Raw genomic sequence first — 50659 nt, forward strand, 5'->3', positions numbered from 1 at the left:
AAAATATGTCACCAAGTACCCACTCCTGCGGGAGCCGCCCGGGCTGGGGAGGGCGAGTCCGAGCGGGGCGGGGCAGAGGCGGCCGAGGGGCGGCCGGGCCTCTGGCGGGGGTCCCGGGGCGCGGCAGGGGGCGGGGGGCGGGGGCGGGCGGCGGCGAGGCGGCCTGCAGGGAGCAGCCGCGAGCCGGCCGGGCGCGCCGAGCCCGAGCCCCAGCCGGAGCGGGGCGGGGGAGGGAGGAGCCAGAGCGGCCGCCGCCTCTGCCGGAGGAGCCGCGGGGCCGCCACACTCGCCCCCCGCCCCCCCCCGCGCTCACTCGCACTCACACCCGGGCGCAGGAGGCGGGCGGCCCGGGCCCCACCGGCCCCCCATGGACGCCCCCAGCACGGGGCGCTGAGACCCCCGCGTCGCTGCCCAGCCCAGTCCTGCGCGCCACGCCGAGGTAAGGAGGAGGGAGCGAGGGGGCATTAATATGCAAATGCCTCGCGATTGATTATGCAAAGCCGCGGGGCTCCGTGGCCAGCTCCCAGGCGGGCTAGGGGCGCCCAGGGGGTGCCCGCTGCCAGCCTCAGCCTTTCCCGGTGCCCCAGTGACCCTGTCACGAGCCCGGGAGCTTGCAACTGACGCCCTGGGGAAGGGAGGTGTTGCTAGGAGGTCGGTGGGCCCCGGGGTTCGCAGGCGGAGATGGCGTCCGAGCCTCCCCCTGGAGGGCCCGCCCGGCCTCTGTCCGGCCAGTCTGCTGCGCATTCCCGGGCCGGGCCCCGTTGCCGGCCGCCGGAGCTCCCCCGCCCGCCGCGCCGCGGTTTGTTTACGGTGCGCCGGAGGCCTGCCCCCCCCCCAGCCCCCACCCCTAGCCTCTGAGGCCCGAGTGGCCTTTGCAAAGCTGCCTCCAGCTGCGGAGGGCAGTATGAGTGCGGTGGCGCGGGTGGGCTTGCACGGGTCCGGGGAGAGGGAAGTTCCCCCCCACTTCACCCGCCTCCCGGTTGAGCATGGCTGTCTGGTTGCAACACTCCTAATTGCAAAAACGCGGTTGTTGGGGGGGAATGTGTGTGTGGAAGGGGTGTACTTGGTGGTGCCTAGATGATTGGGAGAGTTGCTGGCTGGGGAGGAGAGGGAGAAATGGACCTGTGTGTGTGTACCCCACCTTGTTTCCCTCCCCTTGCAGCGTGTCTCTGGTGCCCCTTCTCCATCTGGGGCCCTCCCTTGTCCAGCGTGAAAGAAAGGCCTGGGGGGATGACAGGGGCAATTGAAAGAACCACCGTTCCAGGGGTGGGGGTGGGGGACACAGAAGGAAAGCCAGTGAGGTGGGAGCCTGCCCCTCAGTGCTGGCTTTGGCTCCAGGAGGGGGAGGGGATGAAGGGGGCTGTTGTCCAAAATGAGGGGGGAAGCAAAAGTGACACGCAGACACAGAGATATGTCCACACAGAGAGCCACATGCACACCCAGGGACACCCAGGCAGACTCAAGGACAGGAGCTACTGGACACACCCACATGGGGACAAGGGAAGAGGCAGGCTGCTGCACCGTGGAGCTCTGAGGGGTGGGATATACCCATGGGAGACCAAGAGCATGGGGACCGATCCATGCACATACCCACGCACAGGGTCACACGTAGATGCTGTCACACACTGGGGCAAGGAGGAGTTGCTGTCACCCACACATAAAAAGTCACTGTCACATGCATGCATGCACACAGAGCAATTGCACACAGCAGCACAATTACAAAAGACCCTGTCACTCACAGGCACACACGTGCTTGCATGAGCCCAGTCACACAGACATCATTGCTTGCCGTGACAGTCCCTGTCACTCAGTCAGATGCAAACACAGTTACACATCAACACATGTATACACAACTTAGCAACAAGTATTTTCCTGGACTCTTACTGTGGAGCTCTGAGGTTCTGTAGGCAACAAAACCCTTGCTCCCAAGAATATTAAATTTGGCTGTATGAAAAGGCGTTCCTGCGTAATGGTGTAAAGCATGCATTCCCAATGTCATGTTCTTGGTCTCTATCGCTTGAGATACCACCCTACTAGACAGTGAGCTCTTGGAGACCTGGGAGAATCACTTAAAGAGCTCTGGATTCCACCCAGAGCCTAGCACAAGGGCTGCTTTGTAAATACTTGTTAGTTGATTGACTGTGGAACCTGCAGACACAGGTGCACTCATTTGCACATGGTCCCCTGAACTTAGGTACAGAACGAGTTCACAAGGCCCAGGTCCCCACAGTTGCAGATCCACACCAACAGTCGTGTCCACACAACCCCAGATGCACACAACTGCAGCCTGTGCAGCCAAGCACACACTTAGATGCACACAATCACAGATTTTTCCCCTTCAGCTTCCTCCTCCCCTTTTTCCTCTAGGCTCAGCCACTGTGCGGGAATGGGCTGTTTTTTTTTTTTTTCTTTCTTTCTTTTAGAGGGACAGAGAAACAAGAGCAAAGACAGTGGGTTCAGGGGGGTTCCAGAGGGCCGAGTCATGGGCTCAAAGCAGTGTCCAGTGACTTCTAGAAGCTGGGATTCTCTTGACTGTTGGGGAAGGGGAGAGCTGCTCTCCTCCCTACCCTGAAAGCTCAGGGCTGTCTAACTGCCCCTGCTCTGAGTCATTTGCCTGGGTCTTTCCTGGGAACAGTCAGTCACCTCCAGCTGAGTTCCTGTGCCCCACCTTGAGTCTGGCCCTTTTTCCCACCTGGACCCTCCTGTCCAAACTTGGAAGCTTTCCTTAAGAGGCCATCGGCTGGCGAGTGTCTAGTACAGAGTGATGTGTACTTTTGACTTGGAATTTCTCTCTAACTCTGTCTCTCTGTTGCTCTGTCTTGCAGTGTCTGATTCTCCCTCTCTCTCTCCTTGTTTCTCTACCAGTCTGTAACTGTCTCTCACCCTGTCGCTACCCCTGATCTACCCCTGTCCTTGTCTCAGAGCTGGGGACTGGCAGCAATGTTCTTCATACTTTTCCAGTTGTTAATACCCAAGCTCCGCCCCTCTGCCCCCCCTGCGCAGCCTCTGGGGTCAGCTTGAGGTTGGGGTGGGGGGCGGGGGGCTCAGCTGGCTGCTCAGGACTTCCTGCGCTTCCTTAGTGCTGCAGCTGTGGCCAGCAAGTTTTAGGGGCTGGGAATGGGGGAAGGGGGGGAGGTCAGCCACTGCCCATGCTGACCCCTCGGGCCTGCATGTCTGGAGACACCAGTTCTGTGGGCACCCTCAGGGTGCAGGCTGCAGCCAGCTAGCAGCTCTTAAGCCAGTGAAGAGGCTCCCCCCTACACTGGCCCAAGCTGGGAAAGAACCGCCCCCATGGGCAGTGGTGGGAGCTGGCAGGACCCTGCTGAGTTGGGTCCACTGCAGGGCTCACAATGGCCTTTCTCCACACCCCTGGCAGCTGAGGCCCACCTCAGAGATGCCCAACAGCTGTGTCCTTTTTGCCCAGCCTCAGGGCCTGGTTCTGAGGGCACAGCTGCCCAGACTAAGTGTATACTAAGCGAGGCCCTCCCACCCGTGAGTGCAAGTTCCAGCCTAGAAGGGGTACCTCTTCCAGAGAGGGAATTTGAGGAGGGGGAACTCGGGCAGGAGACCTTGAGCCCGGGGGCACCAAGCACTTCTCGCCATGCTCCCCTCTAGCCTTGGCCTATTTGGAGGTGGAGGCACTTGGCAGAGAACCCACAGGGCAGCTACAGAGGGGAAAGACTGAGGCTTGGTCTCAGGGAACACATAGCTGGATGAAAGAACAAGGCATTGGGCAGGGCACAGTGGCTCACGCCTGTAATCCCAGCACACTGGGAGGCTGAGGCAGGTGGATCACCTGAGGTCGGGAGTTCAAGACCAGCCTGACCAAGATGGTGAAACCTCATCTCTACTAAAAATACAAAACTTAGCTGGGTGTGGTGGCGGGGTCCTGTAATCCCAGCTACTCAGGAGGCTGAGGCAGGAAAATCGCTTGAACCCAGGAGGTGGAGGTTGCAGTGAGCTGAGATTGTACCACCGCACTCCAGCCTAGGTGACAGAGTGAGACTCCGTCTCAAAAAAAAAAAAAAAAAAAAAAAGAAAGGAAAAAGAAAAAGAAAAAAAAGAACAAGGCATTATCTGTCAAGCAGGTGATATGCCATCACAGCCAAGAACAGGGATGAAGATGATGATCATGGCGGTCATGATTGACCTGGACTGCCTGGGTCTGAATCCCAGCTCTGTCACTCGCTAGATGTTTGACTTTGAGCAAGCGATTTAACTTCCCCGTTGCCTCATCTGTAAATTGGGGATGATCATATCTACCTCATTTAGCTTTTTTGAGGAAAAACGTTTTTAAAAGTGCCTAGTTCATAACTATATATGTGAGCTGTTGTGATGGGTGAAGGAAGCTGTGGGCCTGGGGTCTCCCAGATTTCTTAGAGAAGCTTGGTGGAGAATTGGATCTCCTAGACATCAATGAGACTGGGGCCTGGGGCAGTGGGTCTCCAATTTCCAGCCTTCTCACCGTCATGTAATCTTTTCCTCCCAGACAAATTTTTGCAACCTGGAATGAGTGTATGGGAAAGAGCCCAAGGCAGGCCCCCTCTGCCCCACCCTCCTTTGACCCTCGCCCTTCAGCTTACAAGGAGCCCTTGGCCCCTAAGCCTGGGACACACCCCACCAGCTAGGGGCACCTGCATAAATCTTTGGGCATCACTGCATCTCTGTTCAGAGTCTGAGCTCTGGGGGTGGGAGAGAGAGAACAAGGAAAGCCGTCCCCTCTCTTTCTTATGTGTGGGCTCAAAGAGGAGGCAGTGCCCTTCCTCCCTCCTGGGAGCGCAGCATTGGTCAACCAGGACCCACCCCTGGCTGATAGGCACCAGATTCCCCTGCCCTCCATGGAGTGGTACTTAGTGTGAAAGGTGGTGGCAGAGAGAAACTGAGGCACTGAGTAAGGACCAGTGTGGTGGGCACAGCACTTTGAGATCCAGCATCTCTCCTGGGTTGCCTCTTTCCCTTTGTGAGTCTGGTGATCAGGATCCCCTCTCCAAACCCCTTTTATTTAGCCCTGCCCCTCAAGGTGAAGCAAGGACAATGGGAGGATACCCTGTAGGGGTGACGGGAAGCCTTTGGAGTGGGAACCAGTCTCAACTCTAGTTCTCGGCTGGGTGCAGTGGCTCACGCCTGTAATCTCAATATTTTGGGAGGCCAAGGCGGGAGGATCACTTGAGGCCAGTAGTTCATTATCAGCCTGGTCAACATAGTGAGACCCCATCTCTAAAAACAACTTTAAAAAATTAGCCAGGCATGGTGGCGCATACCTGTGTTACCAGCTACTTGGGAGGCTGAGGCCGGAGGATCGCTTAAGCCTGGAAGGTCGAGGCTGCGGTGAGCTGTGATTGTGCCACTGCACTCTAGCCTGAACAACAGAGTGAGACCCCCCCCACACACACACATCCTCTCAAAACAAACAAAAAACAAAACATAACAAAAAACCCAACTGTAGTTCTCATGGCTGCAAAGGTGTCTAGGGGACTTTGGAGAACTGTTGTGTCTCTTGGGGAGGGAGGCAAGCGTGACCATGGTGGGAAGATCACTAGCTGGGAGTTGGGAGGCCTGGCTTTTGACATTCACTAGTTGTATGACTTTGGGCCTGGGTTTTCATTATCTGGAGACAATGGTTCCTGTCTCACTCAGGTTGAGGGCAAATAACACAAGGTGGGATGACCCCTGTGTTCAATCCATGTTGCATCCTGGCATGGTGAGCAATGCCTGTGGATTCTCCTTTTTTCTCAGGGCCTGGCACATGCCAGGGTGGGGCATACACATGCTGCCTGGAACCAGAGACAGTTCTCAGTCTCTCACTGAAGTATCTGGGGCTGGTGTGTGGTAGGGGCACATGTGGTTCCACCTTGGTGTCACTTGGCAGGCCAAAGCTGGGGTCATAGGGACCTCACTCCGGTATGCCATTGCGTGAGGTGGTCCAGAGGGAGGGTCAGAAGTTTGCTGGGTAGACAAGGGAAGCAAGATGGGTGGTACTGGTGCCCAGGAAATACTATCCTTGCTTCCCTGTTTTGGGGGTGGGCATTAAAGGTTGGTACCAAAGCCACAGCCATGCCTCTCAGCAGTGGCCAAGAGCAGAATGATTGGACCAAGCCCCTGGCCCACCTCCTCCTCCTCCTCTCTTCCTCTTCTAAGGAAGAGATCGGCTCTTGGCTCCCAGAGCCCCAGCTGCCTGTTTCTTTTTCTCTTTTACCAGGCATGGGGGTGGGGAAACAGGGGAACCGAGGCTTTGGTGTCTTTCGGCATTTTTGTACACATCAGTGAGTGGGTGTGTTGTGCACGCATCCATGTGAGAGTGTTTTTGTGCATGTGTGGGCTGGGGAGGGCTCTGAATATCTCCTGGAACGGTACCCAGAGCCCTGTGGTTCTGCGCATGCGGGGTGAGTGTGTGTGTCTGCACGTGTCCGTGTGTGTGCCGGAGACTCAGCTGCATTCACGCGCGCGCTCTCTCCCTCCCTCTCCCTCTCTCCCTCCCTCTCTCTCTCCCTCCCTCCCTTCCTCTTCCCTCTCCCTCTCTCTCCCCCTCCCCCCTCCCTCCTTCTCTCCCTCCCTCTCTCTCTCTCACACACACACACTCAATCTTTCTCTTCCGTCCCCCTTCCTCCCTCCTTCCTATTCCCTCCCTCCTCCCTTTCTCTCCCTGTCTCTCTGTCTCTGTCTCTGTCTCTCTCTCTCTGCCTCTGCCAGTTCTGCTTGGTTAGGGGCTAGCTCCAGCCTCTGGGGTGCCTGGGAGAACATCCCTGCCTTTCTTTCCCCCTCCACCATTCCCTCCCCTCCTGGGCCATGCTCCTCAAGGCTTGCAGGCAACTTCTTCTACTGCCTTAGATGAGGGAGTGAGGAGGGAGGACCCCAAACCTTGTGCCCATGGTGCCATCTGCAGCAAGTGCCTTGGCCCCGTGACATTCATGCCTCCAGCATTCAGCTGCCCCAGCTCCCAGCTCCAATTACCCGCTGGCTGCTGGGGGAGGGTGGGGAGAATGTGCCGTGCCCAGCTTGGGGGTGCTCCTGCTTCTGCTTTCTTGGCTACTTGGATCTCCTGCCTCCATTCCTGAGGGGAATTGGGCAGGGGGGCATGAAGTTCTGTGGGCTGATAAGGAGGGGCTGAGTTCTCCAGCATGGGTGTGGGCATGACCACCCACCAGTGGTCATGGGGGATGGATGTGACCTGGGAGGAGACCTCCAGACCTGGGCACCCACCTTGATGCCTGGCTGGAGCTGGCCCGGGCAGGAGGAGGGAGAGGAGAGCAGCAGGTGGGTGAGGCTATGGGGGGAGCCGGGTGGGAAGCACAGTCTTTGATGTTAATACTGGGCATTTGGCCCAAGTCAAGGCTGCTGTTTATGTCTTTCTGTCTCTGACCTGCAGGGGGGGTTTCCTGTTATATTCTTTTGGGGCGGGGTGGGGAGGATCCTTTGTTTAAGTAACCAATCTCCCCCTTATGAGGATCCCCACCCCATCTCCCATTCTCTAGCCTCTAAGGTCCCACAGTGGCTAGGTGATGAGTCACTGCCCCCCAGCTCCAGAACCTGTCTCCTGGGGGCCCAGTGAGAGCTCACCAAGGGGTGCCACCTCCCCTCCTCCCGTCTCCCCTATGCCTGCCAGGCTGGGGCCCTGACTCTGTGTGTACTCCTCTGCCACATCACACCTGCCAAATAGTACCTTCCTTCCCGCCTTCACTCCTCCTCTCCTTCCTGGCACTAGGATAACAGAGAGTTGGGTGGGGCAGCCCTGCTCAATCCATACCTGAGAATAGAACAGGGGGTATGGGAAAGGAGAGGGAGTCCTGGTCCTAGAGAGGCCTCTGCCCCTCAGCGTGGGGGCACGTGTCACTGCTGCAGCACTGCCACCACCACAGAGTCCCAGGGGCCCTTGGTGTGGGTGGCTGCCTGTGGTGCCTGTGTTGGCATGGGGGGCAGTGCTGCCCACAGACGCCTGTGCCCATGCATGCCCATTTATGTGTCTGGGCCACGGCGGCCGCCCCGGCCCCTCAGCATCGCCCTTCCTGGCTCCCATGGTGGGAGGCTGGGTGATGAGGAGTGGGTGGTGGGGGAGGGATCTCCCCCCACCCTAGCAGCAGGCAGAGGGGAAGGGGAGAGGGAGGTGTGAACCTACCCACAGAACTATTAATAGCCCACATGCCAGGCCACCAAGAACCAGCTGTCACCGTGGAAACCATTCCTACGCCCCCCTCCCCCCAGCCTGCATGGGGTGGGACTTAGACAGGGTACGAAGCCCCCCCACCCATCTTTCTTTGTTACCTTTCTCTCTTTGTCTCCCCTCCTTCATGTGTCTCTCCTCCCTTTATCTGTCCTCCTTTCTACCTCACCCCTTCTCCCCATCCCCCATCTCTGGCTCCCCTTTCTTCCTCTCCCTCTACTGCCTTGTCACCCCTAGCTCTACCCCAGCCCTGTCCCATTTCTTTGTTCTTCCCCCTCCTCCCTTCTTCCCTCTTTCCCCCACCAGCCTTTTTACCCCTCCTCCCATCTTTCTACCCTTTTCTCAGCCGCCCCTCATGTACGCGTCCCTGTGGCTGGCAAGGAGGGCTGGGCTTTCTTCAGAGCACTAAGGACAAAGTTCAGGGGCCCCAGAAAGGTGGGGCCAAAGCCCAGAGCAGATACGCAGGAGGGTTAATGCGGGTAGTATTGGGGGTTAGATCCTGGGGACAGAAACTCCCCTCTGGCAGCCCCAGGAGTCCTTTGGGGGTGTCCTCAGATCCACAGGACTGCAGAGTGGGACGGCTCGGCAGTGGGAACCTGGCGGGGAGCCCGTGGATGCCGCATTGGCCCCGTGTCCCTGTCCCCCCATGGCAGAAGTACTTAAGCTTAATGAAATGCTTCCCCCTCCGCGGGCACTTTGCCTACACTGCCACCCAGCAGCTCTTATCTCACAAGGAGGGAGTGGGTGGCCAGGCCAGCCGACAGGTGGGTCTTGCTGTCCTGCTGTCCAGCCTGGGCACAGAACCCCATAGCTCCGCCCTCTCGGCCTCCTTGGAGCGGGGCCTCCCTCACCTCTGCAGAGGAGGTGCCGGGAAGGAGTTTGGGGAGTTAAGCTGGACTCTGGAGGAGGGGAGAGAGGCTGCCCTTCAGGGTGGGTACCCCTGCCCCATGCCCCTTACCCGCTGACCTTTTTCTGCCCGTGGCTAACACAGGCTCACCTGGTGTGTGTCTCCCCACATGCTGGGCACTCTGCCTCGCCTCTGTATCACCCCAAAGGCCCAAGTGTGTCCCTGGAGAGATGCCAAGGAGTCCCCAGGGGTTCCAGCCTCTTTCTGGGTACCCAGTGTGAGGGTGCCCTCGGCAGCAAGGGCAGCACCTTGCTCCTCTGCCCACTACCAGGGGCTGACTGTAGCCTGGGCTGCACTGCCCAGCACCAGGGCACCATTCAGTTCAACAGAGGGGTGGGGCAGAGAGCGAGCCTGCCCCTCCCCCCAGTGGGCACGTGCAGGCCCTTGGCAGTACCCAGACACATTTGGAGTTAAGGCTGGGCAGGAGAGAGGGATGGGGAAATAAACATGGTGGCTTAGGTTGGCACTGCCCCAGGTCTGCAATGTAGCAACTGGTAAGTGGCAGGGGCCTGGGGGAGGGGGCCCTCAGGAGCCCTGGCCTGGGGCAGGAGTTGCCCATGCCATGTGGCTGCCACTGGTGTTCCCTGCCTGGCCCGGCCCACAGCAGCCAATGCTCATTCCTGCACACACTGGTCCTCCTCGGCTGCCCCCAGGGCCTGCTCCCCGGGGCTGCCCCTCTCTCAGCATGCCCACTCCTGTGCCTGCCTCCTCCCCTTCCCGGGGGTGCTTGGGCCTCCGGCTGGCGAGTGGATTTTTCCAGCTTCTGTAAACAAGTGGTGGCAGTGTGCCAGGCGGGCAGGAGACAGGCGGGGGCAGCACCACAGCCAGGGTGTGCCAAGCACCGAGGCACAGCCTAGGGGGCAGACGGAGACACCCAGACCCGGAGAGAGAGACATTCAGACACAGACAGACAGACATATGCAGGCAGCCTCGCTGGACGTGGAGTCAGAAGATCATCCTCTATTGTCCAGCCCAACCCCCGTAGCGGCCCTTGCCCCCTGCCCCTCACTGTCTGGCTGAGAGCATTAGGCCCCAGTGCCCAGCCCCTGGGCTTCCCCACCCACTCCTTCTCCTCCCCAACCTCCACCCCTTAGGGCTGGCTACGCCATTATAAATTTATAACAGGAATTTCTCCACAAGCCAAGAAAAACTTGACCTACTTTCTTGATGACTCCCTGGGCTAAGGCTCCCTGCTCACGCCCCCCCACCCCAGTCTCCTGTCCAGCCCCCGGTGCCCAGTCCTGGTCTGGGGTGGGTGTCAGAGGCAGAACGGGCCACTTTGCTGTGCAATGCCCATGCTCTCCACACTACCAGCTTGCCTGGGTGCAGAGGCCCCGTCCTGCTGCTGGCCCTGCCCAATCCCCTGACTTATCTCCCTCTCTCTCCCCATCCTGGCTCCTTATCAGCTCCTGGGGGTGGGGCCAGGGGGCCTAGGGGTGAGGTCTCCTATGCAGCAGCCACGTGACAGAGGTTGAGGTCGTATGTCGGGGAGCTGTACCCTTTGTCCCCCTCCTACCCGCCACACCTGCCTGTGTGCACACAGACAGTAAGCCATAGGTCTGCAGCCCAGGGTCAGAGGTGCAATGCCGTAGGAATGGTGGGCCCGGCTTGGCACTGCCCTGGACTCCAGGTAGCAGAACAAGGCTAGCATTAGGGCCAGGCTGTGAGGCTTATCCCACAGCCACCTGCTTACTAGCTGTGTGAACTTGAGTGAATGACCAAGCTTTCTGAGACTCAGTTTCCTCATCTGTGAAGTTCTCCTGCACACTTTGGAGGGTACAGATTCTCTCTCCAGTTAACGTGTGTTAGTTTCCTTTCCTTTCCCCCTTGCCATCCTGGTCGATAGCAGCTCAGCTAAACCAACTGAGAAGTCTGGTCCTCTGCCTGGGAAGTGGGATTCGAGACCTTGAGTGGGAAGCTCTGGAGTCCCTGAGGGGCCAGAGTTGGGGATCATAACTTGGCCAGCAGCATGGGAGGTCAGTTCCCCACAGCTTTCAACATCTCTCTCTATTAAGGCACAAAGATGGGCATTCACGCTCACTGCGTGCCGCTCTATGTCCCACCCTTCCTTCACAGATACCCCCCTGCCTATGCTGAAAACTGCTTGTCGCTGGTCCCCTCTTGCCCCTGTAATACAGATGAGTTTCAGGAAAGCTTTTCTAGAGGGGTGGTAACAATAGCTAGTGTTTAATAGATGCTCATTAAGGGCCAGGCATTTGTCTGAATATGAAGACATATTACTTAGTACATGAATGATCTCATTCTCTCCCTCCATTCCTTCCCATGTCTGGGGCTTAGGAGGTGGATCTCCAATCTCGCCTGCTGTACCTGTGATCTAAGGGATTATCCTGGTCCCCTCTCTATGCCTGCCCTTCCTGCCCCCTGCTGTCTTGCTATGGGACCCCAAAGCCCCAAGTGTTGCCACCAAAGGGATCCTACCCACCTTCCTACCGTGACACCTTCTTACCCCTGCCTCTCTCTTCTCTTCACAGGGATCTCTGGACAGGACAAGACTCTGGAGCTACTCCCCCAGCACACAGCCCGGGACCCACAAACCCAGCTTGCCCCCAGCCCTCCCACCTGCCACTCCCTGGCCCCTCCCACCGCCCGCCCCCCTTGGGGCTCAGGGCATGGTGTGAAAGGCCAAGTACTGAGGCGGGTATCATGGGTGCTGTGCCCTAGGGCCTGGGTGGCAGGGGGTGGGTGGCCTGTGGGCGTGCCGGGGGGGCCAGTGTGCCCACCCCAGTCTCTTGGCGTGCTGGAGGGCATCCTGGATGGAATTGAAGTGAATGGAACAGAAGCCAAGCAAGGTGGAGTGTGGGTCAGACCCAGAGGAGAACAGGTAATGGGTTCAGCAACTAGGTCATGCCAACTCCTAAGCAGCACGCATGGGCACCTGGCTGAGCTCTCCTTTAGGCACCGCCTTTAAGCACCTCTGTGGGATGGACGTGAGGCCGGCAAGCCTTCTGCCTGCCTTTGTCTGGCAGATGAGGTCATGTTCACATGTGACAGGCACTTGGATTGAGAGATGCTCATTTTGAAGCGGGGAGTGATACAGAGCAGAGTAATTACAGGGAGCACATAAGGGGCCCTTCCCTAGACATTGCTGGGCAGTCTCAGATGCCCCCGACGTCCCCTCCACCATTGCTGCCCTCACCTTGAGCATGTGGGATCCAAACAGCCTTGCCATTTTCTTCCTCTCCCTACCAGCCCATTTACTATCTGACCACAAGTGTGTTGTCCACAAGCTGCGGTTCACGTAATACGACATTTCAGGGCACGTGCACCAGTAACTGTTGGTCATAGCCCACGCTTATATTCGGAATCTATTGGGAGCCCCACACGCTCTTCCTTGTTCATGGTCAAGGGCGGGCACTGCGATGGGGCTACTCCCAGAAAGTGCACGCCAACCATGATGGTTTTGCTTCCACGTGGGTGAGGTGTCAGCCCTGCACATACACCAAGGGATGGTTACCTATGATCTGCATTGCCCTTGAGGAGCCCAGAGGGTCTCTGCCTTTTCCATCAGCTCCAAGTGGCACAGAGCTTTGTCCCAGTTGGCACAGTGCCCTGGGAGCTGGGTACAGCCTGTGCCTATGGCCAGGGAGAGGGTGGGGGTGGGGGTGCTCCGGGGAGCAGTGTGGCTGACTGTTGCCTAGGAGATCAGATCCCGAGCCAGGAAGCCAGAGGCCTGGCCAGGCAAAGCCCTAAGGCCCACAACTGGGTCCCTGGAGGGTAGAGGAAGTAGATGGAACTCACAGCTGGGCAGGGCATGGGGTAGCTCCCCTCCCCCAAAGCCTCACCCCAGGAAGGACTCTGAGGACGATCTGGCCTGTCGCTGTGTGGCTGTCACTTGCAGCCCCTGAGTCTCCCAGCTTAGGCTTCTGTGGGTCTGGAAGAGTCTGCCCCTAACGTTTGGAGAAAGGCAGGAATGCCAGTTCCCAGTCCCCTGACTGCAGCCCCTCCCCCATCACCTTCCCCTCCCCCATGTCTATGCGCCACCTTGTGGCTGTCTCTAGGACTACACCCAGAGGCTGTGCGTCTGGTGGTAACTGCTGAAGCCGCTAGCTCAACTGGGGGCCTAGGTGGCCTGAGTTCCCCTGCATCCAACCCTCTGGAAGGCGTGAGGGAGACCTGACCTTCAGCCTCGTAGGAAGTAGACAGGAGTAATCCCCAGGGGGCGTGGAGCATAGGGTTGTCTGTGACTGTGACCCTGGCCAAGGTCACTGTGTCAGTGTGTTGGGAGCTGCATCCCGCTCCAGGAGGAAGGGGCCTGCAACATGCCACACGCAGGGTGGGTGCGGGAGGTTATACAATCCTTGCATGCATGTAGAGGACTTATGTAACCTGTGTGCACTGAGGTTATGTAACATGTATGTGGAGAGCCTGGCAACATATATGTGCAGTGGCTGAGGGTTGCTAATAATACGTTGCACAGAGGGGCTCAGTCCCGGCTCTGACTCCAGCTCATGGTGTCACCAGGCACAAGTAGGGTCTCAGTTTGCTGCTCTGTTAAATGGAGGCTGTGCGGAGGGTGTAGTGTTTCCTGTTGCTGTGGGTTATTTAGCACGTGTGTATGACCTGGAGCTCAAGCAACACGTGCACACTGGGGGGATGAGGGTGGTTTTATGAGGTGCCTGTGCAGAGTGTTGTGTAACACATGGGCACATCCTAGAGGTTGTATAGCACATTTAAGAATGCCCTGAAAATTTCACAGATATGTCAGCCGTGGTGCATACTCACCATCCATGGGTTTATAGTGAAGGCTGCATGGTTATTCATCTGTGCCAGTGTTATGTTGCATATGTATGTGTGTGTTCTAAAGGTTACATAGCTTTAAGCATATCTTAAGAATTCTTCCAGCGTATTTGTCATGTACTGAAAGATGAGGATGTCCTGCGGATTATGGGTGCTTCAGGTCTTCTGGCGGGTGAATGTGTGTGTGTTGGGGCTCTAGAATATGCTTGTGCCACAGCCAAGCCCCTTATCTCTCTCTCCTGCAACTTCCAGATAACTGGACCCTTTTAAGCATTGTCAGCTGACCCTGGGGGGTGGGAGGTAGAATGAGGACACAAAATGGAAAGAATCAGGCCTTGGGGGATTGTATAAGCCTCTCGGATGAGAAAGGGGCTGCCCGAAGACTGCTCTGTGATTCTGCCCACTTTGCCTCCATCCAGTGCCAGGTCACCAGATGGAAAGCGAAAAAGAAAGAACGGCCAATGTTCCCTGAAAACCAGCATGTCAGGTGAGGCTGGCTGTGCCTGCCCCTTCTCCACGTCCCCAACCCCACCAAACCCAGCCAGGGCTCCTCTGGACCTGGACGTGGAACAGTAGTTCCTGTGTTCCCTGCGGGGAGCCTCCTAGAGGGCTTGGGATGGACTTGTCTGGGGGTGAGAAAGGTGATGTGGGATGTGCCCAGCTTTTATGGGTGGATTAGGTCATGAAGGCCTCTTCCCTCTTCCCCTAATACCCTCGTCTGAGGCCCCACCAGAATCAGGGCCTGTGCTGAAGGACTGAGGGGCTGTATTATCCCCAGTGAGCAGCTGACATTTATTTTTCCCTCTCCACCATCCTCTGCCTTGTAGATAGATCAAGAAGAGAGCCCTGAATGGACAGTCAGAAGAACTGAGATTCTTCATACTCTTAGGGCAGAGATGGACAGGTTCACCTCGTGTCTCTCTAGGATTCTACCAGGGAGGCTGGGCTAGGAGAGGGGCCAGAAACAAAAAGTTGAGGGATGGGGAAAAGTGTGAGAGCCTCTCTGCTGGGACTCCAAGCCATGCCTACCTTCCTCCATCCTTTCCTTCCTCCCAGGGTATATCCCTAGTTACCTGGACAAAGACGAGCAGTGTGTCGTGTGTGGGGACAAGGCAACTGGTTATCACTACCGCTGTATCACTTGTGAGGGCTGCAAGGTATGGAAGCTACCTCCTGCCCCTCCCCTGCCACCTGAGCCCCCATATTACTCCCTATGTCACCTAAAGCCCACCTGTTAGGTCATCACTTTTTTTTTTTTTCTTTGAGACGGAGTCTCACTCTTGTCCCCCAGGCTGGAGTGCAGTGACGCGATCTTGGCTCACTGCGACCTCCGCCTTCAGGTTCAAGTGATTCCCCTACCTCAGCCTCCCGAGTAGCTGGGATTACAGGCATGCACCTCCACACCCAGCTAATTTTTTTGTATTTTTAGTAGAGACGGGGTTTCACTGTGTGGCCAGGCTGGTCTCGAACTCCTGATCTCAGGTGATCTGCCCGTCTCGGCCTCCTAAAGTGCTGGGATTACAGGCGTACCTGCCTGGTTACTTTCTCTTCGCTTCTCTTATTCATTCATTTGCTCATTCATAACTCCTCCTCTGCCACTCACAGGAAAATTGCCTAACTTCTTCGAGCCTTAGTTTCAGTTTCTTCATCTATAAAATGAGGATAATCATTCTCTCTACCTTATAGCATTGTTGGGAGAATTAAATATGTTGGAGATAATTCACTTGAAGTGTTTAAAACAGTGCCATTGGGTGCTGTGGCTCATGCCTAAAATCCCAGCCCTTTGGGAGGGAGGCCAAGGCGGGAGCATCCCTTGATCCCAGGAGTTTGAGACCAGCCTGGCTAACACAGTGAGACCCTGTCTCTACAAAATTAAAGAAATTAGCTGGGTGTGCTGCCACATGCCTGTGGTCCCAGCTACTCAGGAGGCTGAGGTGGGAGACTGCTTGAACCCAGAAGGTCAGGGCTGCATTGAACGGTGGTGGCGCCACTGCACTCCAGCCTGGATGACAGAGCAAGATTCTGTCTCAAAATAAAATAATAAAATATAAAAAATAAAATAGTGCCATGCGCATAAGAAGCATTTGATAAATGCCAGCCATCACCCATTCATTCAGTGTATTATTAGGTGTGAGAGTGTAGTACGTACTCTGCCCTCAAGCTGCTCACAGCCTGTCAGAGAGAAAGACACAACTTGAAACAAACATCAGTGTTATTCAAAATGTGGTTCATGGACCACCTGTCCTACTAGTTAAAATGCAGATTCCCAGCCTTCATCTTTTTTTTTTTTTTTTTTTTTTTGAGGCGGCATCTCGCTCTGTTGCCCAGGTTGGAGTGCAATGGTGTGATCTCGGCTCACTGCAACCTCCGCCTCCCGGGTTCAAGCAATTCTCCTGCCTCAGCCTCCTGAGTAGCTGGGACTACAGGCACCCACCACCACGCCCAGCTAACTTTTATGTTTTTAATAGAGACGGGGTTTCACCAAGTTGGCCAGGATGGTCTCGATCTCTTGACCTCGTGATCTGCCCACCTTGGCCTCCCAAAGTGCTGGGGTTACAGGCGTGAGCCACTGCGCCCAGCCTGCCCAGGCTTCATCTTAACCCTGCTCACTCAGAGCCCTTTTGTGGAGCCCAGGAATCTTCCTTTTAACAGAATCCCAGAGTGTTTCCAATGCACCTGAAAGAGCGAGAGCCAGTACTAGGGGTGTAGTGGGAGCTGGGAGCACAGAGGAGAAGAGGACAGCAGGTTCTTCCAGGCAGAGGGGATGACAAGGTCATAGACTTTGGGAGACCTAATTGTTTTGTTTTGTTTTTTTTGAGACGGAGTCTCGCTCTCTTGCCCAGGCTGGAGTGCAGTGGTGCAGTCTTGGCTCACTGCAACCTCCACCTCTCGGGTTCAAGCAATTCTCCCTGCTTCAGCATGGGTAGCTGGGATTACAGGCACCTGCCACCAAACCTGGCTAATTTTTGTATTTTTAGTAGAGATAGGGTTTCGCCATGTTAGCCAGGATGATCTCGAACTCCTGACCTCAGGTGATCTGCCTGCCTCTGCCTCCCAAAGTGCTTGAGAGGCCTAATTAGATTTCACTTTGATCATTTCAGCCTGGATAGCCTTTCCAGGATCACCTCCTAAAAATGCAAGGCCTTCCAAGAAACAGAATTATTTAAATCCCAGCACTTTGGGAGTCCAAAGGTAACCTGAGGTTACCGCACCCGGTGGCACTGTTTTAAACACTTCAAGTGAACTATCTCATTTAATTCTCCCAACAGTGCTATAAGGTAGATAAAATGATTATCCCCATTTTATAGATGAAGAAACTGAGACTCAGAGAAGTTAGGCAATTTTCTTGTGAGTGACAGAGGAGGGATTATGAATGAGCAAATGAATGAATGAGTAAGGTCAGGAATTTGAGACCAGCCTGGCCAACATGGTAAAAGCCTGTCTCTACTAAAAATACAAAAATTGGCTGGGCGTAGTGATGTACACCTATAATCCCAGCTACTTGGGAGGCTGAGGCAGGAGAATCTCTTGAACCTGGGAGATGGAGGTTACAGTGAGAGCGGAGATTAAGTCACTGTACTCCAGCCTGGGTAACAGAGCGATACTCTGTCTCAAAATAAAAAGAAAAGAAACAGAATTATTTATATGTTAAAGGCCAGGTTTAGTAGCTCAGGCCTGTAATCCCAACACTTTAGGAGGCCAAGGTGGGAGGATTGCTTGAGCCCAGGAGTTTAAGAACAGACTGGGCAACATAGTGAGACCCTGTCCATACAAAAAAAATTTTTAAAGTAGCCAGGCATGGTGGTGCACTCACACCTGTGGTCCCAGCTACTCAGGCAGCTGAGGTAGGACGATCACTTGATGCTGGGAGGTCGAAGCTGCTGTGAGCTGTGATTAAGCCATTGCACTCCAGCCTGGGCAACAGAACAAGACCCTGTCTTAAAAAAAAAAAAAAGGAAAAAAGTTTAAGGCTTGAAGTTTCTCTCTCTTTCTTGATGTCAACCAAACCAAGACCATGAGGGATTTAGAGTTCCCTAGCAGAAGCAATACAATCCTTCTGGAAGCAATACAAACAGTGTAGCATAGAGAAAGGATCTTTCACTCTCACGGACATCTGAGTCCCAGGGAAGCACCCTGAAAAGACAGAGATGCCTTGGCCCCACCCTTGGAGAGTTTGATTTTGTAGTTCTGGAGTGAGGCCTAGGAATCTGTATCTTTGGTAGGTGCCTTTGGTGATTTTTTTTTTTTTTTTTTCAAGACGGAGTCTCACTCTGTCACCCAGGCTGGAGTGCAGTGGTACGATCTTGGCTCACTGCAACCTCTGCCTCCCAGGTTCAAGCACTTGTCCTGCCTCAGCCTCCTGAGTAGCTGGGATTACAGGTGCCCACCACCACACCCAGCTAATTTTTTGTATTTTTAGTAGAGACGAGGTTTCACGATGTTGGCCACGCTGGTCTCGAACTCCTGACTTCGTGATCCACCCACCTCAGCCTCCCAAAGTGCTGGGATTACAGGCGTGAGCCACCGCACTCGGCTGCCTTTGGGATTGTAATGCCCCCTGGAATCTGAGAGCTCAGACGTTGGTGTCCCATACCTGAGGCCCAGTTCTGACTCTGCTGCCCACCGGCCACATGACTTTGGGCAAATTGCTTCATCTCACCAAGCTTCAGCTTCCTTGTCTGCAAAGTGGAGGCAGTAACAGTTCCTACCTCATAGGGTTGTCCGGAGAGTTCACTGTGATGTTCCATGAAAGACAAGGCTTATCTTTTGGGTTTTTGTTTTTGTTTTGTTTTGTTTTTAGTGGGGTCTCTGTCACCCAGGTTGGAGTGCAGTGGTGTGATCATAGCTCACTGCAGCCTTGACCTCCTGGGCTCAAGCAATCCTAAGCAATCCTCCAACCTCAGCCTCCAGAGTAGCTGGGATTATAGGTGCACGCCACAACCCCTGGCCAATTTGTGTGTTTTTAGTAGAGATGGGGTTTTGCTATGCTGGACAGGCTGGTCTTGATCTTGAACTCCTGGCCTCAAGTGATCTGCCTGCCTCGGCCTCCCAAAGTGCTGGGATTACAGGTGTGAGTCGTTGCACCTGGCCAGCAAGGCTTATGTTTACTAAATGACTGACACATTGTAAACATGAAAAAATACTAATTCTTCATATTATTGCAATCATCTTGAGTTTTGAGGTGTTTCCTTTAAAATAAAGGTGAGGCTGGGTGTGGTGGCTCACGCCTGTAATCCCAGCACTTTGGGAGGCTGAGGTGGGCAGATCACCTGAGGTCAGGAGTTCGAGACCAGCCTGGCCAACATGGTGAAACCCCATCTCTATAAAAATACAAAAATTAGCCGGGCGTGGTGGGGGGCACCTGTAGTCCCAGCTACTCAGGAGGCTGAGGCTGGAGAATCGCTTTTACCTGGGAGGTGGAGGTTGCAGTAAGCCGAGATCACACCACTGCACTCCAGCCTGGGTGACAGAGTGAGACTTCATCTTAAAAAGAAAAAAAAAATTAAATTAAAAAAATAAAATAAAGGTGAATCCCAATGTAGAGAATCGAAATGTTTCTCTTCCCCTACTAGAGTTCATACTCAGTCCCTTTCCTTGACTTTTTTGGCTCCCCTGTTTTATGAATTCCACATGCATGGACAACAGGCAACATATATGAGAATGGTTTTGGGGTCAGTGTTGTTTTTGAAGTCATTTAGCAAAATGGAAAATGAGGTTTTACTTGGATTTCCTTTTTTTTTTTTTTTTGAGACAGAGTTTCTCTCTTGTTGCCCAGACTAGAGTGCAATGGCACAATCTTGGCTCACCGCAACCTCTGCTTCCCAGGTTCAAGCAATTCTCCTGCCTCCCGAGTAGCTGGGATTACAAGCATGTGCCACCATGCCCGGCTAATTTTTTCTTTTTTTTTCTTTTTTGAGATGAAGTCTCACTCTTGTCACCCAGGCTGGAGTGCAATGCAAGCTCCGCCTCCTGGGTTCAAGCGATTCTCCTGCCTCAGCCTCCCGAGTAGCTGGGATTACAGGAGCAGGCCCAGCTAATTTTTGTATTTTTAGTAGAGATAGGGTTTCACCATGTTGGCCAGGCTGGTCTTGAACTCCTAACTTCAGGCAATCTGCCCGCCTGGGCCTCCCAAAGTGCTGGGATTACAGGCATGAGCCACCGCGCCCGGCCAAGGGGTGCACCCCACCATGGTTCCACTGGGGCTCGAACCCAGGACCCTCTGCATGTAAAGCAGACGTGATAACCGCTACACAATAGTACCGCATGCTTTTTTTTTTTTTTTTTTTGAGACGGAGTCTCGTTCTGTTGCCCAGGCTGGAATGCAGTGGCGCAATCTTGGCTCACTGCAACCTCTGTGTCCTGGGTTCAAGCAGTTCTCTGCCTCAGCCTCCTGAGTAGCTGGGATTACAGGCACCCACCACCACGCCTGGCTAATTATTTTTTTTATTTTTTTTATTTTTTTGATACGGAGTCTTGCTCTGTCACCCAGGCTGGAGTGCAGTGGCGCGATCTTGGCTCCTGGCAAGCTCCACCTCCCGGATTCACACCATTCTCCTGCCTCAGCCTCCCGAGTAGCTGGGACTACAGCGCCCGCCACCATGCCTGGCTAATTTTTTTGTATTTTTAGTGGAGATGGGGTTTCACCGTATTAGCCAGGATGGTCTTGATCTCCTGGCCTGGTGATCCGCCCGCCTCAGCCTCCCAAAGTGCTGGGATTACAGGCATAAGCCACTGCGCCCGGCCTACGCCTGACTAATTTTTATACTTTTAGTAGAGACAGGGTTTCACCATGTTGGCCAGGGTGATCTTGAACTCCTGACCTCATGATCCACCCGCCTCGGCCTCCCAAAGTGCTGGGATTATAGGCGTGAGCCACTGCACCCAGCCTCATGCTCGGCTAATTTTGAATTTTTAGTAGAGACAGGGTTTCTTCATGTTGGTCAGGCTGGTCTCGAACTCCCGGCCTTGGTTGATCTGCCCACCTCGGCCTCCCAAAGTGTTGGGATTACATGCGTGAGCCACTGCGCCCGGCGACTTGGATTTCCAAAGCTGCTGTTCCTTAAGGCCTCACATTATCCCAGGTTCAAAGCTGCCTGCTCTAGACATCATTCCTACCTCGGCCACAAACACTACCCAGGCACCCCCAACCCCTCAGCAGCCTGGGGGCTGAGGGCATATATTTCTTAGGTCCTTGAGCCCAGTAATCTTGGGCTCGTGGTGTTAGGAGGATGCCAAGTCCCCTCACTGATCTTGCCTTCCTTGCTCTCCACCCCTGACCCCTAGTAAACTGCATGGTTGGTTCAGGAAGGGGAAGCCATGTCATGATCACAGCGCTCCATCTCCCCCAACCCCAGGGCTTCTTTCGCCGCACAATCCAGAAGAACCTCCATCCCACCTATTCCTGCAAATATGACAGCTGCTGTGTCATTGACAAGATCACCCGCAATCAGTGCCAGCTGTGCCGCTTCAAGAAGTGCATCGCCGTGGGCATGGCCATGGACTGTAAGGGGCCCAGGGGGAGGGAATAGAGCCAGGTGGCTTGGGGTGGGGATGAGTTCTGGGAGGGCAGCTTCCTTCCAGGGTACCCTCAGAGCCCACAGGGCAGAGTGGCAATCCAGTCTGGGTCAGGCTGAGGGCAGAATGTTCAGTGTCTTGGTCCCTGCTGTCCTCCTTCCTGCGCAAAAGGAAACAGGATCCCTGTGTGGGCCCCAGTGCCTACCTGCCTTACAACACTCGAGGGCCTTAGAGAGGGAGTTGTTTGGTAGAAAGAGCTCCTGGGCACCCACTCTAGCACACTGTTCTTGACTCCCAGCGAAGGCACCCCACTTCTAGATGAGACAGGGCATCTTCCATTGGCTGGGGATTGGGTGGCAGGATCTTCGAGTAACCACTGTCACCATAATCTGTTAGACCAGAACATGATATTCATCTGGATCAGCCCAAACTGTTGTTGACATGGTCCCGGGGATTAATCATGATCCGGGTTGTGCTGCCCAACTGCTAGGTGATTTGGGAAGTCATTTAGCCTCCATGGCCCTCGGTTTCTCCAACCTGTACTCTAGGAAGAGTAGTTTCCAGGAGCATTATGGAAAGGGGATGGAGAGTGCCATGCATCGGACCTTGTGCCTCTCTGTTCACAGTGGTTCTAGATGACTCGAAGCGGGTGGCCAAGCGTAAGCTGATTGAGCAGAACCGGGAGCGGCGGCGGAAGGAGGAGATGATCCGATCACTGCAGCAGCGACCAGAGCCCACTCCTGAAGAGTGGGATCTGATCCACATTGCCACAGAGGCCCATCGCAGCACCAATGCCCAGGGCAGCCATTGGAAACAGAGGCGGAAATTCCTGGTAAGGAGAAAGGAGGCATGGGGAGAGCAGTAGCCAGGTGGCAGGGAGAGGAGACTGAGCTCGGAGTCTTGCCTCCTCCAGGAAGTCTTCTTAGTGTAATCCAACCCAAAATACATACCCTTCACACTTTTGCTGTCCAGATTTTATATACTTGTGTTTGTGTCCTTGCTGTCTGGACTGTGTCTACTCCATCCAACTGGGAGCTCCATGAGGACAGGGCCTTGCCTTCCTCATCGAATTTCCAGGGAGCGAGGGTGACCTTTCTTCTTTTTCCTGCCCATAGTGACTGGGAGGAGAGGGTAAGGATACAGTTATGTCATAGTATTTTTGAGCACCTGCTGGGTGCCAGGCATTGTGTTAGGCCCTGGTCAAGCTAGTTGCTAAGTAAATGATGAGTTTGGGACCAGGTGCAGTGGCTCATGCCTGTAATCCCAGCAATTTGTGAGACCAAGGTGGTAGGATCGCTTGAGCCAAGGAGGTTGAGACCAGTCTGGGTGACATACAGAGATCCCACCTCTATGAATAATTTTTTTTTTTTTTTATACGGAGTCTCACTCTCACCCAGGCTAGAGTGTAGTGGCAAGATCTCGGCTCACTGCAACCTCCGCCTCCTGGGTTCAAGCGATTCTCCCGCCTCAGTCTCCTGAGTAGCTGGGATTACAGGCACCGGCCACCATGCCTGGCTAATTTTTGTGTTTTTAGTAGAGACAGGGTTTCACCATGTTGGCCAGGCTGGTCTTGAACTCCTGACCTCAAGTGATCCACCCGCCTCGGCCTCCCGAAGTGCTGTGATTACAAGGTGTGAGCCACCATGCCCACCCTTTACGAATAATTTTTTTTAGATGGAGTTTCGCTCTTGTTGTCCAGGCTGGAGTGCAGTGGTGCAATCTTGGCTCACCGCAACCTCTACCTCCTGGCTTCAAGCGATTCTCCTGCCTCAGCTTCCCAAATAGCTGGGATTACAGGCGTGCGCCACCACGCCCGGCTAATTTTGTATTTTTAGTAAAGACGGTGTTTCTCCATGTTGGTCAGGCTTGTCTGAACTCTCAACCTCAGGTGATCTGCCTGCCTTGGCCTCCCAAAGTGCTGGGATTACAGGTGTGAGCTACTGCTCCCGGCCTCTCTACGAATAATTTTAAAATTAGCTGGGCATGGGGGTGTGTGCCTGTGGTCCCAGCTACTCGGGAGACTGAGGCAGGAGGATCCCCTAAGCCTGGGAGGTCGAGGCTGCAGTAAGCCATGATTACACCACTGCACTCCAGCCCAGGCAACAGAGCAAGACCCTCTCTCAAAAAAAAAATGGTCAGTTTGGGAGGAGATGGACAGTTGGCTATACGTGGTGAAGGAAGGCAGAAAACCAGCACCTGGTTCATGGTGGAGCATGCCGGGGGGTGGACAGTGCACACTGTTAAGGGCACAGGCTCTGATTCCAAGCAGATGTGTAACAGTCACAAGTCAGACTGCCCAAGTTCAAACCCTGGTCCTACCACTTGCTGGTCATATGACTTTAACCTTATTATTTAGCTGTCCCATGCCTCAGTTTCCACATCTGTGAAATGGTGATTATTATAATTATTCCTTTTAGGATTATGGTCAGGATTAAATGAGATAAGACATGTAAAACATGTAGCCTGATGCCTGATCATATATTAAGTATTCAGACATTATAGCTGCTACTACTGTTATTACCGTTATTATTATTAGCTGACTTGGAGCTCTGGTTCTGGTCTATTCTCTGCTCAAGATGAAGGAAAAGCTTTGGGGCTGGGACTCAGGCACCGGTGGCCCCTCTTCCCCAAGCTGCCTTGGAGCTCCCCCTGGTGGGCAGGGAGCCTCAGTGAGAGGCTGAAAGGGGTCTGCGGCCCCAGCTGACCCCCATCTTTCTCTCTAGCCCGATGACATTGGCCAGTCACCCATTGTCTCCATGCCGGACGGAGACAAGGTAGACCTGGAAGCCTTCAGCGAGTTTACTAAGATCATCACCCCGGCCATCACCCGTGTGGTGGACTTTGCCAAAAAACTGCCCATGTTCTCCGAGGTAAGTGGCAGAAGCGGGGAGAGATGTAGTGCTGTGTTGGAGGGAAACCTGCTCCCCCGGTCACCCAGTACAGGCTCATCTGAGGTTCTCTGGACAAGGAGCAATTCCTGTAGGTCAGCATACACTCAGCACACAGGCACACATGCAGACACATACACAGACACACCTAGCACACAGATGCATACACAGACACACACACATACACACATATGCATACACATACACCCAGCAGACAGGCACACATGCAGACACATACACAGACACACACACACACACACACACCTAGCACACAGATACATACACAGACACACACACATACACATACACCCAGCACACAGACACACACACAGACATACACCTAGCACACAAACACACAGATACATTGAGACACACACAAACATATACACCTAGCACACAGACACACACACACATACAGACACACACCCAGCACACAGGCACACACACAGACACACACACCTAGCACACAGACACACAGATCCATAGACACACACACACACACAGACATATACACCTAGCACACAGACACAGATACATAGACACACACCTAGCACACAGACACACACACACACACACACAGATACACCCAGCACACAGGTGCACACACACACACACCTAGCAGACACACACATAGATACATACAGACACACACACAAACAGACACACACATAGCATACAGGCACACACACAGATGCATACACGTAGCACACAGACACACATGCCTAGCACACAGACACATACACAGATACACACACCCAGCACACACACACACACCTAGTACACAGGCACACACATTCACACCCTGCACACAGACACACACACGGAGACACACACATAGCATACAGACACACAGATACATATGCAAACACACATACACCTAGCACAGAAACACACAAATACATACACAGACACACACCCTCCAAGCACACACACAGCACACAGACACACATACACAGATACACACAGACACATACACACCCAGCACACAGACACACGCCAAGGTCTGGCTGCTCTAAGAAATCAGCCGGCTCCAAGTGCTCCCCTCCACAGCCCCTCATCCTTCAAGTCTATACGGCCACCCAACTCCAGGCAGCCTGAAAGTTCTCATTTTCCAGAGCACTAGTGCTGGAGACAGGCTGCCCTACTAGCCATGTGACCTGGGGCAAGTTACCTCCATCCCCTGTGCCTCAGTGTTCCCATCTGGAGTGGGCTGGGGATAATGATGGGCGCTAACTCACAGGCATAATTTTTTTTTCTTTTTTGAGATGGAGTCTCATTCTGTCACCGAGGCTGGAGTGCAGTGACGCGATCTGGGCTCACTGCAACCTCCGCCTCCTGAGTTCAAGCAATTCTCCTGCCTTAGCCTCCTGAGTAGCTGGGACTACAGGCATGTGCCACCATGCCCAGCTAATTTTGTCTTTTTAGTAGAGATGGGGTTTCACCATGTATGTTGGCCAGGCTGGTCTCGAACTCCTGACCTCAAGTGATCCACCCGCCTTGGCCTCCCAAGTGCTGGCATTATAGTCGTGAGCCACTGCGCTGGGCCTCACAGGCATAATTGTGAGGCTTAAATGGAATAGGGCATGCACATGGCCCAACACAAGGTCAGCCGTTCAGAGTCCGTGGGGGCCTCGCGGGTCTCACGGCTCCCGGAGGACACTCTAGGGGAGACTCAAAGACGCGGGGAGGGGTATGCTGAGTGCTCCTGTGGCCCTGCTGCTCCACAGCTGCCTTGCGAAGACCAGATCATCCTCCTGAAGGGGTGCTGCATGGAGATCATGTCCCTGCGGGCGGCTGTCCGCTACGACCCTGAGAGCGACACCCTGACGCTGAGTGGGGAGATGGCTGTCAAGCGGGAGCAGCTCAAGAATGGCGGCCTGGGCGTAGTCTCTGACGCCATCTTTGAACTGGGCAAGTCACTCTCTGCCTTTAACCTGGATGACACGGAAGTGGCTCTGCTGCAGGCTGTGCTGCTAATGTCAACAGGTACCTGCTGATTGGTCGGGAGGGCTCAGAAGCTTCCAGGGGTCCCAGAGATTGGCTGGACCCTGGGCCTGTTGCTCAACTCCCTCCTGAATCTTCTTCTGGGCTACCTCTCTGTCACCTGGGCCATCCCCTGTCCCCTGTTCCTTGCTCTGTCACCCACTTCTCACTCGTTCCCCAGGCCCATCTCTTGCCTCCCCATCCCTGCTCTGTGCCTTTTCCTGTCTTTGTCTCCTTCCTTCTCACTGCCCCGTCCCTCTGTCACTCACATTCCCCTTTGTTCCCCACTCCCCACTTTGTTCTCAGCCACCTTCCATTCCCCCATCCCTCCTCTGTCTCCCAGTCCCATCTCTTACCCCTCAGTCCCCTCCCTACCCCCATCTGCACCCCGTCTCTCTGACCACCAACCTCAGTCCTCCTCACTCCAAGGCTCCTCTCTCTCCCCCAGCCCCTGGCCTGTCCCTCTGTCCTCCTTGCGTTGCCCCCTCCCCCCAGTACCCCCCTGCCCCTCTCCACTTCCCAGCTGCCTCCCTCTCCCTGTGCTTCTCCTGTCCACGTCCCTCAGGAAGAGCTTCTCCCCTCCCCTCCCCCAGCCTCTCTGCCTCTATCTCCCCTCTAGTCCTTTCTTCCCACGCCCCCACACCTCACCCTCCCCATCTCCAGGCCTTCGGCCAGCCCCTCGCCCCTCACGTCCCTCTTCCCCCACAGACCGCTCGGGCCTGCTGTGTGTGGACAAGATCGAGAAGAGTCAGGAGGCGTACCTGCTGGCGTTCGAGCACTACGTCAACCACCGCAAACACAACATTCCGCACTTCTGGCCCAAGCTGCTGATGAAGGTGACTGACCTCCGCATGATCGGGGCCTGCCACGCCAGCCGCTTCCTCCACATGAAAGTCGAGTGCCCCACCGAACTCTTCCCCCCACTCTTCCTCGAGGTCTTTGAGGATCAGGAAGTCTAAAGCCTCAGGCGGCCAGAGGGTGTGCGGAGCTGGTGGGGAGGAGCCTGGAGAGAAGGGGCAGAGCTGGGGGCTGAGGGAGACCCCCCCACACCCCTTCTCTCCTTCCTCTCGTCCTTGGATAGATTCAGCTCCCACACACACACCCGCACTGCCCAGGTCCCTCCTCAGACCTCCAGCCCTGGGACAGGGCAAACAAATGAACTTGCTATGGAAAGGACAGTGTGGGAGGCTGGGGGAGCCGTGTCCTGCAGTTCCCAGGACCCCATCCTCTCAGAAGGTAGGGGAAGGGCGGGAGGACTGAGAGGGGACAAGCCACCGTGACCGTAGGGGAAGGAGGAATGTGGGCTGGGGGAAGATGCCCTCAACTCACCCCCTACACACACGAGAGAGAGCCCCCCACCCAGTTCCTTGGCCTAGGTCTCCCCTCCAGGCTGAGGGCCTCTCTACTTCCCCAGATGCCTGGGTGCAAAGAACGGCTTGGCTTGGCTCCTCCCCTGGAGGTTAAAATTTATAGTCATTCTAACTGCACTTTGGAAACCAAGCAAGGGGAGAAGACAAATGAAGAAAAACTAGACAGAGAGAAAAATACAAAAAAAGAGAGAGCGAGCGATAGAGAGAGATGATATTAAGTTATTAACTGAGGCTGACCAGAGGGGAGGACCCCCCCATTACCACCCCATGCACTTTGCGAGCTGCCCCTTCTTCCCCCACATCAGAGAGAAATGCCCCCACACCAGAGCCCCAAGGGTAGGGCTGCCGATCAGAGCTGTGAGTTAACACAACAGGGTCCTGGCCACCCCCCTTGCCATACCCCGCCCTCTGTGCCCCTTTGGCACCCCCCAACCCTAGTATGTCCTCTGCTTTCTGCCACTCGTGCCCGCTGAGTTCCATCTACCTCTCATGCTGGATGCCAGCTGGCCCCTCACCAGCCTGCCCTGCTGCCCACACAGCTCCCCTTTAAGTGCCCAGCCCTAGGGGCCTCTCCCCGTCCACCTCCTCCTTCCACACCTTGGCACCCACCCAGGAAAAACTGTGGCTCCAGCTCCTACCCTCCTCATATCCTGCAGTATTAGCTAGAAACCGGATGCTGCTGCATTGGTGGGGGCGGGGGTAGGGGCGGGGGGCAGGAGGGCTGTGCGTGAGCGTCTCCCAGAACCCTCCACCCCTTTAGCACTCTGTTTCCCTGTTTCCCATCTGTCTTCTGGGCTCTCTCTAACCTCTGCCCTCCTCCCCTGCTCCTACTCACTGCACTAACTCTGGGCTGGCAGGCACCAGAATGGGGGTGTTTAGATAAGTGACACTTAGTTGGGGCCCCAGGGGAGGAGTGGTCGGTGCTCCTTTTTCTTTAAAGCTCTTTTGGCCAGCTGCCCCTCTGCCCCGGGACCCCTTCCCCTCTTCTTTTCTCTAATTCAGGGACTTTGGCTTGAGCCCCTCTCGCCCTCCTGGTGAGGGTGCTCTGTTGGTCTGCACTTGGGTGAGCTGTCCTCCTCCCCCTCCCTGTGGCTGCCGCCCACTCCTCAGGGGAGAGAGGGAGAGAGGAGGTGGTCCTCCCATGGGAGCAGGAGGTGGGGGTGGGACAGAGCAGACCAGAGGGCGCTGGGCTCAGGGCTGCATGTCGGCAGGGATGGATGGGTGGACACAGATGCCCCCGGAAGCCATGGGGATTGGGGCAGGGGGTGGGGGGAGGGGTGCCAGGGCTTCCTGCACTTTGCACTATTGGGGCAAAAATGTCTTAAGCAGTGGGGAACCTGCCACCCCACCCTGACCCTCAGCCTGCCACAGCCCCCTACACACACAAACACACACACACACACACACACGTACATGCACACACGGACATGGGAAGGCAATGCTATGCTGCCCGTCAGGGCACTGTCCTTCCCCCATTGTTCAGGTGTTTCCAACAGGGGTGGAGGGCCTGGAGGAGCACCCGCTGTCACCTGTGCATGTGCCTGTCCCACCCTGCTGGGGCCTCAGGCTGCCCGCGCTGTCTTTGTCTCTATCCTCTCTCTCTCTCCTGGAGTACTGAATCCTGTATTACTCCAGTCCCATGGGTAGGCCCTCTTGTACCTTCCTACCACGCCTGGGGGCCCAGTGGAATTCCTGACCTGTCTGCTGTCTTCCCCATCCCTCCATCCCCACCCCAACCCCTCCATCCCCATTCTCAGCCATGGACACGGCAGAGAAAAGGCCTTGAAGAGCCTTAGCCGCTTATAGGCACTTGGGACTCCCCCACCCTCCCCAATCATATGAGCTGTGATCCCATCCTCCCCAGACCCCTCCCTTCCCCCTCGGTGATGTGGGGTGTATGTGTGCGTTCCTCTGCGTGAATGTGTGAGTGAGTACACATGGTAGGGGAGGAGCCAGGGCGACTCAGGAGTGCCACGCACCTGCTCTAGAGCGGCAGCTGTCCCAGTCCCTGCTGTGGAAGTGGGGGACAGGGCCCTCTCCTGGGGGCCATTGGTGCTAATGAGGGGGATGGCCTTGATGTGGGTGCTCAGCACGCCTCCCCCAGTATTGGCCCGGGGCACTAGGGCAGGCAGGGTGGAGCAGCAGGTGCAGTATCGGTGGGAGGACGGGTTGCTGGGAATAGGACGAGGGGGCCAGGCCAGGACAAGGGGGTGCCAGAGCCATGACCACTACCCCGCCCCCACCACCCGCCTCTCCATCTCAGTATTGCCCCTCCCATCACTCATAACACACATACCTCATCCAGCCTCCTCCCTGCTCAGACTTGGGGAGGGTGGGGGAGGAGCCCCTACCCCTTCTCCTGGTGGCGGGTCTGCAGGGCTGGGAGAGGGCAGGGCGTGTGAGAGAGACACCGTCCATAAGGAGGACAGTAACTCCTGCCCTGGGAACTCCTGGGCGGGGGGGAGGGGGACACTGCCCAGAGGCGCTACTGAATGTATGAGAAGCTGGTGCTGGGCTGGGGGGAGGGGGGTTGTGGCCAGAAACAGGGAAGGAGGTAGGTCTCTTCCCCAGGGAGGGGTGGGACCGGCAGGGGTGACTTGAGGGGCTCCTACTCCTGCCCCACGTTGACAATCAGTATGTCTGTTATGTGCGATTTTTCACCCCGTTGTGTTTTGGGTCAGGATTTTAAAGAAAGATATTTTTATGGTAATTGTTGCTCGTCTATTTTACTATATATTTATGTAATAAATATATGATGAAAATAACCCCCTTGGGCACCCCCCTTAGACTTGTGTGCTGTTTCCCTATATCCTCCCATCTGCTGGCAGAGTACCCACCCCACAAACTGACCAGATGGAGAGGTGGCCCCCCCAGCCTTGGCAGTATTTCCACCCCACCCCCCAAACGAGCACACACCACAGAAGCCAGCTCAGCTGTGAACTATTGGATTTGAGACAGGAACAGAACAAATCAGAGGGCCAGGGGAGGGTTGTGGGGGAGAGAGAGAGGTTTAAATAGGGGAGGAGGGGAAGTTCGGTGATGGGGGAGGGAGGCAGGTATTTACAAGAAGGCTCAGGGGGCCAGAGGCTCATCTTGGAATATTTTATAACAATATAAATAAGATTCTGGTTTGCTTTTCCTTTTCGTCTCGTAAAGGAGAGAGAAGTGCAGAGTTCGATTCTGTACAAGGGGGCAGCGGCAGAAGGCCGGCCGGGCGGGTCACTGGGCGTCCACCCGGAAGGACAGCAGCTTCTCGGAATGCATGTTGTTCAGGGTCCGCAGGTCCGGCAGCTTGAGCAGCAGCTTGGTGAAGCGGGAAGTCTCCAAGGGCCGGTTCTTCAGCACCAGAGCCCGAAGAGCCCGCAGCAGCGTCTCCTGGAGCTGCTCCACCGAAGCGGAATTCTCCATGCCCGAGCGGTCTGTGGGGAAGACGACAGCAGTGAGGCGGACTCCCCGAGCTCCTCTGAGGAGGAACCGGAGGTCTGCGAGGACCTGGCAGGCAATGCAGCAGCCTCTCCCTGAAACCCCCCAGAAGGCCGATGGGGAAGGAGAAGGAGTGCCATACCTTCTCCCAGGCCTCTGCCCCAAGAGCAGGAGATGCCTGAAAGCTGGGAGCGTGGGCTCAGCAGGGCTGGTCACCTCCCATCCCGTAAGACCACCTTCCCTTCCGCAGCAGGCCAAACATGGCCAGGCTCCCTTGCTTTTTGCTGTGTAGTTCCCTCTGCCTGGGATGCCCTTCCCCCTTTCTCTGCCTGGCAACATCTTACTTGTCCTTTGAGGCCCCAACTCAAGTGTCGCCTCCTTCCCCAGCTCCCCCAGGCAGAAATAGTTGTCTGTGCTTCCTTGGTTCATGCTTCTACTGTGACACTTATCTCACTGTTTTATAATTAGTCGGGCATGAGTCTGTTTCCCAAGCTAGACTGTGTCTGAATCATGTCTGTATCCCCAGTGCCCGGTGCAGGGCCTGGCATAGAGTAGGTACTCCATAAAAGGTGTGTTGAATTGAACTGCGTCTGCCTCCTCCCCCGGGTCAGGCGACAGCCTGACCTACCTGCAGAAACAAGCACCACCGCGGTGAAGAGGCCCAGCTCCTCCTCGGTAAGCGCCAGGGAGTTGAGCTTCTCGCTGAAGTCGAACATGGCATTGAGCAGGTCTCCCATGCCCATGGCACCAAGCTCCTGCAGGCTGTAGGTGGTGCGGCTTAGGAACATCACTGTCTGGTCCTTCACGTTGAACAACGAAGCAAAGCGCACCATCAGCACCTAGGGGGGGAGGGGGAACAGTCATCCTGGGTGTGGTGGGAGAAGCACTGGCCAAATCGCCCCTGTAGTTTGTCAGAGGGTTTAGTGGTGCCGCCTTTGATTTCTCAGTGGAGTGGGGATTATTTCTGAATGGGCAATGAGGGAGCCCAGGTGGAAGGATGGCTTTGGGATCCGATAAGCCTGAATCTGAGTGTCAGCTTTGTCACTACCTGTGACCTTGGGCAAGGCATTCACCAAAGTTAATCTGCTCTTGTCTAGAATGGGGGCAGCAGTGCACCCAAGGCATTATTTCAGTGTAATGGGTTGTGATTAAATTCCAACTGAGATGACAGAAGTTCCAGCCATCAAGAGGCAGCAGCAGGAGCTGCTCAGCCCCTTCCACCAATCAGGCTATAAGGACAAAGATAACTGGGTTCCAAAACCTTTCAGAGGTCCTGCCCACCCCAGACAGCAGGGCTTTCTGTTGGATCCTTCCCAAGGTCAAAAGCAGGAAGCATCTGGGTGCAATGGCTCACGCCTGAAATCCCAATACTTTGGGAGTCCGAGGCGGGCGGATCACCTGGGGTCAGGAGTTCGAGACCAGCCTGGCCAACATGGCGAAACCCTGTCTCTACTAAAAATATAAAAATTAGCCAAGCGTGGTGGCGGGAACCTGTAATCCCGGCTACTTGGAAGGCTGAGGTAGAATTGCTTGAACCCAGGAGGTGGAGGTTGCAGTGAGTGGAGATCGCACCACTGCACTCCAGCCTGGGCGACAAGCGAAACTCTGTCTCAAAAAAAAAAACAAAAACCGGAAGCATAAACGGTCACTCACCTCAAAGGTGCCAGCCTTAAGCAGGGTGACTTGGTCGTGCTGAGAAAGGTCACGGAAGCCCGGGATGTGTTTGGCAAACTCTACCACCTCCCGCACAGCGGGCGTGAAGCTCATGGAGAAATCCTCCCAGATCTCCTGCACCGTTCGCCCACTACGTCCGTGCGGGTACATGTTCATGGGACATGCCTGGGGGAGGAAAGGATTGAAGGAGGGGAGCTGTCAGCCAGGCTGGGTCAGATGGACACCTCAAGCATTGCTGGACCCCAGATTCTGCCTGGGCTAGGGGCTGTGGCCCTGGAGGATGGGTCTTTCAGATAAAGTAGCAATTAGGTGCCAGGTGGAGATCAAGGATTCCCAGGCAGAGCCCAGACTGCAAGGCAAGACATTTTCTCTTGGGAAGACGCTATCCCCACACTCAGCCTCCAGGAACCCCCAGCTGCCCTACACTAAGTCCATTCTGCCAGGCCCCCCCGACGTTCTTAACGCACTCGCCCGCCCCCATGCCCTTACCAGCAGAACATTCTTTGAGCTGCCCTGCCGGGGATCGTTGGCAGGTGCTTTGCCTTCTGGGGCTGCATACACGTGGGTGGGGCATAGACGGTGCCCATTGCTGTTGGACTGGTGGCAGCTGTGGTGTGCGGGGCCAGGAGACCAGGTGGGAGGGTAGGAGGAGGGGGCCTGGCGCAGACCATTTAGGGCCTCGTTGTGACGCTGGGCAGCCAAGATGTTGTTGTCATTGGGGGCAGGTGGGCAGCCCTGATTTTCCCAGCGATGTGGGGTGGTGGCTGGAGGGCTACCTGATGCATGATTGGCATTGAAGTTGCCAGGTGAGCTGCCCAGCTTGTCATGGGCGTAGGTGAAGATCTCTCGATGGGCCCGGGCCACCTGGGATATCACATCCTCCACTGTGGGCTCAGGGCTTGGGGATCTGGGAGGCGTCAGCTGTTGTGGGAACTGGGAGAAGCCCACCAGGGGTGAGGGGACTGGAGCAGGGGGTGGCGAGGGGCCCATGGGGCCTGGGGTGGGGTGCTGGGTGGGTGAAGTCTCCAGCGGGCACTGGCTGCTCAACTGGTTGTTGGCCAGGTTCATGGCACTCTGCATCTCAGCAAGCATCCGCTGCTTCTCTCGTTTGGGGATGCGCCCAAAACGCACAGCTGCAACAAGATGAGAACAGCATCAGGAAGTTCTCAACCACGCTCACGTGCTTCTCTTCCTTCCTTCCTCCTGAAAGGGCAAGGCCCTGAAGGCTTGGGATTTCACATCAAAACTAAAACCAGCAAAACCCCACCCATCAAGGGGGTTTCCCTAGGAGGAACTGCTGGTAGGAGGTGACCCGAGGGACCAATGGGATAGAAGTTTTTGTTGACCTGAGCAAATGAAGGATGGACATACCCTGTGCAAATGTGATTCACAGTATGAAATGTCTCCATTTGGGACTTTTTTAAAGGGAAGGATTAATTCAGAAACTTTGGGCGGAAGAAAGGGAGAGGATGTGGGGATGCTGCCTCACCGTCTCGAGACATGCCCACGGAGAGACACTTCTTGAAGCGACATTGCTGGCAGCGGTTGCGATTGATGCGGACGATGGAGCAATTCTCATTCTTCAGACACCTTTTGTACTGGATGTTCTGCTGGATGCTCCGACGGAAAAAGCCCTGGAGGGCAGGGGCGGTTAGTGACCACCTCCATCATGGCTGGGCCTCTGTGTCCAGGGGGAGGGGGCCACCTGCCCCTGCCCTTACCCCCAGTCCGCCTCACCTTGCAGCCCTCACAGGCGTGCACACCGTAGTGGAAGCCCGAGGCAACATCCCCACACACTTTACACAGTAACACCATGCCATTCAGTTCTGTGGAAGAGACGGGCAGCAGGTGAGCAGGAGAAGCCAGGCTGAGTGGCCAGAGGTGTGGAGGCCTTCTGGGCCGGAGATCCGGGGAGGGAAAAGCTAAGGAGGAACTCCAGAGTTGAGGGGCACTGGAGTGACAAGACTTGGCTGAAGAGGGGCTGGTGCCACTCTAGGAGAAATCCCTGAAGCCAGAATAGGCCCTGGCAAGACTGGTGTCACGTAAAAACCCATTCCCAATCTGGCCCTGGCCTGCTTCCCTTCCCCCGAATCAGCTGGAAAGGTACTCACTGGTGATGTTGCTGGTGCTCTTGCTGGGAGACACTCGGCTGCTGTCCTCCATGGCCACTTGTAGACTCCCGGGGGGGCTCCCATTATAGAAGGAGGAGGAGGAGGATGATGAGGAAGATGAGGAAGAAGGGGAGCCGTCATCACTCAGGCTGGGTGGAATGCTCCCGAAGGAGCGAGCCGGGTCTTGGGTGAGGGAGCCAGTGGGGGATGGTGGGAAGTAGGTGGGACAGCCTTGGGTCAGGGACTGGAAGCTGCCATTGGAGTTGTCACTATAGAGGGATTCAGGGCTGGTGCGGCTTGGGGAGGAGCCACTGGAGCCAATGTAGGTGATGACACCACCTGGAGAGAACAAAAGGGAAGGGGGTGTCAGCCGCCATGTCTCCGGACCCAGGGTGCCACTGTGCTCATCCCCACCTGTCTGCCCAAAACACTGCTGGCCACTCAGTTCACCACGTGGAGCCCCTAATCTTGGAGTTAATAAGCAATTCCCCAACACACAGTAGACATGGCATGGCCAAGCCAACACCCACGACCCTTTGCAGGACACCTTCAGCTTCTGCTTTCAGTGTGAGGCATGACCCCTGTGGCATCTCGCATATGTGCCCCCCTTCCCTATATGCCTTCCTTGGGAATATCGACTGCAGCTAATGATTTAGTTGTCAGTTGACGATCTGGGGATGGGATGGGCAGCTGAGCACCATTCAAAGTGCCCAGTCCTCCAAAAACAAAAACCCAACTGCTGATTTTAACACTAAGACCATTCCAAGAATGAGACCATGGACCATGGAGGAATAGGGAGCCGACAGTAAAGAGAATGGAGGGTTTACAAAAGTAAGACAGTCACATTCCCCCCAGTTGGGGACATATATTCTCTGAAGGAACTGAAGGGAAGGGATCTTTCCAGCCTGGTTCCCCTGGCCTCTTAAGAGAGTGAGCCACAGTAGAGTCTATCTCTGTGTCCAGAAAGGACTTCGCGGTGCGAGTTGCAGGAGGTGGAAGTACAAACTGTCCAGCCTGGGGCTCTAAAATTCCCCCTTCAGATCTCAGCCTGATAACAATGACCTTGGCTCTCCGGCCATTCAGGGACTTTGACCCTCTGGTTACATTGCCAATGAGGCGGCTGTGCTCCCGTGGTATTAGCAGGAGAAAAAGGTGACCTGCCTGCCACACCTCCGCCAAGCACCTAGATTGGTCTGCCATGGGCCGGGAGGGAGAAGGGAGGATCCCAGGACACGTGTGAGCTAACACATGCCATGCCACTGTGTCTGCAGAGGCACATGTCTTGCTCACCCACTGACACACACTAAACTGGGCAGGGCGGCCCTAAAATAGCTCAAGGTTGGTCAGGGTGAACCCAGCTCCTTGGAAAATAGTTGCACAACAGATCAGCTCCCACGGTTTCAGGGCTGAGGTGGGGGATGGAATCATTAGTTGGCAGTAAATGAAGTTGACCTAGTTCACCCATCCCCCAAAAAGGAGTGAGACCTTCATGCAGAGGCTTCCAATGTGGAAGTGAGCAGCATACTCAAAAGTCTAGGTCTAGGTCTAGACCCATCACTACCAACTTATTTTGTGACTTAAGAGGACATCAACTCCCCTCTTTGGGTCTCAGTTTTCCTTTTTGTGAGAAAAAAGAGAGGACAGTATCATTTCAGCTATAATTGTGGGGTGCAGTTGCTTTGGGGAGCCCTTAGTAGGCAAACTGCAGCTTGTCTGGTGGAGATGGGGTTAAGACAATGCTCGCAGAACTAACGAAAGAGAAGCTTGGGGAACAGGAATTTGTAATGTGGGGAAGCTGAGTCTAAATGCAGTACAGTGAAGTAGGTGCAAATAAGAGTGAAGTGGAAAGGAGTGAGAAGGGTGGTTAGGGGTGAGGTCTCTTTAGGGAGTGTCAAACAGAAGGCCATGAAAGGTCAGGAATGGCTCCATGTTACTTTGTTTTGGTGATGGGGGGAGGGGGCCGGCCAGGCGGACCGGAAAAGGAGGCAGGCGGGGGCGGTGAGTCAGCCCAGCTTCACCCAGATCTCGGCGGGGCGGGGCAGGGCGGGAGCTGGGCCCTCAGCCGGCCTCACGTCCCTGCTCCACGTGTGCCTCTCGCACGTGGCTCCCCAACGAGGAACCCCGGAACTCGAGGCCCCGCCCTCCTCGCTTCCCGTCAATCGAGAGCAGTCGCCCCGCCTCCTCCCCGCCCCTCCCCGGCCACCAGGTCGTGGGCTGGACCCCGAACGCTAGCAGGGCCGGGACAACCTAAGGGAGGAGAGAAGGGAACACGCGTTGCCGGGGCGACCGGGGGGGCGGAGCTCATTATGTAACGAGGCCGGGAGACAACGACCAATGGGGTGGCGGCCACGGCTTCTACTGAATGAAAACAAACGCAGCACGTGGGCCCGGCTCTAGAGCCATGTGAGCCCTCCCGGCGGCCGGGGCCCTGTAGGTGCCCTCCCTCGGACGGGCATCACGCTCTGGACTCCTCAAGTGTCGCTCCCTCCTGTCACTGAGGATTCCCCAGTGAGATCCGAACGATTCTCCCAGCCCCTCCTTCCCTGACCCCATCGCGCCACTGCTTCTCAGATTCCCTCCCGCCTGCAGGAACTAGAGAAGGGGGAAAACAAAAGGCGAGGGGGTCCGTTTTCTGAGGCCAGGCATACTACAGCTGCAGGTAGTGGACAGACGGGGCCGTTTCGGGGCACTGTTCCAAAGCTCCCAGTCCCCCTGAATTCTTCGCTTCACCACCCGTACCTCCTCTCCATTTCCTCCTGCCCCAGGATTCGAGGCTCAAGGGAGCTTTGGGACTCTGAGGAGTGGTGATGGTGCGTTTCTGAGAGCATTTCCAGCCCGAACAAGCCGCTCTGGAAATCCCACACTAAAGCCCCGCAGCATGTTAGCAAATCTCCGGGTCGAGGAACTCCCGAGTCCCCTACAAAGTTCCTCTTGTTATAAGGCGTAGATGAAGGTGGGGAGACAGTGACAGAGAAAAAATGATAGTAAAGGAATCCCAGTACCTGTGTTGTTGTTGGAGTCCAGGGTCGTCATGTCTTCACCGGCTGAGAGCGGTCATTCAAACTGGACCTTGACTCAAACTAGAGATTGCGATCGCCGCTGTTGCCCCCTGGGCACTGGCTAAGGGCGGGGAGTGGACCCCGCGACTCACGATCAGGATCCGAAGCACCCTGCAGCAAGGTCTTGGGGTGGCCAGACCGCAGCCCTGCAGAAGGGTTGGACGTTGAGGCAACGGAGTTCTGCTTTGCATGGGAAGAGCAGAGAGAGTGTGTAGGGGGAATCAGCCTGCAGTAGTTCTGGCTAGAAGGTAGCAAGGAGGGTCGGGTCTCTGCAGTGTACGGGGTGCCTCTGCCTGCCGGCTCCGCAGCGCTGCGGGGTAGCGAATCTGGAGCTCCCGGTGCAAAAGTCCCAGAGGGAAAGAGGTTGCAACCAGGAAGTAAGTAGGTGATGGGGAGAAACAGAGCACCGAGTCGCAAAGAGGCGAGACGTGTGCCCTGCTACGTTCCCTCGGCAGTAATATTTCACTCTGCCAATCTCAGCCGCCTTTTGCCCGAGCCTTTCCCTGGGACAGAGGGCTCTGCGCAGGCGCCAGCAGCCCAGGGTTCCCGGGCCGCACGCGGCACTGGAGCAGGTACCATGTGATCCCAGGGAGCGCCTCGTGCCCCAGTGACACACTTTTCCAACAGCCGGCACGTTGAGCTCTGTGCGCCTGCGCAACAACAAGGCTGTCGGGATTTGTAGTCCACTGACAAAGTGGGCGGACTGCGTGCCTTTCCCCTTTCTGCCTGGCAAAGCGCTTGCCGGGACCTGGGAGGAGCTGAGAGTGGGGTTGGGTGGGGTGCGCTGAAGAGTCAGGGTGGCGTGTTTAGAAAGCCTGTATGGCAGGGGCATGTGAATTTCTGGGGAGGGACTGGCAAGCTTGGCTGCCGTCTGGGAGATCAAAGCTAAGAGGCCCTTTCTGCAAACCTTGCAAACGTGAGGGCTTCACGTGATTGAGGGACTGACCTCGTCCTGAGGTTACTGGTGACCGGGAGAGAGACAAGTCGGGGAGGGAGATTTCCCTGGAGTCAGGAGCTTAGGCTGCCCTCTGCTTCAGGGCAAAGTCCAGAGAAGGAAAGGAAATGTGACCCCCTTTCCCTTCTACTCGCCTTAGGGAGAACACCTCCAGGGGAAGGAGTTCCCACAGAGGTAGGGATGTCTGTAGGGACTCCCTGTTTGCTTGTATGACACCATTCCACCCACTCCAGTTGACTTTGGGGTGAGTCATTTCCCTTTGTCTGGGAAATAAAAAGGACAACAGAGGGGAACTAATAGTGAAAGTGCTTTGAGGTCCTAAAGTAATGCAGAAGAGGTGAGGCAGGGGGTGGGGGCAGAGTGACACCCCTGCCCCTCAGTGCTGGAGGGTAAAATATGAATTCCACAGAAGATTACTACTCAGAGGGGAACATGTAGATCATCTTAAACCTCCCTCTTTTTACTAGTGGGGAACAGGAGGCTTAGGAGAAGTGACTGGCCCAAGGTCAGACGTCCATTGCTAGTTTCATCTGTCCACCCCAAACAGGAAGGTGGGTAGATGTACAAGTGAAATACTGAACAGGGGTTAGAAACAGCCAGCATTGCCGGGCGCTGTGGCTCATGCCTGTAATCCCAGCACTTTGTGAGGCTGAGGTGGGTTGATCACCTGAGGTCAGGAGTTTGAGACCAGCCTGACCAACATGGTGAAACCACGTCTCTACTAAACATACAAAAATTAGCTGGATGTGGTGGTGGGTGCCTGTAATCCCAGCTAGTCAGGAGGCTGAGGCAGGAGAATCGCTAGAACCCGGGAGGTGGAGGTTGCAGTGAGCCGAGATCGCCATTGCACTCCGGCCTGGGGGATAGAGTGAGACTCCGTCTCCAAAACAAACAAACAAACAAACAAAAAACAGCCAGTATTTCCCTTCAGAGCAGCAACTGTCCCATGAGTAATAACAGATCTCAAGTAGAGGAGATCTATCATGTTAGAGGGCTTGGGGCATGGAGGGGATGGAAACTTCTTAGGCAGCGAAGGGAGAGGGAGCCTGAGCCACCTGCTGCTTCCGCTAATTCCTCCCCAGTCCCAGTGCTTCTAGAGAGGGTTTTCTTCACATAGGAACCCCTTCTCCACAGGCAGCTCCTGGGAGGGTATTGATGGATGCCTGGGAAACATGAAAGCCACTGAAAAGGTAGAGAAAAAGAATATGGGAGGCCGGGGGTGGTGGCTGACACCTGTAATCCCAGCATTTTGGGAGGCTGAAGTGGGCAGATCACCTGAGGTCAGGAGTTCGAGACCAGCCTGGCCGACATGGTGAAACCCCATCTCTACTAAAAATACAAAAATTAGCTGGGGGTGGTGGCGCACGCCTATAGTCCCAGCTACTCGGGAGGCTGAGGCAGGAGAATTGCTTGAACCCAGGAGATGGAGATTGCAGTGAGCTGAGATCATGCCACTGCACTCCAGCCTGGGCAGCAGAGTGAGAGTCCACCTCAAAGAAAAAAAAAAAAAGGCCAAGTGTGGTGGCGGCTCATTCCTGTAATCCCAGCACTTGGGGAGGCCGAGACAGGTGGATCACCCGAGGTCAGGAGTTTGAGACCAGCCTGGCCAACATGGAGAAACCCCGTCTCTACTAAAAATACAAAAATTAGCTGGGCGTGGTGGCGCATGCCTGTAGTCCCAGCTACTCTACTCGGGAGGCTGAGGCAGGAGAATCGCTTGAACCCGGGAGGCAGAGGTTGCAGTGACTTGAGATCGCGCCAGTGCACTCCAGCGTGGGCAACAAGACCGAAACTCCATCTCGAAAAAAGAAAAAAAAAAAAAAAAGAATATGAGCACAGGAGTAAACTGGGTAGTGAGGACAGTGAGGTTGACTGTAGGAGCTTGACCACTCACCCTCTGACTCCTTGTAGAAGATGAGCTTCCTAGAATGGGCTAGGTTTTAGCTTTGTGCCCCTGCTCCCAAGAAAAGTGGAAGAGAGAAGGCAGTGGGCTCTTCTCTGGCCCTTTGGCCCAGAGTTGGGAAGCTGCAGCAGAGTGTGGGAGCAACTGGGAGGGGCTAAAACAAACAAGGAAAGAGGCTTTTCAGGAAAACTTGGTTCTCAGCCTCCACCCCCTCTCCCTCCGCCCTCTGGGCTCTGGAGGGAAAGCTAGGAGATGAATTGCCCTGTCCTGCCCTTGCCTGCTCTCTGTGACCTTGACTCCAAGTCGGAGCCAGGGCCAGAGCCCAGGTGTCTGTCACGGCTGAACTCAAAATCAGGACCCCTGGCATGCATCTAGCTCCCCACAGCCCAGCACTACCACTAGCACCCTCCCTTTACTTGCCCTGGGTCCTCCCCAAGGCCCACAGCTCTGTTTGCTGCTGTGGAGGTCCTGCCCACCCCCTGTATACTTGCTGGATGTTTGTTCCTCTAGGAGTGGGAGCTGGGGTGGGTCAAGACTCCTTGCCTGCTGCAACCAGTGAGAAGGAGGAGGGAGCAGAGGTAGAGAGAGCTGAAATTCAGTCAGCCTGACTCTCCTCTTGGCAAAACCTGCGTTGTTCTGCAGTCTGTGTGTGGTGTGAAGGCAGAGGCTGGGAGAGAGGGGGAAAAGGAGAGGGGTTACCCCCTTGCTCCTTCCTTCCTTCCTTTCCATTTCTTATAGGGCCCCTCCTTTTCTCCCTGACAAATAAGTAATTTGGGCATCTTTCGTCTACAGCTGGTGAGAGGAGCACAGAATGAAAAGGCAGCGTTCTCCCTTGGCCCCAGAAGCTTCTAGTCAGTCTGTGTACCCTGCTCCTTTCTCTGTCAGCAGCTGCTGGGAGAAGGGCAGAAACTATGAGACCCAAAGCCACCAAAGGGAGGGGGGAAAGGCTGGGTTGTCTGGCTCTGGGGGATTCGGAGTAGAATCTTGGTTTCTATTTGACCTAAACCTTGGCCGTAAGACCTTAAGACAGCAGGTGCATCTCAACACAACCGTCCTCACCTACCCCTCCAGCTGGACATTGCTGTTCACTTCTTTTTTTTTTTTTTTGAGACAGAGTCCCACTCACCCAGGCTGGAGTGCAGTGGCTCACTGCAACCTCCACCTTCCGGGTTTAAGCCATTCTTCTGTCTCAGCGTCCCAAGTTGCTGGGACTGCAGGAGCACGCCACAACGCCTGGCTAATTTTTTTATATTTTTAGTAGAGATGGGGTTTCACCATATTAGTCAGGCTGGTCTCGAACTCCTGACCTCAGGTGATCCACCCACCTCAGCCTCCCAAAGTGCTGGGATTACAGGCGTGAGCCACCATACCTGGCCTGCTGTTCACTTCTACACACACACACACACACACACACACACCACACACACCATTTCTCCCATAGCCCAGTTCAACTCAAGAAAGGACTTAACTCTTCATAAATAGTACTCAGATTGGATCCAGGTAGAAAAGATGCATACTCACAACCTGGTACAGCAAGGCACTGCCCTGGTTCTGCATACACTTCCACTTGGATTCCCGAGTCTGAGATTCTGGGGATGAACCTTCCCATTAGGGGCAGTGTTGGATCCTGCGTGTGTGTTTCCAAATATGTCTTTAATTTTCCTTGATTTATTTGGACTGCAGAGGACAGCAGACACAGAGGAGAAGAAGGAAAGGTATTGAGAATACTAAGCTCTGGTCAGTTATGTATGTGTGCACGTGTGTGTGTGTGATTCTATGACTATGAGTGAGACTGCATGTTTGTGTGTGAGTGTGAATGCTGTGAGTGTGTGTGGGTGTGTGTGTTTGATCTGAGATCTGTTCTCCCTGTCAGTAGGTTGTTCTGGGTAACGGCAACACCCTGTGCAAATTCTGGGTGGCCTAAATCTTGGGCCAACTGCTTGACTGACTGACTGACTGACTGACTGAGGGTGGGTCCTTGCTGGAAACAGGTCAGGCTTCTGTAGGTGCCTTCCCATCCCCCTCCTTTCTCACCAAGGAACCATTGCCCAGAGTAGAAACCTGTCTGCCCAGGTGATGCAAACCTGGTATAGAAATGCTGGGGATGCCCCTGAATCAGGGAACCAGCCATGTGCCTGGGAGAGACTCACTCCCTGCCCTCTTAAATCCTTTTCCTTGTCTCTAAAAGGCCAGCTATCTTTCCCTACCCCACCCAAAGCCTGGATGTTTTGGGGAGAACTTTAAGAACATGCCACAGGAAGGACAGAGTCTGAGCTAACTTGTTTCTCAGTGTGGTGGGGGGAGGGGGGTGGAGAAAGCAAGGGCGAGGCATGAGCCAGGGCTGGGTTCCATGGATGTGTTTTGCCTCAGATTCTATCTTTACCTCACTACTGCTTTTTCCAAGGAAAGGAAACCATAAATATGTATTAAGTACCAACCGTATGCCAGGCACTGTGCAAAGTGCTTTGTACACATTATCTCATTTAATATTCACAACAACCCTATGCTGTAGGTCTCAATTCTTATTTTAGAGATGGGGAAACTGAGACTTAGAGAACTTTATTAACTTGCCCAGGGTGCCAGAGGGTCTAGGTGATTAGTCTTGAAGCTGTAATTTGCATAGCACTTAAGACTGAGACGATGTCCATCAAAGAATGATAGCGCTGATGGAGATTATTGGAGGGGCTAAATCTCCCCTCCAGCTATCTCTTGGAACTACCACTGTCAGTGTCACAATGAAAATGGCAATGCTGGGGATTCAACCCCAGGCCTGAAGATGAAAGTCTTTCTACTAGCAAGACTGCCCCTCCTAGAGAGATTACTGCCACTCTAGAGGAATGTCTGAGCAGCAAACTCATCCTGGTGTTTCCCAAGCAATGGTGTTGCTTGGAAGTGGGATATATCACCAAGAACAGAAGCCTGAAGCACCCCTTGTTCCTGTCCCGGGGAGTACCTCGGCTTTCCAAAATCTGTCTTTTAACCCCAGGCACATTTCCTCTTCCCCTAAACTCTTCCCACTCCCTGTCCTACATTTCCCTCATCTGGTTCTAAAAGTAGAAGGGGCAGGAACAGGGTGCACAAACCACAGACTGCTATAGAGGTAACTAACAGAAGCAGGTGTCTGAACTCTCTTCTCTACCCAAACCCTCTGAATTTGGGGTCTGCTGCTGGTGGTGAGGAGAGTGAGGCAAGCAGGTCAGGGCCCTCTAAAGTCCCATGGTGCTTCATTCCAGGGGCTGTATTAAAAAGATTGGTTGAGGGAGCGTGTGGAAGGCCACCAAGGACCAACAAAAGTTGTCTCCAAAGCCTTAAGGAAACAGCATCCCACTTCCCCATTTACCCGCTTGAGCAATGTGCACCTCTAAAACCAGCCCTTCCGAAAGCCACTGTCCTGGGCCAATGCTTCTTTAGCAGATGCTTTGAAGAACCTGAAGAAGGGTCCCCCCTCTCAGAACCCAGGATCTCACCCACATCACAGGATCCTGGAGGAGGCATGGATTGTCCTTGGCAGTGGAGACTAAGCCCCAGATGACCCTTTTTCTGGCATCCAGTACATGCTCTGCTAAGGCCTCCTGTCCAGTCTTTGCCATGCTGCTGGAGCCACAGTGGTGTCATCTTCCAGGCCCCTGCACCTGCCCATTGGCTGCCCTTGAGCCTCTGTAGAACTCAGATGCAGGGAGAATGTGGGGGAGGTGGGGGAAAGGCAGAGGGGGTGCTCTGCATCTGCTTCCGTCTCTACCCTTTATCCCAAGCTCCATCTCAAACCCTCTCCTTATCCAGTGTCTCTCCATCCTTCGGGTCTCTGCAGATCACCATTAGCTGCCTGGGGAGGCCAGAGGCTCATGACAGTCCTCGTGAGCAGAATGGACCTCGAAGGAGCGGTGGCCTGGGCAGGCATTAGGGGCCTTGTGTAGCTTCTGGGAGGCTTACATAAACACTGGCTGGGATGGGGAGGAAAGGGGGGTTGCAATGCGCTGCCCAGGGAAAAAAGCAACCCCCGCCCAGCCAGCTCAGCCTGAGTGGAAAGAAGGAACAAGGCTTACTTTCCCTCCTCCCACTCCTCTCCCCTGGTCTGCAGCTGTTAGTCGGGCTGGAAAGATTGCGGTATCTTGGGGGAGGGGGGCAGGAGAAGGAGAGAGAGAGGATGCGACTTCACAAATTTGGGATCCCTCCTCCTCTTCTAAATTGGGGGGAGGGCGAGTGGGGAAGAAGCAATTTGCCAAAGAGATTTTCAATGCCGCAGGAAGGAGCTTTGGCTCATTAGAATGCGCAGTTTGCACCCTGGAAAAAAAAATCTGTGCTGGTTGCAAAAATGCAGACGTGTGTAGGGGCCCAGCGGAGATTAAAAAAAAAAAAAAAAAAAAAAAAAAGCGCTAGCTCTGCAATGCAGGATCTGCGAAGTTTTGGTGCGATGAGGAAATGTGGGTCGTGCTCATTTCATTTGCTTGTTCCTGCTAACCTACTGTCCCCCTGACTCTAGCATAGTCTCATATCCCAGCAAGAGGCACCGCGGCTTAGAAATGGGGTCACGAGTAGGGGGCAGAAGCAGAGAGCCAGAAGTGGGGGTCTGTGGTTAGAGTGCCCAGAGAAGGACCAATGGGGTTTAGAGGGCCAGGCAGATGGAAGGGGGCACTTCAATGAGGGATGGAGGCTGAATTTGCCTTTTGCACCTGCATTTGTTCTGCAGCTACACAGGGGTTATTGGGAAAGCCCTTCTAGGTTTCCTCCAGCCCTCGGCTCTTCCCCATCTCCAAGTAGCAGAGGGACTTTCCCTTTCCGGTCCACTAACCTCACAGACCACTGTTGCAGAACCTTTGCTTCATGTCCCCAAACACATAAATCCCTGAACTGTCCTTGTTCTAACCCTGGAGTGGGCACTTGCTGCGTGTGTGTGTGTGTCATCCTCCTTCCTAGAAAGAGGGGACAGGGTAGCCTGATTTGGGGAGCCCAAGCTACAGGGAAGCCAAGTCTTGGCTCTGGGCTGACATCAGCACATCACCGTGAGGGCTGGGGTGGGCTGTTCTGTGTTCTTGGCTTGGGAAGGTCCTTTGTTCTTTTGAGGCTTAGGGTTCTGGGTTGTGAAAACACCAAGGAGCTGCCTGGGAGGAAAATATGCTTGGGGAGACCATGTTTCTTTTCTGGGTGTTTGCTCCCCTGGTGGCTCAGGAGAGACAAAAGGAGACAGAAGCAGGATAAAGCGCAAGGAGACAAGAAGGGAGCTCGCGCGCTTTCCCTCCTTCCTCGTCTTGCCTCCTGTTTCTCTGGCCCACGGAGGAAGGGGCCCAGTGTGTTTGTGCCGGCTCGAGGCTCACGCGGGCTGCCGGGGTCACATGGCCCGGGCATGTGCAGCCTGCTCCATTTCTACCACAACAACTCGCTCATAAACAGCCCGGCTGCTGCGGCGGTGGCGGTGGAGACATGTGCAAGCGAGGGGGTGGGGCACGTGGCCCTGCCCGAGCCAAGGGAAGGCGCTCGCTCAGCACTGCCTCCACCCCTCCCCAGCACTGGCGCTGCCTCGTCACAGGAAATTCCTAGTGCTCCTGTTGCTGCTGCAAAACATGTTTTGGGGAAGTGACTTTCAATAAGGATGGAATCAATGGACTATTTAAAAAGAGACAGAATGGATAATCAGTTAGAGACCGACTTATGCCTGCCATTACCCTCTCTTAAGATGTCCGTACTGGTTAGGGTGGTACCAGTTCCTTCCTCCTATATAAAATTGGAACCATGTAATCCCAGCACTTTGGGAGGCCAACGTGGGCGGATCATTTGAGGTCAGGAGTTCCAGACCAGCCTGGCCAACATGGTGAAACCTTGTCTCTACAAAAAATTAAAAAAAATGAGCCAGGCGTGGCAGTGGGCGCCTGTAATCCCAGCTACTTGGGAGGCTGAGGCATGAGAATCGCTTGAAACCCAGGAGGCGGAGGTTGTAATGAGCCGAGATCATGCCACTGCACTCCAGCCTGGGCAACAGAGCGAGGCCCTGTCTCAAAAAAAAGGGAACCAATCAAGTCCTCATGGTAAACAGTGGGGTGAGGGGCTGGGGTTTTCTAAGACAATGGTTCTCAAGATAAGCAGAGGGATGGGGTCACCTGGGAACATGTTAGAAATGCAAATTCCCAGGCCCCATCCCAGGCCGATTAAATCAGAAGCTCTGGGAGCAAAGCCCAGTAATCTGAGTTTTAACAAGGCCCTTGGGATTCTGGGAAGCCTGAGACCCACTGCTCTAGGTCTTTGGTCCCTAGCAATCAGTCCTCTAGGAGAATCTAGCCCAAGATCTGGGGACATGTCAGCTGGGCGTGGTAGCTCATCCCTGTAATCCCAGCACTTTGGGAGGCTGAGGCAGGCGGATCACTTGAGGCCATGCGTTGGACACCAGCCTGGTCAACATGGTGAAACCCCGTCTCTACAAAAAAAATACAAAAATTAGCCGGGCGTGGTGTGTGCCTGTAATCCCAGCTGCTCAGGAGGCTGAGGCAGGAGAATTCCTTGAACTGGGAGGTGGAGGTTACCATTAGCCAAGATCACGCACTGCACTCCAGCCTGGGCGACAGAGTGAGACCTTGTCTCAAAAAAAAAAAAAAAAAAAAAAAAAAGAGATCTGGGGGCATGTCTACCTTCCCCCTTTGTGCTGCTTCATCTCAAAGTCCAGCCACAGGGCATAATCAGATTTAGTTTGACTCAGAGTAAAAAGCATTTATTGAGTGCCTCCTGTGTGCAGATTCTGGAAATGCGGGCAAATGGCACAACAGTAGTAGGCTAATGAGTAGCTGAGATCTCAAAGAGGAGTGGAAGGTACTGGGTGAGGGAAGAATGAAAGAAAGAAAAGGTTGGAATTTTGTTTATCCTTTCTCCATCTTACCTACTTTTCTTCCTGTCCCAAGGCTCCTATTAGAACAAATGATTGTGGCTTAAATTGTTTTGAGGCTGGAGGTAGAAATTAAGCCCTTATCTATTTTTGCTGGCCATGGGGACCCCAAGTTAGTTAACAGCCATAGGCTGTTGACTTCCCATGAGTAACTAAAAGAAGATGAGAACCATGCACACAGGCACACACAAACACTCCCTGAGATCTCAGATGCCAGGGTAGGGAGACCAAGAGAGGGAATGAGGTCCCAGAAGGTTGGAAGTTCCCTGGGTAAAATGAGTTTAGCAGATAACAAGCAGGAAAAGTCTTTCAATAGGGGAGGGCGGGGTCATCCCTGGCCTACTCCACCTTCCTGAGACCCAGAAACTGTGGCCAGAGGAAACAAAGGGTCCCTAAGGCAAATCACAAAAGCTCCTGAGAATGAAACCTGAGCCTGGAAAGAGAGTAGAGAATGAGGGATGGACACCAGATCCAAAGGGTTCCCTTACACAGGCAAATGGGGGTTATGGGGTTGGGAGGGATGCGAGCCATGCCCAGCCCCTCTCCTTGGGCCTTCTCTCCGTCACAGGCAGTTCTCAGGAGCAGAACTCCTGTTACTGTCTCAGTCTGAGCAGCTGACGCCCAGCCTCTCCCTGCTTCATTTTTTGAGGAATAAGCTTTTCTCTGATTCTCACAGTGCCCTTTCTTTTGCTTCTCTCCAAGGCTTTCTCTCTGTGCCTGAAAGGCTCTGGGCTCAAGGAGCAGACAGCCCTGCAGGCTCAGCTGCAGTGACCTACATTGGCTCTCCCCTAGGCCCTGGGTGCGGGGGCTGAGGTTTCAAGATAGGAACCTGGGAATCTGGCACAGGTCTACAGATGATGACATCAGGCAGACAGGCTGCAAAAGTGGCATTGAGGGACTGGACCCTGAGGCAGGGGATGCCACAGGACTATGTTCTCACTTTGTCATTTGAGGGCTTTTTGTAGACAAGAGATCAGAAGAGATCAAATGCAAAAACACCTAAGCAGTGACCCCTTGGAGAGGAGCCAGTGGTCCCTGACAGGCCCAGTCTCTATTAATGAGATTTGGGAGTGGTTTCTGCCTGCTCCCTGTTCTTGCTGAACCTACACTGGTCTGCTGCAGGGGACTGGAAAGATGATGTGCAAGAGTGAGTTCGAATTTCAGCTGATTTATTTCAGGGAAATGAAGGCTGGGTAAAGGTCAGATACGCAAAAATCCACGTACTCCCAGGCTTAACTGTAATATAGAGACCCTGTACTTCTTTAGACTCAAGGGTTCTGAGAAGGATCTAGAAGGAGCCCCCAAGATTAATTACCATTTACAAAGTCCTTACCTCAGGACCCTGGCAACTGAATCCCTCCTTCCAGCTACCGGCCTTCTGGAACAGAGAAGGCAGCTTCTGAAATAGGTGCTTTCCCTCTCTCCCACTATAAGCCACAGTGTTTAGGATGACCACTGCTTCCAGATTGTGTGATTTGCCCTGGCAAGGAAATCCTATTGTGGGGGGAGGAAATGAGGCAGTCGTGACACAAAGTGATGGATGAGCCTTTTGCTTAGCAGAGAGAGAGAGAAAGCCGGCAGGCCGTGCAGAACTGAGTGGCTCTTGGGTCCAAAGGGCTTCCCCTTGGCCAAGTCTCACCCCAACGCCCAGGAAGTCCACAGCTTGGCGCCCAGTCAAGGCAAAAACATTCCTCAGGACTCTGACAGGCTGGGGGATGGTTCCCACCACGAGGATGGGGGAGGGGAAGGAAACACGCGAGGGAGGAAATGACCACAGAGAAGGAGATGAGAGTAAGAGGTAGGGAGTGAGTTCTCAGTGCCCTAAGTCCCTTTTAGAGAGAAAGGTTGAGGCTGGAGGCCTTCTCATTGGCTTGTGAAGGGCTTGCAGCTTCAGAGCACATGACTCCTGGGTCAACCTTCTGCTCAGGGTCATCCCTGATGACCCAAGGTGTCCTCTGGAGGCTTGTTAACTCAATCTCCCTCCTTACGCTGGGGCTGTGGTTGAGCTTGGGAGCCCCTGAGTGGCTAAAAGCTGGAATTGCAGTTGTGCTGGGGGAGGAGCCCATCGGGTCTCCCTCTGCCTCTCCACCTCCGCCCCTCCCTTTCCCTCTCCCTAAGCCCAGGACTCTGGAAATAGCACCTGGTAATGGGAGCGCTGACAGATGCTGAGTTATAGGAGAGCAAATGTCCTGGCTAGAGTCCTCAACATTCTAGTTTGATCGCTTTTGGGCTGTTTCCCTTGAAAACAGGTGCCCCAGCAAGGATTGAAAAACTACCTATTGGTACTATGCTCACTACCTGGGTGACAGGTTCAGTCATACCCCAAACTTCACCATTACACAATATACCCTTGTAACAAACCTGCATATGTACCCCTTGAATCTAAAATAAAAGTTGAAATACACACACGGAAAAATAAGTGCCCCAGGACTCCTTCCACTGTCTTCCATAAATTACTGTTTAACATGCCCCTGGGTAGTGTGCTTCCTGGCTACGAGATCTCCCTCCTAGGGCTCCCAGGCTTGTAGCTTCTGGACCATCCACTGTTCATGACCCCTATGACCTTGGAGGGAGAAATGGCCCCACAATAATTCTGATTTTAAATTTACCCCTCCCTACCTGTACTACTTAGTCCTAGTTTTCCTCCTCTGAGCCTTGCCCACAACTCCTTTCCCAAGTCAGCCTCCAACCTTGAACTTTCCCTCATCCCCAGTTCCCTACCCAATCCCCCAATCCCACATCTCCTGTAGGGGCTAGGAGTGAGGTGAAAAATGGACAAAGCTTAGAATTTTTTCCAAGGAAACTAGTTCCCTCTGCGTGGCTTCCTTTGACCTATTTTCTAACTTTCCCTGGTTAGCTCCCTTGTTCCATGTACCAAGGCTTCCCACTGGACTAATTTTTGCTTCCCCGCCCTACTCCTCCTTCCTCCAACATGATCTCCTGGGGCTCTTTCCATCCAGGGAAAATGTTCCCCAATGCTGAGAGAGGGAGCGATTCCATTTTGGAAACTATGTCAGCTTGAGGAGTCTGAGCTCATAAAGAGACAACTAGAGTGTTGCTGGGGAAGGAGGTGGTGGTAGTGAGCAA

At 54.6% G+C, this 50659-nt stretch overlaps 2 protein-coding genes and 1 non-coding gene across 3 annotated transcripts; 1 reads left to right on the forward strand and 2 right to left on the reverse strand.

The window, feature by feature from the left end:
- The first annotated feature begins 225 nt into the window (after nucleotides 1-225).
- Nucleotides 226-30344, forward strand: THRA (thyroid hormone receptor alpha). Its single transcript, XM_024234932.3, has 9 exons — nucleotides 226-439; nucleotides 11558-11907; nucleotides 14243-14310; nucleotides 14880-14980; nucleotides 21179-21326; nucleotides 21965-22170; nucleotides 24062-24208; nucleotides 25954-26212; nucleotides 26918-30344. Exons 2-9 carry the CDS (start codon nucleotides 11855-11857, stop codon nucleotides 27166-27168), a joined length of 1233 nt encoding a protein of 410 aa, XP_024090700.1. The 5' UTR covers nucleotides 226-439; nucleotides 11558-11854; the 3' UTR covers nucleotides 27169-30344.
- On the reverse strand, nucleotides 20013-20085 carry TRNAV-UAC (transfer RNA valine (anticodon UAC)). Its single transcript has one exon. It is a non-coding gene; the product is annotated as a tRNA-Val (tRNA).
- A 164-nt stretch (nucleotides 30345-30508) lies between the features above and the next one.
- On the reverse strand, nucleotides 30509-38498 carry NR1D1 (nuclear receptor subfamily 1 group D member 1). The gene is made up of 8 exons (XM_009251828.4): nucleotides 37790-38498; nucleotides 34788-35126; nucleotides 34414-34502; nucleotides 34166-34310; nucleotides 33166-33809; nucleotides 32656-32841; nucleotides 31631-31841; nucleotides 30509-30998 (listed from the first exon to the last, which is right to left on the reverse strand). Exons 1-8 carry the CDS (start codon nucleotides 37818-37820, stop codon nucleotides 30799-30801), a joined length of 1845 nt encoding a protein of 614 aa, XP_009250103.2. The 5' UTR covers nucleotides 37821-38498; the 3' UTR covers nucleotides 30509-30798.
- Nucleotides 38499-50659: the final 12161 nt, after the last annotated feature.

The sequence above is a fragment of the Pongo abelii genome, chromosome 19, assembly GCF_028885655.2.
Source record: "Pongo abelii isolate AG06213 chromosome 19, NHGRI_mPonAbe1-v2.0_pri, whole genome shotgun sequence".
Taxonomy (NCBI): domain Eukaryota; kingdom Metazoa; phylum Chordata; class Mammalia; order Primates; family Hominidae; genus Pongo; species Pongo abelii.

Coding starts and splice junctions, on each gene's coding strand:
- THRA (XM_024234932.3), top strand. CDS start 11,855: ATGGAACAGAAGCCAAGCAAGGTGGAGTGTGGGTCAGACCCAGAGGAG. Junction 11,908..14,242: donor TCAGACCCAGAGGAGAACAG/GTAATGGGTTCA, acceptor GCCTCCATCCAG/TGCCAGGTCACCAGATGGAA. Junction 21,327..21,964: donor CGTGGGCATGGCCATGGACT/GTAAGGGGCCCA, acceptor CTCTGTTCACAG/TGGTTCTAGATGACTCGAAG.
- NR1D1 (XM_009251828.4), bottom strand. CDS start 37,820: ATGACGACCCTGGACTCCAACAACAACACAG. Junction 33,810..34,165: donor CGTGGGCATGTCTCGAGACG/GTGAGGCAGCAT, acceptor ATCTTGTTGCAG/CTGTGCGTTTTGGGCGCATC. Junction 31,842..32,655: donor TTAAGGCTGGCACCTTTGAG/GTGAGTGACCGT, acceptor CTCCCCCCCTAG/GTGCTGATGGTGCGCTTTGC.